Raw genomic sequence first — 63,292 nt, forward strand, 5'->3', positions numbered from 1 at the left:
GATTTTTTATCAAAGTTTGAAATAAAACTTAAACGTAATTATTTAATTTAAATTTAATAAACAAATTCTAATATTTGTACAATGTTGTTTAAAGCAAACAAAAGAAGACCTTGTTTGATTCTGCTTCCATTTTTCATGTCTCGGTATTGTTGTCGTCACCAGAGATTAGTGTAGGTTTGAAACGTAAAAATGATTTCATTTTAAGTTGAACCCCCCTCCCCCTCTATTTTTTTTTTTACTTTGTTCATTTAGTTCATAGTAAATTAAACACAAATATTAAAGATACATATCATGCGATTTGATTTTTAAAATCTTGGAACATTTATTCATAAAAAAATATATTAATATTACGTAGTTCGATTTTGAATTTTTCACTGCACCAATTCATCAACTTTTTTTTACTTATATAATTCTTAGACACCCTTTGTGAAATTTCTAGCTCCCCACTGATCTCATCCATAGTTCTCTTTTGTGCATCGTACTATGGAACATCTAGACATGTACATGACTCACGATATTCACTATCCGTGTATTTTTATTTCAAATTATGATGATGTCATCTGATCTTAAACTATGTATTATTTTATGAAATGGTGTACACATGTGCTCACTTAGAATTGAGGCATGACAAGTAATAAGATAATAAAAAAAGGAAAATGTATAAGTACCTCCAGCCTATATCCGAAATTCTCGAACTTATTTTATATGTAATATTTTACCCCTTTTTAGCCTACGTGGCACTGTCTTGTGGGCCCAGCGCATGTTGACATTTTTTTCGAGGATAGTGCCACGTAGGCGGAAAAGGGGTAGAATATTATAGATAAATTAAGTTCGGGGGGTAATAGGACCTTAGTAAAGGTTAGATGTGTCTCTGGAATTTCGGGCATAGGCTGAGAGTTACTTATGCATTTTCCCATAAAAAAAAGGAAGAGAAAGGTATGTTTACGCCAACCTAAATAATCAAAACGGTTTTATGTAATAAAAAAAAAACCTTGAAAATGTGGAACTATTGGGTTTTTGCATGATGTTATTAATTAGGCTATAAATTAGGTGTCGACCTTTATTTCCTGCTAAAATTTATCAATTTACAAAATAGTTAAAAACAAAAATGTGTACTAATTAAGTTAGTAAAAGCGGCAGAAGTAGAAGGACAATTTTGTTGGGGAAGAATGTCTCTTTTACACTCTGTTTGGATCATTGTTACCCATTGTATTATATTGTATCGTTATTATATCTACAATGTTTATTTTGATTGTTACTTAAAATTTATTGTATTGTATTGTTTAAATTTCGTTGTTACGTAACAATAAAAACACCCATTTTATGGAACAACTGATTTGGTGTGTTCCCATTGTTACTAAAAAAAATTCTTATTATATCCTCACATAATATTTCATAATACTTTTTACCCTTTACCTTATAATATTTAAGTCTAGTCAAACCTCTTACCCTAGAATAATTAAGGATATTTTAGTAAATTTATAAATTACAATATCAGCACGATACATTCAAACCAAACAATAAAAATATTATTAAACAACAAAAAACAATACAGTCTAGTCAAACATTGTACCTATCATACAATAGAGTACAATAGAGTACAATACAATACAGTACATTATAAAACAATGGGTAACAATGATACAAACAGACTGTTAATGTGAGGGTAATGCTATTCTATCAAACCACCTAATTGTGGTTGAGATTTAAGTTTTATATTTTCGTATAAATTATATTCGATAAGTTTATATTTTCATATTATAATATTTCATAAATTATCTTCGATATTCTTAAAGAATTTACATTATGCTAAACATAAATTTAATTGTTACAATCGTGCATTGTTCGTGAATGTCTATAATGTTTAAAAGTTTGTGGCCAAGACTCGAGATCCTTTGTTAGTGCTTGAAGCAAGAAACTCTCAAAAGAATCCAATGTTGGACACTTGTCAATCTGCTTAAAATTTTATTAAATTCATGATATTTATCAGCAATTTCTAGCTAATTTATCGTTAAAATGCTCTTAGATAATTGATCTCTTTTAAAATCTATCGCTAGTTTGTAGCTAAATGAAATTACATGAAAATTTTATTGTTTAGACAAAAAAAATTTCTCTATTATTTTGTAGTAATTTTAAAGGAATGAAAAAGAATCGAGATCGAGATATTAGAAAACTTTAGGGGAAATGTACTTCCTTATTTGATTGGAGACTATTATCAAAGAATAATGAATGATTTTATTAGGTAGAAACATTTTAGTCAATTCTGAACGAACAGCATTTATTATGAAATGAGAATTTAAAATTATTGTGTAGTTCTTCCGGCCACCTTCTAAACCCACCCCTACCAAAAAAAGAAAGAGATGTTTAGTATTTGCATTAAAATCTTGACTAATTTAGATTCGTGTTACGTAAAATTCAGTAAAGGAAAAATATCTTTTAATAGGATTTTTGTTATGTAGGACTCAAACCCGATACCTCTAATTAAGAATAAAAAAAAATCTTGTCAATCTTATCGTTCAAGGGGAGTGGATTGGAGATGTGGAAAATACACTGGTCGAAGCAAAATTTTGGAACTTCCAAATCAAAAAAATGCAAGATGAGAATGAGTTTTTTACGTTACGCTTCAATAGAATGACTTCAGTAAAGGTAGAATAGGCCCTATGGTCGATCGAAGGTGCTATACCACTTGAACTCAAATCTATCTGAACCCTTCGATATTATAATGAAATTCAGTATGTTTATACTGCCTAGTTGCGAAATGGCATATATAATTATAATAACACACTTCCTACTTGTAGTTGAAATAGAATTAGCAATTTATTATATATAGTCAAATCAAAGTTAACCATGTTGTTTTACTATTACAAGAAAATATTTCCTCTGTCCCTATATATTTGTTCATCTTTAACTTGACACACCTATTAAGAAAATAACAATTAACATAGTGAATTTATAATTTTACCCCTATTAATTAATAGAAAATCAAAATCAATTTACTCATTAAAGATGTTCTATCTTTTTCAAAAATATTAACTCTCTTAAATAAATTGAAAGTATAATACGTAAAAAAAAATATTGTCTTTTTTTTATTTGTCAAAAATTAACAAGTAAAAATTCAAAATTGAACCAGTAAAAAAAGACCGAGAAAGTACAATAAAATGGTTATATCTTTAATTGTCATTTAAAGAAATTATCTTCTTTTCCCAACCTATTACTAAAGCGGGGGGGGGGGGGGGGGGTGTACATTGGCCTGGGGCTAGCTAGGGGTATAATTGAACTCATAGAGCACTAACTACTACCACTATGCTATTCCTAAACCAATTCTGGTTGACTCAACACCAAAGGAAGATAAATAGAAATTATTTGGGCCACAAAATTCAATTTTGTCACCACCTCCCTATTGCCTCCCTTATTTGTGATGGTTTTATACTAGACCTCAAATTTGTCAAAAAACAATTATGGTTTAAACACGTTATAAGTATTTATATAGTTATAAACATTTTATTAAATCTATAATTTGATTGCAAAAGTTAAATTGTTTTTGATTATAAAAAAAAATCATTTTTTAAAAAGGAAAAGGGTCAAAATGCCCTTAAACTATGTGAAATGAACAAATACCTTCCGTTTATGATTTGGTCCAAAAATGACCTTATCGTTATTTAATGGGTCAAAAATGATAATATTCCAAATAAATATATTATTGATTTTCTTTTTAGCACATTCTTTTTCTAATAATATTTTTTTAAAATTAGCAAATGTTTATCCTACTGCAATTCCGAAAAAAAAAAATTAAAAAAAATAATTCTTATTTTATTATAATTATTTTTTATTGTTAATAAAATTTAATTAATGATGGATATAACATGATCTTGTATAGGTGACATATATTATCCATCGAAAGGGTATATGAAGTTATTTTGTTTTAATTGATAAAATGAGATTAAGAAGTAAAAAATTATTTCCTATATTTTTATTTGTTAAAGTGATTTTAAAAGAAAGAAAACAACAATACGATTCTTTAATAATATTTTAATTAGGAAGAAGATGTGTTTTAAAAGAAAATAAATAATATATTTATTCAGAAAAAAGCACTTTTAACCCATTAGTAACTATAGGGCCATTTTTTGACATAAATTGAGATTAATAAAAAAGTAGAGTGGTTTTGTATATGTTATTTCCAAATGAATTAGGGTTGACTCGGGATCAAAGGAAGCTAATGTTTGTCGCTGGGAGGTGATGGTTGATGTGAGCAAAATGGGTCAAAAACAATTGTTACAAAATGTGTAGATAAAAACACATCAAATTGATTGAATTCCAATTATTTATAAAGTTTTTCTTAATTCTCATTATTTTAATACATCTATTATTGTTGGTTGAATGTATATAATGTAGTAGCAAAAAGAATTAGATGAGAGAATGAGTAGTAAGGAAGTGGACTTTTGTGTTCAAAATTATATGAAATGAATACAAAATATAGTTAATGTCTTATTAGTTCGTTCAACAATTGTTACTCCCACTTCCTTCAGTAACCCGAGAAGCCATATTAACTGGTTGATAAAGTAGTCTGTTTTTTTTATTTTTTATTTTCAAGACACTAGTGAATCTCCAATCTGAATAAAGAATATTGTAGTTGATATTTTTTGTGAGTGGACATGTTGTCCATTCAGTATTACAGTAAGTTAGCTGTAATTGTTTTCTTTTCTTTGCTAGATATAACAATATTCTTTGTCCTGGCTGATTCTTCTTTTATATGACAATTAGGGTGGTCCATTGTTATGGTTAAAAAACCAAATCGAATAGCAATCTGAATCAAACCGATTAAAAAAACTCTACAAGAAAACTGTGAATTACATGGGGATTTTCCTGGGGATTAGTATGAAAATCTATAGGAAACTTATTTTCCTGCAAATTTTCATACTAATCCCTAGGAAAATCTCCATGTAATTCACACTTTTCTTGTAGTGGTACTGATATTTGGTTTGGTTAGGTTTGGTTTTAAATTTTGCAAACCGATACTATTTGGTTTGGTTTTGGTTTTACTAAATAGCAACCGCAAAATAACCAAACCAAACCGATAAATTAGATATATAAATTTTATAATTATTTATATATTGTTCATAAATAAAATATAAATATTTTGTAAAATTTTAATCAACTCAAGTCTTTAACTTTACCATTTTCTCAAGCCCAACACATAAATTTTAGGACAAATTACTTAACTACACTCCTTTACTTACCTTAATATCCATTTATCCCTACTTATTTCAAAAATTTCAAAAATCCCTTATTTACCTATGTATCCCGCATGTATCCCGTGCACAATGCTATGTATCCCGCTATGTGGAATGTATCAAACGCTATGTATCCCGTGCACAACGCTATGTATCCCGTGCACAACGTTATGTATCCCGCTATGTGAAATGTATCAAACCTAATGTATCCTGTGCACAACGCTATGTATCCCGCTATGTGGAATGTATCAAACCTAATGTATCCGGTGCACAACGCTATGTATCCCGCAAACATCATTTTTAAGGGATTTTTGGTAAATAGAAAACTAGAAGGGATAGGATGTTATTTAGTACTCATAATATGTGGTTCCTATAATTTATACTAAATTTTAACCCAAATATTACAATCCTAAATCTAAGTCCATTAAAATCTTTTACTTTAGTCTTTATCTACCCTACCTCACATAAAATAGTCACATTTTTCTCTTAATAGAATCACTTTGTTGGTGTAATAATAGCTCTAGTATTGCTTAATTGAACCAACAATAGCTTTCATGTGGATAGTTCATGTGCTAGGTGTTTGTGTCTATCGAGATGCGTATGTCCTCAAGAGATTTATTACTTTCAAACCGAAATAACCAGAAAAACTGAACCAAACCAACAATAACCACACCGATGGTTTTTTTTCGTTTGGTTTTAGAAATTTAAAAACTGACTAGATTTGTTTAGTTTTGGTTTTAACTAATAACCGATCCAAGCCGAACCACGAACACCCCTACTGAGAATTATCAATGCGGACTTGATCAGGAGTGTAGTTATGTATTTAATTACCAAATTTAATTCTCTTATTCTTAATTTAGCTATGAATATCTAGGTATTTATTGAATATTTGTTGTGATTATCTAATAAATATGATTAGGTTGATTTCAGGCCAAAAATAACAAGAAACCCCCTAAAAGATAGATTGAAATGTAAAATAAAGTGTCCCGGACAAAAACACAACCAAAAGAGTGGCAAAAGAAGAGTCCACGATGCGAGGGAGCCTTCCATGTATTGAATCACGTGTCGCACATGTTTCAGACCGAGATTCAAAGATTTAATAATTCTTATGATAAGCTTGCGACACACGAAAAAGGAAGCAGAAGTCCAAGATGTACCATGTGACCACTTGAGCTACATAATGGGGCCTACGCTCCAACCTCCCCCCCCCCCCCCATCTATCGGATTGGAGTTGACCCAGCAAAGAAGAGATCAAGATTCATCCCGTACTTTTTTAAATATGTCATTAAGATGGCATTTTAGGGTTACAAATTATTTCTAAGAGTTGAACATTATTCATAGAATTTAGTGATTACTCACATGAGCGGACCTACATATTATGTTCTGGGTGCTCGAGCACCCATTGATCCAGATCTAAAGTGTATATAAATGCACAGAAATATTAAGAAAATGGATTCAAAGAGCTAGTGAGCACCAACATCATATCAATCTATTATGGTGTGACGGTTAAGAGTGGATGTTGAACGCCTTCAGTTTCAATGGGCGAGGGATTGAATCCCCCTTAAAGCAAAGGTTTTCTTTTCTTATTTTTACTTCTTCTTAGTTCTCAGCAATTCTATTTTTTAATTTTTTTTAAAAAAGCAAAATATACCTATGAATAACATTTTCATTTATGAAATATATTGAGAATGTTTTATTAACTCAAGAAATTGTTACCAATATCAGGAAGAAAGGAAAGCCAGTAATATTCTTATTAAACTAGATATGTCCAAGGCATATGACAGGATCTCGTGATTTTTTCTAATGAAGGTATTAAGAATATGGGATTTTCAAAGGTTTGTGTTGATGTAGTATGGAGATTAATCTCTAACAACTAGTATTATGTGCTTATTAATGGGCACAGGCACACAAATTTCTTCACTCTACTAGAGGAGTAAACAAGGAGATCATTTGTCTCCTAGTTTATTCATTATCTCAGGAGAGGTTCTCAGTAGGGCACTAAATGCATTGTTTGATGATAATCAATTTGTGGGCTATAGATTACCTAAGTGGAGTGATAATTTGAACCATCTAGTGTATGCAGATGATACCATCATTTTTACTTCTTCAAATAGGTTTTCTTTAGAGAGAATAATGGAATGTTTGCAGGAGTATGAAACTGAATCTGGCCAAAAGATAAATAAGCACAAGAATGTTTTCTTTCTTCATCCAAATGTTGTAGGCGAGGTAAGATAGCTGGTAGAGGAGTGCACGGGATTTACTAGAGGTCAATTTCCTCTAACTTATCTTGGATGCCCTATAACTCATACTTGGAAAAGAAAATTTCACTATGATGATCTGATAAAGAGAGTCAAGTCAAAATTGAAAGTTTGGAAATGGAACATGCTATCCTATGGTGGTAAAGAAGACTTAATATCTATTGTGCTACAAAGTAATCCTATTCATATGTTGTTCGCAATTGTTCATCCTAAATGTGTTTTAAAATTGCTTCATAGAATCTTTGCTAAGTTCATTTGGAGTAATAAGGTTAATGGGAGACGTAAACATTAGACAGCTTGGGATAAAAAAAATTTAGCCTAAGCATGAAGGTGGATTGGGTTTTAGATCACTATTTGCAGTTTCACAAGCTATTTATGTCAAGCTTTGGTGGAGATTTAGAATTCAAAATAGGTTTTGGGTTATTTATATGTGGAACAAGTACTGTAAAAAGTAAATACCAGCACTAGTTCAGTGGAAAGGAGATACTTGGAAATTTATGTTACAAAATAGGTAATATCATGAAGATCATATATGGTGGAAACCAAGGGTGGATCTTTATCTATTTGGTATTGTAACACCCCGTATCCAAAAAAGGGAGATAAACCAAATTCCAGCAGTACTAGGTGCCACCCACGAGGATCACAGATGGTCCGTAGGTGGACCCACAGACCGTAGGTGGGGTCCGTGGGTGGGTCACTCAATGTTCTCTAGGCCATGGACCACGGTGGGACCTACGAATAAAAGGTCGGTCCACGCCTCGTGGTCCAGGAACCGTAGGTCAGGACAAAAGTCTCTAACCACCAACCACGGTTCACCAGGATGAACCATAGGTCCATCCACGGTCCGTCGACTGGGTCCGTTAGTTGGTAGGTCGGTGACAGCTAATAGTTAACTCAGGGGTAGTTGAGTCTTTTCCTAATTAATTAGTTCCTATACTATGTCATTTTGACTACATTTAAGACCCCTATATAAGCCTTTTTACCCCTAAATTAGACCCATTTAGTTCATTCTTCCAAATTCTCCAAAAGAAAACCAACTTCTCCCAAATATTCTCTCTCAAGAAACTTGAAGAAGAAGAAGAAGAAGATTATGCCTGGGGTTTCAAGCTAAGGTATCAGTTCCTTCATTGAAGATAAGCAATTGGACTTGAGGTATCGTAGTTTTCTTCCATAATTCTCACTCATTCATGGAGTCTGCAAATTCCTTTATTTCAAAAGGTAGAATTCCCCAATTAGCTAGGGTTTTCTTCAAACATCATGGGTTCTTTTGATTGTTAATCTTAATGATGTAATTATGTTTAAATATGCATGAATTGATGATTGAGAATGCTTTTATGATGTTTCCCCTATGAACCCATGCAAACCCCCATGTTTTCCAACTTGTGATTTCATAATGTGGGTTGTTGATTATGAAAAAGGAGTTTTATGATCTAAAAGATGAAGTAATAGAATTTACATGAATTTATGATAAAATCCCTATCTAATTCTTGAATTTTAGGTTTGGTGATTGAAAGTAAGCTTTGAACCTTGAAAGGAAAAAGTAGGAGTTTATGCATGATCTTATGGAAACTATGTAAATGTTGTAAGGGTGCTTTGAGAGTGAAGTGCCAATGTTGTTGTTGTGTTGTTGAAAGGTTATTCTCATAAAACACTTGCAACCATGATGTGAAAGGTTTTCTCACATAGAAAGGATTCTTAGGTTGAAAGGCAATTCTCACCTAATTGAATCAATTAATAAGATCTATCCTAATGAACTAGCTTGGATTGACAAGATGACATGTTTTTCGATGGATAATGAGAATAAGTAAGAAAATACTATTTCGTGGGAATTATGCTTAGCACCGAGTAGATATTGACATTGAGATGGAAGCTCTCCTATTACTAGAGGCCGGGTTTCTAGAAGAAGTCTCATGAAATGGAAGCTCTCCTGCTAGTAGAGGTCGGGTTTCTAGTAACAAACTCCTTATCCCATAAACTACGTGCCCCCATAGGATATTTAGCTAGTGTATCCACTTAAGCTAGAAGTTCATGGTTCTACCTTAGGCAAGTAGAACAACCCTTTTCGGTGTGGGAGACACCGGGTGATCATGTTTTAGCTCACATGGTCTCTATATCGGTTAAGGCTAATTTTCCCAAAATAAGATGATTAATGAAGTAAGGTTACTTAAATAAGTATCTCATATATGTTCAAACACTTAAAGATTATTTAGCTTGCATTGACCATGATGTTATGACTTATGTTTTCTAACCTTTTTATATCATGTTTTAATTGGTCAATTGCATGTCATAAAATGAAATGTCCTTCTTAGAATGTTTTAAATGTTTTGTTTATGCATAGCTATCATACTTAGTGCATTTTTGTACTAACGCATACTCTTGCCTACATTTTTTTGAAATGTAAGGTCCGACAGACAGGGTTCCCATTTTAGTGGCTAGAGCTTGGACTTTGATTCTTACTGAGCTTGGTGAGTCCTCATGGTTCGAGGACGGATTACTTTCATTCTAGTTTCTCTATCGTATTAACTTTTTGGCATGTTGTATGGGCTAGGTCCACTTTCATTCGATTGTAATAGATAGTTATGTTAAGACATGAGTTAGACTTCTATGAAACTATTTTGGACTAAGAAAGATTGTTTTACTCTTTAATATTCTATTACATTATGTTATAATATGCTAAGTGGCTTGTATGGATTCCTTTGGGGTTCTATATGTCATGTTACATCTAGGGGATACCTCTGGGTCGTGACAAACTTGGTAATCAGAGCACAATGTTTAGAATGGTCCTAGGATGTCTCATAAGCTACGTCTAGTAGAGTCTTGTTCATGAGTGTGAATCGCTCCACATTTATGAATGAGAGGCTACAAGATGATTAGGAAACTACACTTCTTACATTATTCTAAAGTCGAGCCATAGATTTTAACTTTATTAAGTCTCTCTTCTAATCCTTATCATATGTTCTTCAGGATATGTCTAATCTAAGGGCTTATACTAGCAGGAATGTTAAGGAGAACGTGGAACAAAAAGCTCCTCCTCAAGCTCCGATCGATCCTTTGACCGAATAAGTTACAAATGCGGAGTTTAGGTCGGCTTTCCAAGTGTTGGATCGGGCCATGACGGCTCAAGACAATAGAGAGGTGGTAGTCCCCGTGAACCCAAATGTGGGTACTCCAGCTTCAAGAGTGATGAATTTTATGAGTATGAACCCTTTGAAATTTCATTGCTCCAAAGTCGAGGAAGATCCTCAAGAGTTTATCGATGAGGTTTATAAGGTACTTGTTATCATGGGAATTACTCCGGGAGAGAAGACAGAATTGGCCGCTTACCAATTGAAAGGTGTAGCTCAAGTGTGGTAAAACCAATGAAAAGAGGCAAGACCGGTAGGAGCAGGTCCTATAGAATGGGAAATATTTAAATCTGCTTTTCTTGATAGGTTCTTTCCCCTAGAGATGAGGGAAGCGAAGGTGCTTGAATTCATCAACCTTCGTCAATGAAGTATGAGTGTGAGGGGATATGCTCTAAAGTTCACTCAATTGTCGAAATATCCAACAATTGTTGCGGATTCAAGGGCTAGAATGAGCAAGTTTATGTCGGGTGTGTCCGAAATGATGGTTAAAGAGTGTCGTACCATCATGCTCATTGGTGACATGGACATCTCTCGTCTCATGGTACATGCACAACAAATTGAATAGGAGAAACTCAAACAGAAGTCTAGAGAGGTAAAAATGGCTAAGACCGGTGATGGTAATTTCTCACATGCTAGATCTGATGGACATGGTCGTCCTAAGCTTCGTCAAGGGTTTTCCGGTCAAGGTTCCTCTATGCTCCACCTAAGTTTAACAAGGATAGGGTGTCTAACCCTAAACCTCAAGGAGGTAATGGAGGTGGTTCTTCTTTGGCTAGGACTACTTGTTCCAAGTGTGGGAAGAAACATGATGGTAAGTGCCTAGGCGGCACCGATGGTTGCTTCAGTTGCGGGAAGAGTGGTCATAAAATGAGAGATTGCCTCATGCTTGCGTCAAAGGGAAGATAAGGCAAACAAGCTCCTCCTAGTGGTCTGAATTCCAATGCTCCAAAGCAAAACCACTTCTATGCTCTTCAAAACCGAGGTGACCAAGAGAGCTCTCCAGATGTAGTTACCGGTATGTTAAAGGTTTTTCAACTTGATGTATATACTTTGCTTGATCCCGGTACTACATTATCCTTTGTGACACCTTATGTGGCCATGAAGTTTGATGTGCTCCCTGATATATTGTTAGAACATTTTTCTATCTCTAATCCTGTTGGTGATTCTGTAGTGGCTAAGAGGGTTTATAGAAAGTGTCCCGTTTCCTTGTCCCATAGAGTTACTCTTGTAGACTTATTAGAACTTGACATGTTAGACTTTGATGTCATTCTTGGGATGGATTGGTTCCATTCTTGCTATGCTTCCATAGATTGTAGGACTCGAGTGGTCAGATTTCAGTTTCCAAATGAGCCTATCCTTGAGTGGAAGGGGGGAAATTCTATGCCCAAGAGGCAGTTTATCTCTCGTCTAAAAGCTAGGAAGATAATTTCTAAAGGTTGCATTTATCATTTAGTTAGGGTGAGGGATGTAGATTCTGAAACCCCTACTCTTGAGTCGGTCCCCGTAGTTAAGGAGTTTCCAGAAGTTTTCCCCGATGATTTACCCGGTATTCCTCCCGAGCGGGAAATAGACTTCGATATTGACCTTTACCCAGATACACAACCTATCCCTATTCCTCCTTATAGAGTGGCTCTAAAGGTACTTAAGGAGTTGAAAGATCAATTGAAGGATTTGTTGGATAAGGATTTCATCTGGTTGAGTATCTCTCCATGGGGTACTACAATTTTATTTGTAAGGAAAAAAGATGGTTCCCTTCGTATGTGCATCGACTATAGACAATTGAACAAGATGACTATCAAGAACAAATATCCTCTTCCAACGATTGACGACTTGTTTGACCAACTTCAAGGGGCTAGTTATTTCTCTAAGATTGATCTCAGATCGGGTTATCACAAATTGAGGGTGAAGGATAGTGATATTCCGAAGACGGCTTTTCAAACTCGGTATGCTCATTATGAGTTTTTGGTAATGTCGTTTGGGATGACTAATGCTCCGGCGGCATTTATGGATTTGATAAATAGGGTGTTTAGAGAATACCTTGATATGTTTGTTATTGTATTTATTGATGATATTTTTATTTATTTGACAAGTGAGGAAGATCATATTGATCATTTGAGAATCGTGTTGCAAATTCTTAAGGACCAATAACTTTTTGCAAAGTTTAGCAAATGTAAATTTTGGTTAAGTTCTGTAGATTTTCTTGGGCATATTGTGTCAAGCAAGGGAATTGAGGTAGATCCTATTAAGACAAATGCGGTCAAGAGTTGTCGTAGACCTCTAACTCCTTCCGATATTAGAAGCTTCTTGGGTTTGGTCGGTTTCTATAGAAAATTTGTTGAGGGATTTTCCTCCATTGCTTCTCCTTTGACGGCTTTGACTCAAAAGAAGGCTAAATTCATATGGTCGGAAGCTTGTGAGAAAAGTTTCCAATAATTGAAAGATAGATTTAATTCCGCTCCAGTGTTGACCTTACCGGAAGGTACAAATGGATTTGTGGTATATTGTGATGCCTCTAAAGTTGGGTTGGGATGTGTGCTTATGCAAAATGGTAAGGTTATTGCCTATGCTTCAAGGCAACTTCAGATCCATGAAAAGAATTATCCTACCCATGACCTTGAGTTAGCTACGGTGGTTTTTGCCTTAAAGATTTGGAGGCATTATTTGTATGGGGTTCATGTTGATGTATCACCGATCATAAGAGCTTGCAATATGTGTTTATTCAAAAGGATTTGAATCTTCACCGAAGAAGGTGGCTAGAATTATTGAAGGATTATGACATGAGTGTTCTCTATCACCTAGGTAAAGCATATGTGGCAGCGGATGCTCTTAGTTGACTATCAATAAGTAGTGTTTCTCATATTCACGATGAAAAGAAAGAGTTGGTTCGAGATGTTCATAGGTTGGCTCGATTAGGTGTCCAACTAGTAGATTCCACCAAGGGTTCTTTTGATTGTTGATCTTAATGATGTAATTATGTTTAAATATGCATGAATTGATGATTTACAATGCTTTTATGATGTTCCCCCTATGAACATATGCAAACCCCCATGTTTTCCAACTTGTGATTTCATAATGTGGGTTGTTGATTATGAAAGAGGAGTTTTATGATCTAAAGCATGAAGTAATAAAATTTACATGGATTTATGATTAAATCCCTATCTAATGCTTGAATTCTATGTTTGGTGATTGAAAGTAAGCTTTGAACCTTGGAAGGAAAAAGTAGCAGTTTATGCATGATCTTATGGAAACTATGTAAATGTTGTAAGAGCTCTTTGAGAGTGAATTGTCAATGTTGTTGTTGTGTTGTTGAAAGGTTATTGTCATAAAACACTTGCAACCATGGTGCGAAAGGTTTTCTCACATAGAAAGGATTCTTAAGTTTAAAGGCTATTCACACCTAATTCAATCAATGAATATGAGATATCCTAATGAACTAGCTTAGATTGACAAGATGGCATGTCTTTCCATGGATAATGAGAATAAGTACGAAAGTACTATTCTGTGGGAATTATGCTTAGTACCAAGTGTATATTGACATTGAGATGGAAGCTCTCATGTTAGTAGAGGTCAGGTTTCTATAAGAAGTCTCATGAGATGAAAGCTCTCACGTTAGTAGTGGTTAGGTTTCTAGTAACAATATCCTTATCCCATAAACTACGTGCCCCCGTAGGATATTTAGCTAGTGGATCCACTGAAACTAGAAGTTCATGGTTCTACCTTAGGTAAGTAGAACAACTCTTTCCGGTGTGGGAGACACTCGGTGATCATCTTTTAGCTCACATGGTCTCTATGTCGGTTAAGGCTAATTTTCCCACAATAAGATGATTAATAAACTAATGTTACTTAAAGAAGTATCTCACGTGTGTTCAAAGATATAAAGATGATTTAGCTTGCATTGACCATGATGTTATGACTTATGTTTTCTAACCCTCTTATATCATGTTTTAATTCATCAATTGCATGCCATGAAATGAAATGTCCTTCTTAGCATGTTCTAAATATTTTTTATGCATAGCTATCATACTTAGTGCATTTTTGTACTAACGTATACTCTTTCCTATATTTTTTTCAAATGTAGGGTCCGACAGACAGGGTTCCTATATTAGTGGCTAGAGCTTGGACTTTGATTCTTCCCGAGCTTGTTGAGCCCTCATGGTTCGAGGACGGATTACTTTTATTTTAGTTTCTCTTTCATATTTCCCTTTTGGATATGTTGTATGGGCTGGGCTCACTTTCATTCTATTGTATTAGATGGTTATGTTGAGTCATGAGTTAGACTTCTACTTTTCTATAAAATTGTTTTGGACTTAAAATGATTGTTTTACTCTTTAATATTTTATGACTTTATGTTATGATATGCTAAGTGGCTTGTATGTATTCCTTTAGGGTTCTATACACCATATTACATCTAGGGGGTACCCCTGGGTTGTGATAGGTATGATAATTGGACTATTGGTATCATTGATTCGAGGATCCAGGTGACATAAACTATGAATATGTTATGGGGTTGGCAAGGAAACACTAGGCAGAAGATGATTATCCAGGTAATGTCTAACATTATCATGTGGTTCATATGGAAAAAGAGAAACAAAATTTTGCATGGAAGGACCATAGATAAGGTGATATGGATATCACTAACTTGACTCAGAGATTGCTTATAAAGAAATTTTGTCATCCAGATGTTCCTAAATCTTGACTTCATATGATTGAAATTCTAGATGGATGTAGGCCAAAATTTAAGTATAAACTGGTAAAATGGTGTTCACCTCCTACAGTTGGGTGGAAATATAATACAACAGAGATTCAAGGGAAATTTCAGCACTTAGTTCTGTAGCCTTTTATGTTAGGAATTCTAAAGGTTATATATTGGGTGCTAGAGGTTTGAAAATATCTTATTATACTAACTTGGTTGTTGAGGCTATTTCTATAAGGAAAGGATTTTCATTTTGTTTTAAGAAACAATTATCTAAGGTCATAATTGAAATTGATTCTCTAGCATTGGTGCATATCTTGAATGGAGAGTGGGAAATGCCTTGGAGAGTGACAATGGAAGTAAACTCCATTAATAGGCTAAGGAATTCTTTGACACAAAATTCTTTAAGGATAGAAAATACTCTTACTGATTTTTTCGCTAACTTAGTTTTTTCTTTTGCATGTAATTTTGAATACAACAACTTTTAGGAAGTTCCAGTTCAAGCTAAGAAAATTATCAGTTTAGACAAGCAAAGCATACCAAACATAAGAATCAAGCAGGCAAGTCATTTCACATCAATAATGTAGGTCTACTAATATAATACAATGTTAAAACATAAGTGTGTAATCAGAAAAAAGGTTACAATATGTTATATGTTAAGTGGAATCTGAAAGAGTTTTTTATTATATTGGTTAAATATACCATACACCTGGTAAGAACTTAAGGTGTCACATATGGTATGAAACCATGATTCACATAGCATTATTATAAATTTCTTTTCTTTTGTATTATACATTTATTTGCTGCAAGTAATTCACTTTAGTTACATTAATATTTATGTTCTTAACTGTGGTGGTGGTATTAGGAAAAAATTGTTATTGTAACAATAAAGATCAAAGTTTTAGTCTTACCATAAGTTTTTAAGGTGTTGCAAAAGCTATAAAGAGCTTAGAGTTGGTTGTATCTTCAAGTCACTGCGTTTACAAATTAAGAGAATGTTAATAATATGAAGATGATAATTTAGTGGTGATTCAACCCATATATTTTAGATTTGAAAGTTACGGTACATTATCTTTCTTGGAAAGCTTAGACTGGGAGATAAGAAAAAAATCAATTTAAGCAACAAGAGATTCTTAATTATAGTCAAAATTTGTATTGATCGAATCCTCAAGAACTAGAGAAATCATCCACAGATTCGCCACAACAACAAGTCAGATACCACAACATAAGAAAGTGGAAAGTAGCGAAATGATTAAAAGTGCTTAGACGATTCAAGGTGTAACAAGCTTACCTTTAAGCTTCATAGTTGGAAGCAACTCCGCTATAAATTTGAGAAGAAGATGAGAACAATTGAGCTATGTTCCAGATGTTTTTACTTTTTGTTATTATAGTTTGTTTCCTTTTTGTTGGTTTGAATTGTGGGCCTTTTGTACTTAAAAATAATAATAATAACTTTACGTTAAAAAATTAAGCACTCACTATCACAAAATCCTGGATTTATCACTGATTACTCATAGCATAGAAGATTCATTATTCATAATTTTTTAGAGTTTAACTAGCTTACTTAGAAGATTATTTTGTAACGAACAAGATTCTCTTGGAAGAGCTGCATTAATCAAATGTGTTATTTACTTTCTTAAACATTAATGTTCTTTAGTAGTTTGAATTATATTAGTTATTATTTACAACTAGTTATGAATAGTTAAACTTATACCTAGGATTATGAAATTAAGAGTAGGAATGATCACTTGTAAAAACTATTAAAAACAATGGATTAAAAAGTGACGGGCGGCGTCGCTCAAAGAAACGACGTTGTCTGTCATTTCTTTTATTTTTTTTCAAAAAGCGACGCACAATGACTCTATGTCCATTATTTTTTTGTGGACTTTTTCGCCAAATATATTATAAATAATTATTATTTATTTAATATATGTAGAGACGTCGTTTGTCCCTTTATATTTAAAATAATTATTTTTAAATTAATAAATAACCATGTCATCGGTCGTTTTCAATTTATTTAAACTTATAAATTATTATTTTTACAATAGAAACAAATGGCTATGGCTCAGGCTACTCGCTAAAGTGACTCCCTTGCCGCTTAAGCAAAAACAACTTAAGCGAGACCAAGGACGCTAAAGTGGCTAACCTTGTCACGCGTCGAGGCTACCCCTAGACGTAACACGGGACCTAGGATCACAAGTGACCCCAAGCTAACCCCGAGTCTGGCATATCACAAGCATACTGAATATATAACTAATATAAGTGGAAGCATAACTAATAGATGAGTCAAAACTAAAGGACTCCAGATGAAAATATGTATGAATATCTGAGGGAAACAACCCCGAAACTTTTAACACTGACTCTATGTATGAAAGCCTCTACTATTGATGAGCTTCTAGGATAAGTCCCCAGCTAACTAAAAAAATAATGAAAGAATGACAGTAAGCTAACCAAACCAAACATAAAGAAATCCCCTCGAACTATAAGGACCCACCACTGAAGTTGCTAAGTATGGGCTGAAAATTGTACTAAGCGTGATCTGGATGTTGAGCGTCTAAACCTACATAAAAAAATAATGTAGCGCAAAGTATGCATCAGTACTTTGAGCATGCAGGATATAGATACTAAGTTGAATGATATAAACAGAACAATAAAATACTGGCAATATAGACTGAGCATGGAAATAGGTTATACTGAAGTATAATTGATAAATGAGCTAGATAAAATTACCAAGTACTAATCATGAAGATAACATACTAAATTGAATACTGAAGTAAATGTTGATAACAGGGTCAATGCAATAAGAGTACGACTATGGGAGCTACAATTCACTAACATAAACCATGTGAGCTAAACTCGAAGTCCGATGTATATGCCTCACCAAGAGGACCCAATATACCTTGTCAGAGGTATAGAAGCATGACTGTGGCATGATCACTAAAACTGATGTCCTATGTGGGGGACTTCTGAACCTATGTTGGCACGTAAGTTTGGGACTATGAGGGTATGTTGAACCCTATTACAACTCGGTGTTAAGTCTACTTCCAACTGAATATATATATAGCTAAAATGCAACTGAAATATTGAGTAGCTCAAAATACTGACATGCTATCTGAAAATGTAACTTAAATATAAGATATGATATTCAAGTTCTGAAGCATGATTTTTTCACTGATATGCCTAGCAAGTATAATTCATGAGTACTGATAATTAATACAAGCTAGGGTTTTGAATTCTATACATGGAACTATGCAAAATTTTCAAGAAACATGTTATTTAGAATCGTGGAACTATAGCAGCTAAAGTTACAATGAATCTCCAAGATTTTGGAAACCCTAGGTCTAAATAATTTATGAGAACTTGAAGAGCTGATTGAATTCTAGGGATCTAATGGGTGAAAGAAACCCACTAGTGAAATCCCACATACCTAGTAACAAAAACTATGGAGAAATGCTTTGGATTTTGGGGATGAACTTAAAGAAGAGCTTTGCTTGTTCTTGGGAAAAAATCGCCCATTTTCCCTTCTTTTTGTTCTAAGTTAGATGATTTTAGGAGAATGAGGGTTCTGGATAGTTTCTAACTAGTTTATTAGGCTTAGACTGAGTAAAATGATATAGTTTAAGCATTAAACGAAGTAGTTTAAGTACCAAACGCATAGGGGAAATGACCAATGTGACCCAGACTTAAAAGTTGACCAAGTGACTTCAAGACAGGCTTCATGGGCCGTCTAGAGCACCATGGCCAATAAAGTGGGTCGTGAAGATGCTCTACCTGATAGTGCTTCACTATTTTAGGCATAACTTCTTACTCCGAGCTTGGAATTAGGCAAACTTGGTGGTGTTGGACAGAGGATTCAGAGATATTTGATTTAATAGGCTATGAGCTACCTAATTCATTTTGTGTTGAAATATAAGATCATTTGAAGTTTACCCTAAGCTCCAAGTTTGATAAGTTTCCTTCACGAGTGACTTTACGATTCGTGTGAAGCTTCACGGACCTCCTAGGCATAGCGGACTAGGGGGTGCAACCTCACTTAAAACTGATGAGGTGACCTTTAAGAGGGACTTGACAGGCAGTCTAAGGCTTGATGGCCCATCTAGTAGGTCGTCATGCTGCCCTGCCTGATAGGGCTTCACTAAAAGGAGTATAACTCCTTACTTCGATCTCGGAATTAAGCAAACTTGGTGGAGTTGGAAAAAGGACTCAAATACCTTTCATTTGATAGGTCTTAGGTCTTGGGCCACCAAATCCATTTTGTGCTAAAAGATGTGATCGTTTGAAGTTTCCCCAACACTTAAGACCTAACTTGGGTGCAACTTACTTGACTGGTGACTTTTACGGACCCCTAAATTGGTCGTCCAAGGCATCACGGGACGTCTAGGGCGTTGTCTAGGTGACCCTTCCCAGGGCAGTCCTGGATGGTCACTCATGACATCCTTAAAGGACCGTGGTCCCCTACACGGACTGTCTAGGATGTTGTGAAGGGTCCATGGCCCATTTTGGATTAGTGGACTTGCCCAAATTTCCCCTTTTAGCCCTTTCTCTAAGTCTGAGGTGTTACAATATCTCTCCCTTGGGATCATTCGTCCTCGAATGAAGACTAAACAGGCTGAGTATGTAGGGTAGGAGCTGCAATCCCTACCACTGAGTACTAGAAACTGATATTTAATTGAACTGAGTTTCACGAACATACAAATATGCTGAAATGCAAGGATAAATGAGGGAACAAGATACTGATATTAAATTACACAAGAGTAAACTAAGAGACTAGAGAGGAACTATTACCCAAGATGAAATGAAATCGGAAGGAAAGAGGTGCAGATACTTGGCCATCATGGCTGCTTTCGCTTCCCAAGTAGCTCCCTCTATAGACTGACTCCTTCACAAAACCTTTACTGAAGAGACCTTCTTATTTCTCAACCTACGAACCTAACAATCAAGAAACTAAATTGGAACCTCTTCATAGGTGAGACTATCCTTCAAAGCCACACTCTCTAAGGGCTTTATCGATGCCAGATCAGCCACACACTTTTTCAACAGGAAAATGTGAAATACTGGATGAACCGCTGCTAGTTCTACTGGCAACTCTAACTCATAAGCCAAATTACCAACCCTTTTAAGGATTTTGTAAGGACCTACATACCTGGACTGAGCTTCCCTTTTTTGTCAAATCTCATCACCCCCTTCATGGGTGATACCTTTAGGAAAACTGAATATCGATTTCAAACTCTAAGTCTGTTCTCCTCACATCTACATTGGAATTCTGACGACTCTGAGTTGTCTTTAGTCTATCTCTGATGAGGTGAACTTTCTGCATAGCCTCATGAACTGAATCTGGCCCAATCAAGGTTGCTTCACCTACTTTAAACCAACCAACCGGAGATCGGTGCCTACGCCCATACATTGTCTCCTAAGGGGCCATCTGAATACTGGAATGGAAGCTGTTATTATAAGCGAACTCTATGAGAGGTAAGTGATCATCCCAATTACCCTTGAAAACGATCACACAAGCCCTCATCATGTCTTCTAAGGTCTTAATGGACACTCTACCTGACCATCCGTCTATGGATGAAATATTGTACTGAGATTTACTTGAGTACCAAGACCTTTCTGAAACGATTTCCAGAAATGAGAGGAAAAATGGGGACCCCTATCTGAGATTGTCACGACCCAAGGGTACCCCCTAGATGTAACATGGCGTATAAAACCTCGAAGGACTCCATACAAGCCACTTAGTCCTCATAACATAAGAAATAGAAAAATAAGAGTAAAAACACAATTCAAGTCTAAAAAATTTCATGAACGAAAGTGGAAATCTAGACACTAAGTCTCAATATAGCCATCTATTACAATCTTTGAATGAAATAGGGCATAGCCCATACAACATGTCCAAAAAGGAGAAATACATGAAAGGAACTACAACATAGGAAAAATCCGTCCTCGAACCATGAGGACTTACCAACAAGCTTGGAAGATACTCAAGTCCAAGCTCTAGCCACTAGAATGATCACCTCGAGAACCGAACCCTACACTTAGGGAAAATGTAGGAAAAGTAAGTGTTAGTACAAAAATGCACTAAGTATGATAGTCATGCATAAAAACATTGAAAACATGCTAAAAGGTACATTTCATTTGAAAGCAAGCACTTTACCAAGTTTAAACATCATCATAAAGATAGATGAAAAGCATAAGTCATAAACATAGTCAATTCAAAGATCATCATAACATAAGAGAAACACTTCATAAATAACCTCAAAGCATACTTGTGCAATGCATGGATAAGACCCCATAAATCACACCCATGCTAAACCTCCTTAGGCTATCATTCATATTCACACCTTTAAGACCTTGAAAACTCATATAAAAGCTTCTTGAGTAACCATAGTTCATAATTCATATTGTTGTTGTTATTGTTGTTGTGGGAATTAGCCATAACAGACTTGAGACCATGTGAGCTTAACATGGAATTCGGTGTTACCCATACCGAAGAAGGTTGCCCTACTTGCCTAAGGTAGAACCATACTTTTAGCTTAGGTGGATCCACTAGCTAAATATCCTATGGGGGCACGTAGTTTATGGGACAAGGAGATTGCTTCTAGAATCCCGGACTCAACTAGTGTAAAAGGTCTCCATCTCATGAGAGATACTTTGGGAACCCAGACTCAACTAGTGTAAAAGGATCCCATTTGGAAGCCAGACTCAACTAGTGTAAAAGCTTCCATCTCATATTTAATATCCACTCAGTGCTAAGAATTAATTCCCATGGAGTACATATTAAGTCAAAACTTGATTGATTAAGATAACTCATTAGATCATGCTTGAGAATAACCTTTCACATCCATGTCTACATATAAATTCAATAGGTGAGAAAACATTTCACATTATATCATATCCATGCATAAGTGTGTATATGAGAATACCCTTTCAACAACACAACAACTACATCATAATCATAGACACTTCACTCTCAAAGTGTTCTTAAAACATATACAAAAACTTCATAAAACATGTATAATATCATAATTTCCCCTTTCAAGGGGTCAAAGCTCATATCAATTAACACATGTAGGATTCACTTCATTAGACTTGAATACTATCATAATTGAAATAACCCAATCACGACATGCATAATCTCATAACATTCTTCTTTCATCAACAAACTCACACCACAAGATCATAATTGGGAAATATGGGGATTTCATGGGTTCTTGGGGATTACAACATAAAAACCGTAAGAAATCATCAATTCACATATAATATACCATAATTCAATCACTAGAATCAATTTTGAAAGGAACCCATGACTTTGGAATCAAACCCTAACTTTTGGGGATTTCTATCTTTGAAATTGGGGTTTTGAAGGGACCTCATGGATGAAAGACTACCATACCTTATCAATGAAGCCCAATGAATTTGGTGAAGAACCTTGCTCCTTGAACCCTAGCTCCAAATTTCTTCTGAGAGAGAGAGAGAGAATATTTTGTGAGGATGAAGTTTTGGGAATTGATTTCGGTTCAAAGAATAATGAGTTGAATGACTTAATTTAGGGGTCTAAAATCCTTATATAGGTGGTCTAGATTAGGCTAAAACGATACCACTTAATATTAATTAAAATCGGAAAGACCCAAAATACCCCTAAGCTTAACCACCAAAACTGCTCCCGGGTCACCATCCACGAGACCACGCTGACGGGCCATGGTTGGACCCACAGTCTGTGCTGGTCAATCGTGGTTTTGTTATTGGGGCTTTTAGAAAAACCACGGACCCTCCACCCACTGGCGTGGGTCCTGCCATTGGTCACTGCTAGACAGTTTCTAGGGGTCCTCCTCAAGGGCCCATTGTTGGTCCTTGAGGGGTAGTACCTTGACGTTCCAACATGAAATCCTCTATTTTAAGTACGGGGAGTTACATTCGTGACTCTAACCCTCATGTTAAGCTCTAGTTTAACCTACTAATTTCTGGGGTGTTACAATATCTCACCCTTAGGAACATTCATCATCGAATGACGATCTAGACACCTAACGGAAGTAACAACTCAAGACTGGTAGCCCATCATGCATGCAACATCAAAATAATGCACAATTCAAAGGAGGAAACTTCAAATCCATCTCAAACCTAATCAATGCATCACAAGGAAATGGGAACTACATATAACAACCCATTATGCATGGAAACACAACATTTGTCATATTCATAGGAGGAACTACCTTCTCCAAACTAAAAGCATGCTCAACACAACCTCAAAGAGCATTTATGCAATATACTTACAAAAAGCACAACTAAGCATGTTCAACAATGTATCTCATGAAGCATATAGGCAACTCTTACTAAATGCACGACAACATGAGGAAAATCAATCATAAAAACTCACTTTCTTACTAAACATAAATTCCTCAAGAACATGAATAACATAGGAAATCATGGAAAACTTATATAACACACATGACTCCTAAAACAAGGAAAACTCAAGAGTAACTACTTACCTCTAGCTAGAATAGGAGTAGAAGGAAAAGATGAGGATAGAGGGACATCATATCGGCCTCGGCCTCCCAAGTAGCACCCTCCACTAAAAGATATCTCCATAACTCCTTTACGAAAGAAACTTCCTTGTTTTCTCAACTTCTTAATTTGCCGGTCTAAAATATCAACCGGAACTTCCTCATAAGAAAGACTTTCCACAACTCTCAACCCTTCTAGGGACATTAAAGATGTCAGATCTCCATCACGCTTCTCAAGCATAGAGACATGGAATACCGGATGAACTGGAGCCAACACATTTGGCAAATCTAACTCATAGGCAACTTTACCAACTCGTTTCAAAATTTCATATGGGACCACAAAACGGGGATTAAGCTTTCCTTTTTCTTTAGCAAACCTCTTTACATTTTTCATAGGTGAAATTCTCAAGTAACCCAAACTATGAACATTAGGGACACTCAATCAACCTTCCTATCTAAGCACACCATCTCCTCCTTGGGAGGAAGCCTCTACTAATTTCTTAAGTACTGCTTCTTTCAAGTCCCTTTGACTAAGCACTTATTCAAAGCTCTCACGATCGGCAAACACATCTACTTGTACTCCATATAAATAATGCCTCCCAATCTTTAAGGCAATAACAACCACATCTAATCCTAGACCATGGGTAGGGTAAGTCTTCTTATGGACTTTAAGTTGCCTCTAAGCATAGGTAATCACCTTACCAATTTGTATGAACACACTTCTCCACCCAACTCTAGATGCATCACAAGACATCATAAAACTATCCATCTCCTTAGGATCTACCTCAATTCCCTTGTTAGACACAATATGATCAAGGAAAGCAACGGACCTTAACCAAAATTCACACTTACTAAACTTAGCAAAAAGTTATTGGTCCTTAAGAACTTGCAACACAATTGTCAAATGGTCCATATGTTCATTCTCACTCCTTGAATAGGTCAAAATATCATTAATAAACACAATTACAAACATATCAGGGTTTTGTCTAAACACCCTATTCATCAAATCCATAAATGCCACAGGGACATTTGTCAACCCAAACGACATAACCAAAAGCCCATAGTGACCATACCGGGTTCCAAAAGTCGTCTTTGGAATATCACCCTAAATTGGTGATAACCCAATCGAATACCAATCTTAAAGAAATAACTAGCCCCTTGAAGTTGGTCAATACTAAAAAATATATTTCCCTCACCCTAACTAGGTGGTAAAAGCATCATTTAGCCATCATCCTTCTAACCTAAATATAAGGAACAACTAACCTATAAGAATGGGACCTTCCCCTTCCATTCTAGGATAGACTCACTTGGGAACTAAAATCTCACCATCCTTGTTCTACAATCAATAGAGGCATGAAAAGAGTACAAACAATCCTTACCAAGGACAATGTCAGATTCTAACATCTCAAGCCTTACCTAGTCAACAAAAGTAACTCTATGGGATAGGGAAACGGGGCACTTCCTATAGTCCTCTTAACCACAATAGAATCACTTACAAGAGTAGAGATAGAAAAAGGTTCTAATAACACTTTCGGAGGAACATCAAACCTCATTGCCACATATGGCGTCACAAAAGATAGAGCCACATTTGGATCTAAGAAAACATATACATCTATTAGGAAGTTATCAACATACCGGTAGCCATATATGGAGGACTCTCTTGGTCATCCCTAGACCGAAGTGCATAGAAATGGTTTTGCATGGGAGCATTGGAATTTGAACCATTAGGAGGAGCTTTCTTGCTCTCTCTTCCTTTAGTTGTAAGCACTAGGCAATTCTTATTTGATGACCACTCTTACGACAACCATAGCAACCTTCCATACCAGCTAGGCACTTACCATCATGCTTCCTTCCACACTTTACACAAGTACACCTAGTCACATAATATCCACTACCATTCTCTCCTTGAGGTTTGGGGTTAGACACCCTATCTTCATTATACTTAGGATTATTGGAGGAACCTTGCCCGAAAAACCTTGGTTGTACTCTAGGACAACCATGTCCATCGGATCTTTCTTTAGAGGAATTATCATCATCACTTCTAAACCTTTTTTTCTCCTTAGACCTCTCTTTGAGTTTCTCTTCTTCAACCCTTTGGGCACAAACCATAAGATGAGAAATATTCATATCATGATCAAGCATAGTTGTACAACATTTTTTCACTACTAAGTTGGACACACCCGACACAAATTTACTCATTTTAAACAAAGGGTTGGCTAATACAAATGGAGCGTATCTCGCCAATCGAGTGAACATCCTAGCATAATCCTTAATACTCATACCACCTTGTCGAAGGTTAATAAACTCAAGTATCCTAGCCTCTCTCATCTCTAAAAGGCAAAACCAATCAAGAAAACCATTCTTAAACCTTTCCCACTCCATGGGACCCGCTTTTACCGGCCTCGCTTCTTTTTATTGATTGAACCAAATCGGAGCAACACCTTTTAATTGGTAACCGGCCAATTCCACCTTCTCTACCGGAGTCACTCCCAAAAAGTCTAACGCCTTAGAGACCTCATATATAAAATCTTGAGGATCTTCCTCAATATTTTACCCATAAAATTCTGAAGTTTCTATCCCGTCTTGAGCCAGCAATTGAAAACGAAACCTAATCTTCTCTTTAGCAACTTGATCTGTCAAAAGATCAACCAGAAATTGAGGAGCTTGAGGAGGAGCTCCTTGATCAACATTTTCTCCCTCAATTCCACCAATGTAAGCTTCTTGAGTAGTCATGTCCTGTAGACCACCGGTTAAGGATTAGTAGAAAGATCTTATAGAGTTAAACTCTATGGCACGACTTAAGAATATTGAAGAAGTGAAGTTTCCTAATCATCTATGGCGCTTCACACTTATGAACAAAACTTTACTAGACGTGGCTTATGAGATATCATCCTAGAATCATTCTAAACTTTGTGCTCTGATTACCAAGTTTTTCATGACCTAAGGGTACCCCCTAGAAGTAACATGGCGTATAGAACCTCGAAGGACTCCATACAAGCCACTTAGTCCTCATAACATAAGAAATAGAAAAATAAGAGTAAAAACACAATTCAAGTCTAAAATTTTTCATGAATGAAAGCGAAAGTTTAGACACTAGTGTCAATATATCTATCTATTACAATCTTTGAATGAAATAGGGCCTAGTCCATACAACATGTCCAAAAGGGGGAAATACATAAAAGGAACTACAACATAGGAAAAAGTCATCCTCTAACCATGAGGACTAACCAACAAGCTTGGAAGATACTCAAGTCCAAGTTCTAGCCACTAGAATGATCACCTTGAGAACCGAACCCTACACTTGGGGAAAATGTAGAAAAAGTAGGTGTTAGTACAAAAATGCACTAAGTATGACAGCCATGCATAAAAACATTGTAAACATGCTAAAAGGGACATTTCATTTGAAAGCATGCACTTTACCAAGTTTAAACATCATCATAAAGATAGTGGAAAAGCATAAGTGATAAACATAGTCAATTCATAGATCATCATAAAATAAGAGAAACACTTCATAAATAACCTCAAAACATACTTATGCAATGCATGGATAAGACCCCATAAATCTCACCCATGCTAAGTAAACCTCCTTAGGCCATCATTCATATTCACACCTTTAAGACCTTGACTCATATAAAAGCTTCTTGAGTAACCATAGTTCATAATTCATATTCTTGTTCTTATGTTTGTGGGAATAATCCTTAACCGGTATGAGACCATGTGATCTTAACATGGAATTCGGTATTACCCACACCGAAAAGGGTTGTCCTACTTGCCTAAGGTAGAACCATACTTTTAGCTTAGGTGTATCCACTAGCTAAATATCCTACGGGGGAACATAGTACATGGGACAAGGAGATTGCTTCTAGAAACTCGGACTCAACTAGTGTAAAAGGTCTCCATCTCATGAGACATACTTTGGGAACCCGGACTCAACTAGTGTAAAAGGATCCCATTTGGAAGTCGGACTCAACTAGTGTAAAAGCTTTCTTCTCATATTCAATATCCACTCGGTGCTAAGCATTTATTCCCACGGAGTACATATTAAGTCATAACTTGATTCATTAATATAGCTCAATAGATAATGCGTGAGAATAACCTTTCACATCCATGTCTACATATAGATTCAATAGGTATGAAAAGCCTTTCAACCTTAGAATCTTCATATTGTGAGAAAACCTTTCACATCATATCATATTCATGCATAAGTATGTATATGAGAATACCCTTTCAACAACACAACAACTACATCATAATCATAGACACTTCACCCTCAAAGTGTTCTTAAAACATATACAAAAACTTCATAAAACATGCATAATATCATATTTTGCCCTTTCAAGGGGTCAAAGGTCATATCAATCAACACATCTAGAATTCACTACATTAGACATGGATACTATCATACTTCAAGTAACCCAATCACTACAGGCATAATCTCATAACATTCTTCTTTCATCGACAAACCCACATCACAAGATCATAATTGGGAAATATGGGGATTTCATGGGCTCTTGGGGATTACAACATAAAAAGAATAAAAAAAATCATCAATTCACATATAATATAACATAATTCAATCATTAGAATTGATTTTGAAAGGAACCAATGACTTTGGAATCAAACCCTAACTTTTGGGGATTTCTATCTTTGAAATTAGGGTTTTGAAGGGACTCCATGGATGAAAGCTATACATGGATGAAGGACTGCCATACCTTATCAATGAAGCCTAATTAATTTGGTGACGAACCTTGCTCCTTGAACCCTAGACCCAACTTACTTCTTCTTCTTCTTATTCAAGTTCTAAAGAGGGAATATATGGTGAGGATGAAGTTTTGGGAATTCATTTGGGTTTTAAGAATAATGAGTAAATGACTTTATTTAGGGGTCTAAAATCCCTATATATGTGGTCTAGATTAGACTAAAATGACACCACTTAATATTAATTAAAATGGGAAACACCAAAAATACCCCTTTAGCTTAACCACTAAGACTGCTCCCAGGTCACATTCCACGAGACCATACTGATGGGACATGGTTGGACCCACGGTCCATGCTGGTCAATCGTGGTTTGGTGACTGGGGCTTTTGGACAAACCACGGACCCTCCACCCATGGGGCATGGACCCACCAACGGGGCGTGGGTCATGTCGCTGGTCACTGTCAGGCAGCTTCTAAGGGTACTCCTCAAAGGCCCATGGTTGGTCCTTGAGGGGTAGTACCTTGACGTTCCAATATGAAATCCTCTATTTTAAGTACGGTGAGTTACATTCATGACTCTAACCCTCAGTTTAAGCTATAGTTTAGCCTACTAATTTCTAGGGTATTACACAGATGATAGACAAGGGAACCCCATGCAACCTGCCTATCTCGTTGATGTAAAGTATAGCGTAATCCTTCGCTGAATTTTTAGTCTTGATAGCCAAGAAGTAAGCTGACTTAGTGACTCTGTTCACTATCACCCAAATGGAGTCATGTTGTTTGCGAGTACGAGGTAAACCCGTAATGAAGCCATGTTTATCACTTCCCACTTCCATAGAGGAATGATAATCTCTTGAGTCACACCTCCTTGTTTCTGATGTTCTACTTTAACCTGTTGACAGTTAGGACACTTAGCCACAAAATCTGTGATGTTTCTCTTCATGTCGTTCCATCAAAAGACTTCTTGTAGATCACGGTACATCTTAGTGGCACCCGAATGAATAGAATACCTTGAATTATGGGCTTCTGTAAGAATTTGCTTCCTCAAATCACCTACATTAGGAACACATAAGTGACCCTGGTAACGAACCATACCATCTCGTCCTTAGGAGAAAACCTCAACTATTTGTTGATGAACTACACATGTTAACTGAAGTAATATAGGATCGATATCCTGTTTTTCCTTAACCTCCGCTGCCAATGAAGATTCTGACCCATTCTGAACTATCACACCACCATTTGACATATCCATAAGCCAAACTCCTAAGCGAGTAAGTCAGTGAACATCTTTGGCTAATTCTTTCTTCTCTTCTTCAATATGTTCCACACTACCAATGGATAGTCTGCGGAGGGCGTCATCTACTACAATGGTCTTACCAGATGGTAGAGCATATTCATGTCATAGTTTTTGAGGAATTCAATACATCTTCTCCGACAAAAAATCAACTCTTTCTTGGTGAACACATACTGGAGTCTCTTATGATTTGTGAACACATCAACATGAACACCATACAAGTAGTGTATCCAAATCTTTAGGGTAAACACTACTGCTACAAACTCGAGGTCATGAGTTGGGTAGTTCTTATCGTGGACCTTAAGTTGTCTAGATGCATAAGCTATGACCTTACATTGCTGCATCAACACACAACCTAGGCCGACTCTGGATGCATCACAATAAACCACATAACCGTTTGACCCATCTGGTAGAGTCAAGATAGGAGATGTAGTCAACCTGGTCTTTAGTTCTGAGAAGCTTTTCTCACACTCATCTGACCACTGAAACGTGACATTCTTCTGAGTCAACTTGGTCAATGGGGAAGCTATGGATGAAAATCTTTCAACAAACCTTCAGTAGTAACCGGCCAAACTCAAGAAACTTCTGACATCAGTTGGAAAGGTGGGTTTAGGACAGTGTTGTACTACCTTAATTTTCTGAGAATCCACTCAAATCCCTTCGTTGGATATCACATGATCAAGGAAAGCGATGGACGGTAACCAATATTTACATTTGATGAACTTAGCAAATAGCTGGCGATCTTTGAGGGTTTGCATAACAAATCTCAGATGAGTCGCATGCTATTGCTCACTCCGAAAATAAATGAGGATATCATCAATAAATATGATGATGAACAAGTCCAAATACTGTTTGAACACCCTGTTCATTAAGTCCATGAAAGCTGCAGGAGCATTCGTTAGTCCAAAAGACATAACTACAAACTCATAGTGACAATACCGATCCTAAAGGCTATCTTCAAGATGTCACTATCCCCAACTCTGAGCTGATGATAGCCAGATCTAAGGTCTATCTTAGAAAAGAAACTAGCACCTTGAAGTTGGTAAACCAGTCATCAATCCTGGGGATGGGATATTTGTTTTTTATTGTGACTTTGTCAATTGACGATAGTAAATGCACATTCAGAGGGAACCATCTTTTTTCTTCACGAATAACACTGGAGCACCTCATGAAAAGATATTGGTCTTATGAAGCCCTTATCTAGAAGTTCTTTCAATTGATCTTTCAATTCTTGTAGCTCAGCTGGATCTATTATGTAAAGAGAAATCGAAATAGGCTGGGTATCTGGAAGGAGATCTATTTCGAAGTCAATTTTCCTTTTGGGATAAACTCTGAGAAGATTGTCTGGAAACTCATTTACGACTGGGAGTGACTCAAGAGTTAGGGTTTTGGAGTTTGAATCCTTAACCTGAATAAGATGATAGATACCTTTAGAAATCATTTTTCTGGCCTTAAGGTAAAGATAAATTAGCATACAAACATTGGGTTACTACTCTTCCACTCTAAGACTAGATCATTTGGAAACTGAAACTGAACGATCATAGTTCTACAATCGGCTGAGGAATAACAAGAATATAACCAATCGATGCCTAGAATGATATCGAAATCTATCATTTCTAACTCTAAAAGGTTTGTTGAGGTGACTTTCTGGGAAATTCTGATAGGGAAATTTATGTATACCCGTCTAGCTATAACTGGGTCACCAATTGGAGTAGAGACTGTGAAGGGTTCTGAGAGAGTTTTTGGACTAACACCGAAGTTTACTACTATATAAGGAGTTACAAAAGAAAGTGTAGCCCTTGGATCTAACAATGCATAAATATCTAAACGGAAGACTTGTAATGTACCAGTGACCACATCAGGAGAATCTTATTGGTCCTGGCGAGCCTGAAGAGCATACAATCTATTTTAGCACTGACCACCACAATACCAAACGAGGCACCCTGTTGAGTGGGGCGGCCCGCTGGAGCTGCTAAAGTTATAGACTGAGCCATGTTACCTCCTTGTCCTTGCCTAGTAGAAGGGAAATCATTCAACCTATGACCAGATTGACCACACCCAAAACACCCATCTCTTCCAAAAAGACACTCGTTTGGATGGTTCTTACCACACTTTGGATAAAATGGAAAAGTCATGTCACCTAAAGCACTCCCTTGAGACTTAGAGCCTAATGCCCTTCCTTTCTAATCTTGTCGAAACATAGGGGATGGAGCGCTAACCGATGAAGGCGCTGGGGATGTAGACCTTTGTTGATATTGTGAGCGATTCTCATCGCCCTACTTATGTTGAAAGTATTCATAATTGCATGTTCTAGCCTTCTTGTTATCCTTAGTCATTTCCTTGAGCTTTTCTCCCTCAACCTACTGAGCATGGGTCATTAGTTTGGAGATATTCATATCCTCTAATAGCATAGTATTCATGCACTCGGATTTCACCAGATCGGATACTCCAATTAAGAACTTGCTCATTTCTGTTCTCGGATCGGCACCCATATATGGATCATCCCTGGAGAGTTGGGTGAACTTTAGCTCATATTCTTGGAGTGACATTGAACCCTGCCTCAAGTTCATAAACTCCTGAGCCTTAGCCCTTCTCAACTCTCTCGGGAAGAATTTGTCCAGAAAGCTCCAATAAAACAATCCCAAGTCACAAGAGCTGCATTTGTACCCCAGTTGTCTTTCCACAACGTGAACCAGATATGAGCAACATCCTTAAGTTGATAGGATACTAGCTCAACACAATCAATACCAATAACTTGAATTACCTCAAGAATCTTCTTGAACTCATCAATAAAGTTATATGGGTCCTCACCAACCTTTGACCCTAGAAGTTCTGGCGAATTCATACGAACAAAGTCTCAAACCCTAGATGTAGCTGATCCAATAGTGGTGTTTGCAAAAACTTCAGCCTGCTATTGTTCTGGTTGGCTACGGTCTAAGCTAAAAGTTGGATCACATTACGAAAATCTGCATTCGTAACCTCATTGTTTGGGACTAGAGGAACTATGTTACCATTGCGTGTGTTAGCTATATGAGGAGGCATGACCTGAAACACATAACGACGGATTATAAAAGAGAAGTTGAATCACATTTCACGCACGATGGGAATAGCAAAATAAGTGAAGTTTTTCCTAGAACACATTGTAGCCTCCCCCTCATAGGTGTGGCACGCTTCACACTCATGAAAGATACTCTACTTAGTACGACTTTCAAACACCACAGGACTCTTGAACCTGATGCTCTAATACCAAGTTTGTCACGCCCCGAGGCTACCCCCTAGACGTAACATGGGACCTAGTATCACAAGTGACCCAAGCTAACCTTGAGTCTGGCATATCACAAGCATACTGAATATATACCTAATATAAGCAGAAGCATACCTAATAAATGAGTCAAAACTAAAAGACTTCAAATGAAGATATATCTAAATATCTGAGGGACACAACCCTAATACTTAACACTGACTCTGTGTCTGAAAGCCTTTACTAATGATGAGTTGTTGGGACAATTCTCCAACTAACTCAAAAAAATATTGAAAGACTAAAAGTAAGCTAACTAAACCAAACATAAAGAAATGCCCTCGAACTATGAGGACTCACCACTAAAGTTGTTGAGTTTGGGCTAGAAATTATAGTAAGCGTGATCTGGATGCTGGCTTGAATCTATATCATAAAATGATGTAGCACAAAGTATGTGTCAATACTTTGAATGTACTGAGCATGCAGGATATAGATACTAAGTTAAACGATAAAACAGAACAATATAATACAGGCAATATAGATTGAGCATGGCAATAGGTTGTATTGAAGTATAATTGAAAATTGAGCTAGATGCAATGACCAAGTACTAATCATGGAGATAACATGTTGAACTGAATATTGAAGTAAATGCTGATAACATGGTCAATTCACTAAGAGTATGATTGTGGGAGCTACTATTAACCGACATAAACCACATGAGCTAAACGTGGAGTCCAACGTATACGCCCTATTGAGAGGACCCAATATACCATGTCAGGGGATAGAGGCATGAATATTGTGGCATGATCACTAAAACTAATCCCCAACAAAGGGGACTTCTTAACCTACGTTGTCACGTAGTTCTGGGACTATGAGGATACACTGAACCCTAGTCCAACTCGGTGTTATGTCTACTCCCAACTGAATATGTATATAGCTAAAATGCAACTGAAATACTGAGTAGCTCAAAATACTGACATGCTATCTGAAAATGCAACATAAATAACCGAAAGATATGACATTCGAGTTCTGAAGCATGATTTTCTAAACTACAAAAAACTATCGCCTCTTTTGGGGCTAAACTTGAAGAAGACCTCTGCTTCTTCTTGGGAAAACTATCGCCTCTTTTCTCTTCTTTTCGTTCTAAATTAGATGATTTTAGGAGAGTGAGGATTATAGGTAGTTCTAACTAGATTATTAGTCTTAGAATGAGTAAAACGACGTAGTTTAAGCATTAAACGACGTAGTTTAAGCATTAAACGACGTAGTTTAAGCATTAAACGACGTAGTTTAAGTACCAAACGCAAAGGGAAAAAGACTAATGCGACCCTAACTTAAAAGTTGATGAAGTGACTTCAAGACTGGCTTCACGGGTGATGTGTCGTGAAATCATAGCATATTTGACGCTCAAAACTAAGGATTAATGTGAGAACTTGAGTATGTTTATGTATATATAATGTGTTTGTTGATGTTTGAACAGGTAAAACACTTGGGCGCAAAAGATTAAAAAAAATGAGAAGGAAATGAACTTAAGTAACACCACAGAGCCCTAGACGGGCTATCGTCATGATGACGAGCCATTTGGGGGCTCGTGAAGATGAGGCAGTGAAGGCTGAGGAAGTGACCAAGTGCAAGTGAAGACCACGGAACCCCAGACGGGCCGTGATCCACTTGACGGGCCGTCTGAAGGCCCGTGAGAGACAGAAAGTGCAAAGTTGTGGAGACCAAGTGTTGATGAAAGTCCAAGTGAGTCTAGATAAGCCGTGGTGAAGTTCACAAGCTGTATTACTGCTCGTGAAGAGGAGGCAAGAAATCCAGTAAGGAGTAAAAGTTGAACACAGGTTCACAGAGCACTAGACGAGCCGTCTAGCATCAGACGAGTCGTCTAGTTGCTCGTGGTAACCATCAGTGAAGAAAGTCCATTTCGCGTAAGTACGAGATAATGGCAGGCCTTACGAGCCGTCTGGTATGTGACTAGCCATCAAGTTGTCTGTGAGGTGTCCCAACAAGTCAGTCCAACTTCGTACGAAGTAGGAGATACTTTTCATATTCTAAGCTTGGTTTTTGTCGACTATTGTGAAATCAAACTTCGTGATTGTGATCAAGTTTTCGATAATCAAGATTTCTTGTTGGTTTGCAATTATTGTAAGTTACTTTTCATTATGCTTTCAAAAATGATTAATGTTTTTTCTCTTGAAAGTATGAGCGGCTAAACACCATAACTAGGGTTGTGGGAACCATAACGAAAATCTAGTGTCAAATTTGAAATACGAGTAAAGTGTGATTGTTAGTTGCGCATGTGATTCTTGATTTCATTATAAGTTCTTTCAAATAAGTGCACGTATTACAACTTGTATGTATTTACCACTTGTTCGAGAGAAAGGTGGTAATTAGGAAAAAGTGAAATTGAAGCTCAAGAGAAGTGAATTTCAATAACAAACATTGCAAGGGTAAACTTGAAAACATTTTAAAATCGAGAGGAAAAGAATGAAAGTCATCTAATAGGGCTGAGAAGCATTTAGATGTATCTAACTTGCTAGGAACATGTAATGCTAACAACTGACCACTACTCGTATACGATTCAATACTAAGCGAAAGTAATGGGGAACACAATCCTAGTCTCATAAATCAACTACTACATTCTCGAAGTTAAAACGATTTTTACTCATGTTAACCTGAACATTAAATTAAACATTAGTTACTTAAAATACCAACCAACCCCATATTTACTTTCTGGAATTACTTTCTTTTGGAAATAATAGCAACCACTGAATAAGAGCATCAATAAAGCTATTTCTGTATGCAAATTCTATGTGGGATGGACCTCAACTCAGTTGAGTTCTATAAATTGACATTGACCGTTTATACTTCTTAATTGAAGTGTAAGTTTGGATGTATCAACGGGCCGTCAAGTGAGCCGTGAAAATGTTATGAGGATTGGGCTTCACTATTTCAGGCATAAATTTTTACTCCGAGTTTGGAATTAGGAAAACTATGTGGCGTTAGAAAGAGGATTCAAAGATCTTTAATTTGATAGGTTATGGGCCACCTAATTCGTTTTGTGCTGAAAGATATGACTGTTTCAAGTTGACCCTAAGCTCCAAGTCTGATAAGTTTCCTTCACGGACAACTTTACGGTCCGTGTGAAGCTTCACGGACTGTCTAGGCAGAAACCTCACTTAAAACTGACAGTGACCTTCAAGAGGGGCTTGATGGGTTGCCTAAGGCATGATGGCCCGTCTAGTGGGTCATCATGCTGCTCTGCCAGACAGGGCTTCACTAAAATGAATATAACTCTTTACTCTGGGCTCGAAATTAGGTAAATTTGGTGGCGTTGGAAAGAAGACTCAAAGACCTTTAATTTGATAGTTTGAAGTTGCCCCAACACTCAAGACCTGACTTGGGTGCAACTTCTTTGACTGGGTGACTTATACGAACCCCTAGACGGGTCGTCCAAGTCACCACGGGTCGTCCAAGTCACCACGGGTCGTCTAGGGTGCCATCTAGGTGACCCTTCCTAGGGCAGTCTTGGATGGTCACTCACGACATCCTTAACGAATCATGGTCCCTTACACAGACCATCTAGGATGCCGTGAAGGGTCCATGATCCATTTTGGATTCGTGGACTTGCCCAAATTTCCCCTTTTAGCCATTTATCGAAGTCTGAGGTGTTACAAATCCTTAGCTAGAAATCCCTTCTTAAGCGGCACCCTGAACACTAAAGCGACTTCTGCTTAACCGATGCCAGAACCGCTTGGGCGGCTGTACCAACAAAGTGCACCAGCCAAATAAGCTATGTTCCAACGGACTCCGCTCGAATGCTCAGAATTAGTTCAAAATTTAAATATGTGCACGCAAACAAACTATATATGTTACCCCATCAAATTTGACATTCTAAACTCAATCGAGATGTCAAAACTTCCACTGAAAGTCGTATCGATAAAAAGTGAGTCTCGCATTCAAGCTCCATTTATTAAGCTAAAATCCACACGATAGCTCGAAATGAGCCCAGGAGCATTGGGGCCGCCCCAAAGGTCCTTCTAGATCAAACTCGACGTTCTAGAGCTAACGGAACCATCAGAATTGTATTCTAAGGTCGTTTGCTTGAAGTTTTGACCAAAGTCAACCATTCAAGTTTCTAAAGCTCAAAAACACACAAACTTGAATAAAAACCAAACGAACGACCATGTGACCGAATTATCAGTTCCAGCAAGTCATAAATGACCACTATAGAAAAACTTTAAACACCGAAAATAAAGTAATACATAAAAAAATGACATGGATGATCATTATAGTGTGGATGGAGACTATTTTGTATTATTAAATATTTTGACGTTAGAGTTGGCCGTGTTTGAACTTTAAATTGTGACATCGTAAAGATTGTTTATTCTACCAATTTTTCAAGACTTGTATGTTTTATCAAGTTAATCGTCTTCAACTCCAATTTTAACAATTTCAAATAAAGTGACAAAATAGTTATAATAACACGTAGTAGTTCATATATAGATCAAATTTATGACATTATGTGACTAATTATTTTTAGATATTACTCTTTTAGAGCAAATTTGATTGTATGATTGAGATAAATTAGTTGAGTTGAATGATTTTGCTAGTTTTTAAAAATTGTGAGGCATAAATCATATTTTAAAAATACATTCAAATTCTAAATATTATTTTTTGCAAAAAAATACTTAGTCAAACAAAACTCCAACTTTGAAAATTTCAAATAAAGTGAATATTGTTTTAATTTTCATGATCAAATGCGCACCGAGTCTCTTTGCTAAATGACTACTTTCAAAACTTTGGCCATGAAATTTTTTACATTTCTTTGTAGATTTGTTGTTAATTTTGTTTGAGAATCACCGTTTAGCAATGAAATTTTTCAATACAACTTGAAGTTGTATTTGAAATTTGGAAAACATTTAAAACTTTATTTTCACTTTTATTATATTTTTCGTTCTCAAATTTACGTACCCTAATTTTTTCTGTGTTTATTAAATTAATGTTATTAGATAATATTTCATATTTAAATCATAATTCATATATTTTTTGATGGAAAATACATGCAACCAATTACTATTTACAAAAATAATAATCAATAACTTTAATCATCAGTGTCATTGCTGCAAACTAGCTAGTGTATTTGAATGTCCACATAGGTCAGAATCAAATTATATTAATTGACCTTTTCTCATTTTAATGTTTCTAATGTGTGTTTCAAATGTGACCATTTACATCTGAATATTCTTTTAAATTTCACATCCATCGATCTAAATATGTTGTGCCTTAGGGTCCCAACACTTAGGGGTGCTTGTGGCTTGTCACTCTGTTTTTAATTGTTTTTTAATTAATTCTTATATCAAATCTTAATGATTAAATTGACAACTCAATCATAACTATCGATTATCAAAAAATCAATTATCGATAAGCCAATATATTAATACCTTAGAATGAATTAGCATGTCTATAAACCAATAAGTGAAACCGAATCGCTACGCAGTCCTAAACTTGGGTTTTTACAAACTTAAACATAATCTTCTATAACGATTCCGCACGTGTACAAACCAATAATCAATAAGCCAAACCAAGAAACTTTAAACCAAATTGAACCGATCGATACACAACACTGAATTTCTTCAAAACTTAAAAGACAATTTTTAATGAAAAATATTTCATAATAAGCTAAAGTAATTTATTCAAAAACAAAATTATTACTGTGACAGTGACTGGAACTTCCTCAGCATTATCTGGTCCTTCCTAATAGCCACAAACTTTCAAGACAAGAGAGTTCAAAGAAATTTCCTTTCACAGACAAGGGTAAAATAGTCATTAAACATTTGCTTATGTTTACACAATCAGTTCCTGAACAAAGCCGCCTCATCAGTCAGTAGTTATTCTAGCTAGAGAGTCCTCAAGTAATAAACATACAAGAGAGAATATATATATATACATATATTTTTGGTTTTTCACATCGTGTTCGTTTGTTATTCTTATTGAAATCTTAGTATTCTAGATTTGCGCTACTTAGGATCCCATTCAAGAGGAAATGCGCCTTATCAATGATTTTTTCATATCTAGGAATCGAATGCGAGACCTCTGATTACCGAAGGACCAAGGATTTTTTTATATCTAGAAATTGAATGTGAAACCTTTGATTAAGAAAGGAACAATTTCATTCACTGCACATCCTTTTGGCGGTAAAGAGAGATTGAAGGAAGAAGAGAAAAGTGTGATTCTTTTTTTTTCCCTTTTCTTTTCCAAGTGAGTTGGAGAGTTGTGGATGGCCAACCTAGCTATTGTGTGTTAGTACATTAATAAGGTTCCTATTCAAATGCCTTATTACTTTTATATTTTTATCTCTCAAAGTCCCAAACTTTCATAAGGTAAGTTATTACTCTTCTCCATAAAAAAAAAAAAAATAACAAAAAATGTCAAAGTTTGAGAAGGAACTAAATGAAGAAAACAAAGTCCCTATTAGTCCGACATGTCACTACAAACTCAAGCAAGAACTTAATATTTTATAGTTTTTTAGACTCAAAAGAAATGCTAATATATAGAAAATTATTTTTACTGTTATTATTCTATACTAGTCCTATAAAGCCTACTCAAAAACTCACACTGAATGCTAAAAAGTAAAGTCTTTGGGTTGCAGCCTTTTGCAACTCCATATAATCTTCATCTTTTAAAGCTGGCAGATTTACTCCCTCACCCCCCTTCCTACTCCTCCACCCACCCCTTTAATTTCCACAACAATTAGAGATGGCTTAATTTCATCTTTCCTTTGGCCTTTCTTCTCTACTAATAACTTAGTTATATATTTTTCAAATTACAATTGAAGAGAGAGTTAGATCAAAAAGCGAAAAAGATGTTGGACTATAACTGGGGAGAGCAATCATCTGTTATGCTTTCGAACGACGAGCAAAATCAAGAAAATGACCAAAATCGTGACTTCTTTGACCCTTATGGGCCTAATACTCAAACTTTCACTGAAAATCCATACCCTCATCAACATTTTCCTACCATTCAACAACAAAATCATCAATTTTTTCACACCCAAAACAACCCTACTACCCTTTATGACCCACGTGGTTATGAAACTTGTTACACCCCCCACCCCCAAAGTTCAATCCTACAACAAAATAGTGGGTTTATGGTTGTGCCAAAAAGTGAACCACATCAATTTGTGGGTAGTGGTGGAGGAATTGATTTTGGGAGTAGTAGTAATAGTAGTAGAATTGGGTTGAATTTAGGTGGAAGGACTTATTTTTCATCTTCTGAAGATGATTTTGTGAATCGACTTTATCGACGCAGTAGAGCAGTTGAAACTGGTTCAATAATGAATACTCCTAGATGTCAAGCTGAAGGTTGTAATGCTGATCTTACTCATGCCAAACATTATCATAGAAGACACAAAGTTTGTGAATTTCACTCCAAAGCTTCTACTGTTATCGCCGCTGGCTTGACTCAACGATTCTGTCAACAGTGCAGCAGGTTATCTTATTTTGCCTCTTCTCATATTACATTAACCATACCCTATTTCATCAAATGATTGGAGTTTGGAAATTGAGGAATCGTTGATCCCGAGGGCATTTGAGTCCAGTAATTTTGAGTAGTACTTTTTTTTGCTTGTTATAGGAATTACAGCTTTTTCCATTCTGGTTTCCACAATAAAACTAATCATCTTTCTAAATCATAACAGGTTCCATTTGTTGTCGGAATTTGATAACGGGAAGAGAAGTTGCAGGAAACGTTTAGCAGATCACAATCGAAGGAGGAGGAAAAATCAACAAGCGAACTTAGAAAACAGCAATAAATCTCAACTTGATAGTACCAGAAATTCACCATCCCACACTCTTGCTAGTAAGTTTTTTTTTCTCATAATTAATATTTTGTGATATTTAGTGTAATAATTAGTGATTTTATGTTATTAGGGTCTCCAGCTGATTCAGGAGCTCATTGTTCATCAGTGACAGTAGCAATTTCTCCACCAAGAATCTCACTTGATGTTTTTAGGCAAAGACCATAATAAATTATGCTAAGTATCACTTCTTAATTAATTATTACTATATATCTAGCTACTAATAGAGTAAAATGATTAATATGAAGTATTAAGAATTATATGTTAACCCTTTTAATTATTAATTAGTATGTATTATTAGAATTATGTTAATCCTTGTATTTCGTAGGGGCCTTTTAATTGTATTAATGTCACATGTAGCAAGAAACATATATTAATTATTAAGAATTCAAGTTGTTTTTTCACTTATGAATGCTATACTTTGTCTCTTAGCTTTTTTATTTAGTTCATGAATCCATTGAAGAATTTGTATTATTTAACTTGTTATAGCATGTTGTCTGTCTTATTTTAGAAATAATTAATTTCACTTGTTATGAACGAATTGAACTACTCATAATTATTATTTTGATAATATATAGTACAAAAATTAAAACTCTAAGTTTCTTTTTTGGTACAAGACTTGGACATGGCAGGTAAGCTCATGCAGGTGTATTACCATTTATAGTGTATGCATTATTTTATTTTGTCTGCTACTTTGATATTTTATTATTCCTGTAAAGTGGCAGTAAAAAAAGTAGAGGTAAATAAAAAATAAAATAATTTTCATGTGGTAAAAATAAGTGATTGTGAAAGTGATAGCTATTTCTATTGGTGAATAAACTGCTAAGGGTATAAGAGGTCCACAAGTCAAGCTGTCTCCTGCATGGAAGCTGTTTTTGATCAAAAAATATTTATGTGGTGAGGGTCCACTAAACTATATATTATTATAAGGATTTGAATGAACAATTCTACATCAACATCTTTTTTTTTTTAAATTTCTTATAACTAATTGATTTTCTTTAAGAGAATTTTTGTTGATGTTTACTCTTATGAGTTATGTGTAGTGGTGGGGGTAGGTGCATTAATCAATATGTTTGTGATTCTTTGACCTTTCTTATCACAAACAACAAAAAATCATAAATGATATCATTAGTATAAATCATTTTTAAAACTATTAAATTATCTATTTTATGGTTATGATCAATTTCTTAAACTCTATTATTATATTTCTAGGGTATTCAAAATATATTTAAGTGCATTAAAAATATTTTTTAAATACTTTATATTTATATGGTGTAATTTTTTTTGCGGGTTTGGGTAAAACACCCTTAGCCTCTTCTAGATCTAGTACCCTTGCTTCCATAATTCCATTCATTCTTTTTTTCATCCTCTATACTGAAAAGTGATGTTCATTTTTACTTATCATTTTTTGTATATTAAAAGAAATATATTTTTTTTTATATTTATCCACAATATTAATTACTTATTTTTCAATATCTAAGATTATAAATCAATTAATATGTATGGTGATAAAATATTCATATTGATCATTAGTTTTTAAAGAACGGCAAAATTTAAAATAGACAAGTAAAAATGAACATCATATATGCAACATAAAGTTAAATTTATTAAAATAGGATTAAAGGCAAATAAATTTGATCCGATCACTTGTTTTGTTTTTTTGGCTAGAATCTGACGATACTAACACCAAATTAAGTAATCATAAGGATTAAAAGTAAAATAATTCATTAATATCAAAATCTGAAAATAGAAGACTAGAAAGAGATTATGAATTTAAAACAAGGATTGATTGTTACAATCTAGAAAAAAAGAGATGTCCACACTCCCACGCAAGAAGTTATTTATAGAACAAAATCTCTTATATAATCTTACAAAAATGTTAGTCTAGATTCTTAAAATGTCTATTCTAGATTACACTTGAGTACGTATGATTACGTGGTCACAAATCGTCACAGAGTTTTGCGATTGATTGTTGATAATTTCGTTATTATCATGTTTTGTGCATCGGATAAAATAGAGAGTCCAAGCCTAAAGATATTGCTTCCCCATGTTAAATTAGATGTCATTCATAAATATTTTATTATTATTTACGAGAAACACTTGATTTCAAAATCTACTAAGGTTCGATCTCATCTCTTTTTTCCAATCATGATTTCATGCATCGATATCAACATTAGTTTTACAAGGGCTAAAAATTTACCCCATCTATCATGAGAACTTATTTGTTTCTCCCTATATTTTCTTTTCTAGAGTACAAAAACCATAGAGTTTGGTGTAACTTTGATAAGTCAAACGGTCAAACCCTTTTAGAATTATTATGTTTAATCAATAATAAACCATGATAAGGTTAATGACTTTTATATATTTCTTCCAATTTATATCACTTGGATGATGTTGATCTAATACATTTCTTAAGAAAACTTTCACTAAAGGTTAAACTCTAAATTTGACTATTATCATTTTATGTAGTCATTTTCAACTAAAAGTATGGAAGAAAAAAAACTCTTTTGATGTTAAATTATTGAACAAGTAAAATGAAATATTTATTTTAATATAAGGGTAAAATAAAATGAAACGAATAATGTAATAAGATAAAATACTTTATACAACATATTAAATTACATGATAAATTTAAGATGTATTTTTGGAAAGGATAAAACATTATCATCTTCAATGTATCATAAATGGTTTGAAGTTTTTGCTTCTTCCACCTATTTGACTACTATTGCCCTTAACATTAATGTTTTGGCTTAAAAATGTCTCTCCCTCCATGTTCTATTGACTCCAATAGTCTTTACGATGACAAAAAAGTACACCCCTTATTTTAACAAAATTATGAGATGATATATGTGAATTTTAATTAAATAAATTGTAATGATTTATTGGTCCACATGTACGTTAGACTCAACCCATCCAAATTAGTATTAAAGGGCAAATAAGATTCAATGAAGGGTAAAAGTAAGAGTGCTTTTAAACTAGAAAATAAACGTTAAAGATTAATGAAGTCCAATAAATAAAATGAAGGGCAAACTTAAATCATTTTCAATATATTGGAGATATTTTTTTTATCTATTTTCATAAAATAAAATAAAAATTATAGTAATAAATGGGTGGTAATTTCATATGGTGTATATAGTAATTATTATGAGTTGGTAATTTGTCTTTAGTGTTATGATGATAGGAAGAGTTGACGTATAGAGGTTGGTTTACCTTCAATGTTTTCTTTGAAACTTCCACGAAATTTAACACCGCATTTTGCCTCCTTCCTTGTACACATTGAGTTGATATTCATACTTCTCTCTTCACGTCATTTTCATAATAATAATAATTAATTAAAAAAATTAATTAGAAAATATAATTTTTATTAATATCAAAGTGCTAGCTACAAAACTAAACGAGACAGGTCACCCATTTCTAAAAAAAAGAAGAGAAAAGTATTAAAAATATCGGTAAACTTGGTGTGGACTATTTGTTTTATTCTTAAACTATTGAAAGTTTTAAAAATATCTTTTATTTTGACTAATTGAAGTTAAATACACCCTCGATCTTGCAACATGAGTGAAATACACTTCTAAATTCTCGCCAAGTTTAGGGATGTTTTCAACACTTCCCTCGATTATTTATTAAGAGCCCCACGATCCTACAAAAAATTGAGATCACTTGCTATGTCATATGACAGATCGGGAGTATATCTAAGTTTAGTTAATCAAGTAAAGGAGTATTATTAAGGCTATCAATAGTTTAGGACGAAACTAATAATTTACGCTAAGTTCAAAGGTGTTTTCAATACTTCTCTCACAAAGAAATACAGACTTGAGACATAACAAAGGAGCCTAACTACATTTTTTTTAATTTTATTTTCTTAAAGTTTTACCCCTAGACGAAGTGTCTAGCGGTCTTTTATTAAAATTAAAAAAAATATAACAGGGATAAGTACAAGCAAGAGGGATTAGGTGTAATGTCTCATTTCTTGTGAAATTACTTTATTTGTGAAATGATCATTACACCCTTCCTCTTGGCGTTATCATACTTAGTTTGTATTGCAGGAATAGTTAATGTGGTCCCCGATGCGATCAGGTGAGATTTTGGGTGTTTTGGAGTCTTTTAGTTGAATTATATTGATACAGTTGACCTTGGTTAACATTTGAGATCCAAGTGTCGGATGGCAATTTCGTTAGTTCCATTGCATCCGGAACGTTCGGTTTGAGCTAGTAGGGTAGTGGACAGAGTTTCAAGGTCTTGGGTTGAGTTTTGGGTGTTATAGGCGAGATGTTGAGATTTTAGCCTAAAGAGAGGTCCGGTAGGATATTTCTATCCATTGACCTTTTTTTGAAGATCCGACAATTTCATTGAATCTGGAATGTCAAATTTAGTGGGATGGCATGCCCAACTAATTTTTATCGGACCTCAAAACTATTTTTGAGGGTCCAATAGAGTCCTTTTTCTTGAAATAAAATAGCTAATTTTCTGGTTTCTGGTGCAAGTATTTTAGATCATCGTGATTGCGACCAAGGGGCTCGCGTTCACGATGAGTAGCTTTAGTGTCCTTCGCGATCGCGAGAGTTAGTGGATCGCAATCGCAATGACCATTTTTTACTTGGACAGAACCTAATTTTGGGATTCTTCCCTCCTTTTCATATTCCATCATTTTTCACTCAATAAGAACTTAGAATAGGCAATCTTGGGAGCTTTTGTTGAGTAAACTCGTGTGGATAAGCTTCCCCTATCAATTTCTTATCGTTTCCTTCAAATTTTATCTTCCTAAATCTCTTTTAAATCATGATTTCAATATGGGTTTTGAGATTTCGGGTAAAGATCGACCTTCAAGGTAAGTTTGGCTATACCTCATTTAAACTGAGATGAGTAATTAATATTTCTTATGAATTCAACTGTGGAACGATATTGTAGCATGAAATTGAGAGGTTAGTAAGTGTAGACTCTCTTGTTTAATCTGTGTGAGGCTTATTTGTGATATTTAGCCTATGTGATTGCCTCGCACTACAAAAAAATTGCCGAAAAAAGACGGCCAAAACTGACGGATTGCGTCGCTTTTTTGGTCAAAATCGACAGAAAAGTGACGCATTCATGTTCGCCGCTTTTTGGGTCGAGGCTTTTCAAAAAGCGACGGACAGCGTCGCTTTTCGATTTTTTTTCCAGGAATGTTTTTTTTTTTAAAAGAGACGGACAACGTCGTTTTTTTATATTTTCATTTATTTTTTATTTCCAAAAAGTGACGAACTTTTTTGGAAATTTAAATTTTGAAAATCCCAGAAAAGTGTCGGACTAAAGGACTCTATCCATCGCTTTTTTGGAAATTAATTTTTTGAAATACCCAGAAAAGCGACGGACTAAAGGACCATGTCCATCGCTTTTCTGGGTTTATTAAAGCGACGGACAAAACCACCCTGTCCGTCGCTTTTTCCTGCACTTTTTTGACAGCAGAAATTGTTCCCACCTGCAAATATAAATCAATTCAATTCAATTTTAACCAGCCCAATCAAACAAATTACAATCTAAACATCTCACACAAGATATAAACAACAAACTTAAATCAATCTTCAAAAATATCTAAATCACAATACAAAAACTTATAAAGTCATTCAAAATGTGTTCCAAATTTTCAAAAAGTTCATAAAAGAGACCTAAACTAGGGAGTGCGATCTACAAAATCATCCTCATCCACAGGCATCGAATTATAAAACATACTATTCATCCATCTCTTTCTCCTTGATCAATCCATACAAAATATCCAAGCTTAAATCCATTACGGTACAAATGAACCATGAGTGTATCTGGTTCAAAAATTTTTAAGCACCTACATGCACTACAAGGACACCTAACCAATCCATTATTCTTGAAAATATCAAGTGTCATTGTATGTTCAATAAAATGTCTAACACCGTCAATAAACTCAGGTTTCAAACCAGCACTAGTTTTATAATGCATATTATACATCCACAAACGATGATCCATCTATAAAAATATAGATATTCAATTATATTATAAATTTAATAATAATTTAACTACATTAAAATAATTTATTTTGTTAATATATATGTATAATTACTTAATAATTATATTTATTATTACTTATATACCTAATTAATTAGTTCATGAATACTATATTTCAAGATCTACAAAGTTCAAGCTTAATTAATTCATAAATTTTAATTAAGTTTAAGATTTCAAATAATTAATTATATTTCTAATTAAGTTCATGTTATTATAAATTAAGTTGAAAGTTATAATTAAGTTCAAATATATTAAGGTCAATAAGATTTTAATAAGTACTTCAAAGTTCAATTATTAAGTTCTAATTAATTAAGGTCATCAAGAATTAGTTAAATTCAAGTTCCAAGTTCAAGTTCAAGATCTAAATTCAAGTTCATATCAAAGTTCTAAAATTAGTTATACATAAACTTCAAATCCAAGAATTAGCTAGTTATATTCAAGTTCTAAATTCAAGTTTAATAACTAAATTCAAGTTCATAACTAATTTCTAAACTTAGTTATATATAAACTTATAATCCAAGAATTAGTTATATTCAAATTCTAAGTTCAAGTTCAAGTTCTAATTAAATTCAAGTTCATATAATCTCTAAAATTAGTTATATAAAAAATTTTAAGCCAAGAATAATTAGTTATATTCAAGTTCTAATTAAGTTCAACTACTTCAAGTTCTAATTGAATTCATCATATATCCAATTTCTAAAATTAGTTATACATAAACTTCTAACTCAAGAATTAATTGGTTATATTCAAACTTCAAGTTCAAGTTCTAAATCTAACTTCAATTCATCTAATTTAATTCATCTAAGTTCAAATTAACACTTCACTAACTAACAATCAATCAAATTAAAAAAATCTCAATTCACAAGTACTAAAATCAAAAAACAATAAATCATTCACTAACTAACTAACAATCAATCAAACTAGTACTAAAAAAAAAAAAACCTAAATCATTCGCTATCTAACAATCAATCATTCAAACTAACAATCAATAAAAGACAAATTCAATACACTAATTAACAAAATCAAATCTAACTCAAATTGAAAAAAATAGAAAATAATTTCAAGAAACCCTAACCTTAAATTAAAGGAGAAGGAGACAATGGAGAGACAATGGAGTGGGGTCAGGGTCGGCAGCGACACAGTGGGGTTCTTCGTTGGTAGCGTCGGCGTCTTGTCTTAGAGAGAAGGAAGAGAGATGGAAAAATGGAGAATTTTCGCCTCTGATCTTCAGATCTTTTAGGAAAAGCGACGGACAACGTCTCTTTGTCCGCCACTTTTTTAAAAATATTTTGACCAAAAAGCGACGGACTAAGAGACATTGTCCGTCGCATTTATTAAGTATTTGACCAGTATTTTGACCAAAAAGCAACGGAATAAGAGATGTCGTCCGTCGCTTCCTTATAAAATAATTAATCAATTAAAACTAATAAAAAGCGACGGACGGTGTGGTTATTTTTTAATTTATAAATAATTATTTTTAATAAAAAGCGACGGACAGCGTCTCTACCTATTTTAAATAATTAATTATTAATTATATATATGGCACAAAAATTCGTGAAATAAAGCGACGCACTAAGAGATGATGTCCGCTGCTTTTTGTAAACTAATTTTTTAAAAAATGATTTATATTAAAAAGTGACGGACAGTGTGGCAATGGCGTCGCTTTTTGGAGAGACGTCATCCGTCGCTTTTCATTCCGTCATTTTTTAACAGTTTTTTAGTAGTGTCGTATGATATCCTTGATTGCTATGAGAACTTGTGATATTTGAGAAATTTCCCGAGTGAGGGATTGTGTTGCCTATCTTAACACTTTGATATTGAGATGCCTAAGTTTGGGGCATGAAATGATTTTTTTTATCACATCCAAAAATGAAGGATATTCTTTCTAAATGGTAAAGAATAATTTCAAATGAATCGGTAACATCTCGCCAATTTGAAATAACTAGAAAGAAATTAAAAAGTGGAAATAGTCATTTTTGGAAAGAAAATAAAATCTGGAAAATTTGTTAAGTTTGTTAAGTTGGATTTTTTTGGTCAACTTAAAACGATCATGACTTATGGCTCACGATGAGTTAGGTGTGTTTCCAGATATCGTAGGAAATATCTTGGAATAATCTTTTCAACACAGCCGAGTTTGCGCAATTCCAAGTTAGTATGAGTGATTTATGCCCATTGGAAGTTGAGTTGTTCAAATAAGGAAATGTCCAATCCGGATTTTGGAAGGATGTTTTAGTGTTTTCCATACCTAATTAATTTAATTCGTTTTTATTGAATTAATTAAGGGTCAAAAATGAATTGGTTCAATTTACTCAATTGGAAATTTACGTTAGGGTTCTAGAGTGAAGAACACAAGAGAGAAGAGAACAGAAGGTCAAGATTTCATCATTTCGTAAGGAATTGATTTCGGATTTCATCAAGGAGTTGATCCTACAAGGTATGTGAGACTTTCGTAATGTTGGGTTTGTTCACCCACATGCCAAGCATGTTTGATTCAGCGCGAATTTGTTCTAAAAGGATTGGAATTTGAATGTTCTTGATAGTTGTTCTTGAATTACTTTCGTTCTTGAACATGAGTTGAGATTAAGGAGTTTCTTGATATTAAAGTGTTGTTTCCTTGAGTTGTTTGAGTTAGATTCTTGAGTATATGTTTTGGGTACCTTAAAGTGAATTTGATAAAAGAAATCGAAAATAATCGAATTAAGATCAGAAAACAAGTCGAAAAGTTCGTCAAGTTTGCCTAGGAAGGGGTTGGCGTGACAAACCTTATTTAGATATGTTTGTTATCGTCTTCATGGATGACATACTAATCTATTCAGGGAGTGAAGAAGATCATGCTAGTCATCTCAGGACAGTTCTCTAAACTTTAAAAGATAAAGAGTTATATGCCAAGTTCTCTAAGTGTAAGTTTTGGCTGGAGTCTATGGAATTCTTAGGCCACATTGTGTCTGGAGAGGGAATTAAAGTTGATACCCAGAAGATAGAAGCAGTGCAGAATTGGCCTCGACCCACATCTCTAACTGACATTAGGAGTTTCTTGGGTTTGGCTGGCTATTATAGAAGGTTCGTGGAGGGGTTCTCATCTATTTCATCCCCTTTGACCAAGTTAACTCAGAAGACACTGAAATTTCAATGGTCTGAAGCTTGTGAGAACAACTTTTAGGAATTGAAAAAAAGATTGACTACTGCCCCAATGTTGACCTTACCAGAAGGTACTCAAGGTTTTGTAGTGTAGTTGAAAGTTCATGAGAAGAACTACCCAACCCATGATTTAGAGTTGGATGATGTAGTATTTTCTTTGAAGATATGGTGTCATTATTTATACGGTGTTCATGTAAATGTTTTCACTGATCACAAAAGTCTTTAGTATGTGTTTACTCAGAAAGATCTTAATCTCAGACAAAGTAGGTGGTTAGAATTACTCAAGGATTATGACATGAGTATTCTTTACCACCCAGGTAAGGCTAATATTGTTGCTGATGCTTTAAACAGGTTGTCTATAGGTAGTACCACCCATGTTGAGGAAGAAAAGAGAGAGTTAGCAAAAGATGTGCATAGACTTGCACACTTGGGAGTTCGACTAATAGATTCCACTGAAGGAGGAGTGGTGGTGATGAATGAGGCTGAATCATCATTAGTGTCAGAAGTAAAAGAGAAACAAGACCAAGATCCTATTTTTCTTGAATTGAAGGCAAATGTTCATAAACAAAAAGTATTAGCTTTTGAACAGAAAGGAGATGGCGTGTTGAGATATCAAGGTAGATTGTGTGTACCAATGGTGGATGGACTCCAAGATAGAATCATGGAGGAAGCTCATAGTTCCAGATATTCCAGTCATTCGGGTTCCACAAAGATGTATAGTGACTTGAGAGAGGTGTATTGGTGGAGTAGCATAAAGAAGGGCATTGCAGAGTTTGTTGTTAACTGCTAAGTGTTTGAATTGCGAACAAGTTAAAGTAGAGCATCAAAGGCCCGGTGGTTCGGCTCAGAATATAGAACTTTCGGAATGGAAGTGGGAGATGATTAATATGGATTTCATCACAGGTTTAGCAAGGTCTCACAGGCAGCATGATTCGATTTGGGTGATTGAATGACAAAATCAACTCATTTTTGCCGGTAAAGACTACCCATTTAGTAAAGGATTATGTCAGGTTATATATTCAAGAGGTAGTAACACTTCATGGAGTCCCTGTTTCAATGATATCAGATAGGGGTGCACAATTTACTGCACAGTTTTGGAAGTCATTCCAGAAAAGCTTGGGTTCAAAGGTGAACTTGAGTATTGCTTTTCATCCTCATACTGTGGGCAAGTGATGCTTATCGTGACCAACGACACTAACCTACGCTATGAGTGTCTACGATCGTCGATAATATAGTAACCCAACCGAGGGTTGGGGTCGTGTCCTAAGGGAGCGGTTTTGAGAATTAATAACCAATTAGAATTTCATTCAAGTTAGTCGTAGTTAAAGACATTTGCGATAAAAGACATTGTAAATTAAAGGGGGTGACACAAAAGTGTCAAATATCAAAGGGGGTTTTGTAACAAGTACTAAAACAGCAAAATAAACAAGAAAATCAAGCATGGGGAAAGGTTCTTGGGATGTGACCGCAATACAAGTTGAGATAAATTGTTGGGTGCATGCTTTCAATAGGAAATTTGCAAGACAATAGTGACTAGGCTAAGCTTTAAAGGGAAATAAGTTCCCTCTAGGGCAACTTACCCCATTTCAAATGCGTTTCTCTCGGACACCCATTTGCCGCATGAAGAACAGCCTACGCCTTACCCAACTCACTCACTCAAGGTGAGTGTTAGAATATGGGACTAGGGCTCACCCTTTCGGGATGAACCTCATGTCGACCCACTCCTTAGGCCATCAGTCTAGTGGTTTTGATTTCACGACCTCCCTCTCGGGCAAGCCGAAAACACATGGGTGACTTTGTATTTGCAACTACAAACCCTTTAGATTAAACCACAACCACTAGGTGAAATCACCTTTAAAATACATCTAACCTATCAGCAAGCAAGACCCAACAAGAATATCAACCCATATTTGCTAAATCACATTCCAAGAATGGGGGGTTTTTTAGCCACACATCAAGAAATAAGAAATTATACCTAACATGATAATGAAATCAATTGGGTATAAGAAATTAAACCTTAAATTAAGCAAAGGAAAATGAATAGAGAAGACCCACTTCCAAACTTGGGGAAGAACTCATTTCTTCAAGTCTCCACAAAACCCTCTCCAAACATGAGAGAAAAATATCAGCTAAAGTATGTTCTAAAGTGAAAATAATAATAATAATAATTGTTCCACTCTCAATATCTCTTAAGACTACAATTGTAAATAGTATTTATAGTTTTCACAGATTGTGCTGCGGAGGATTGTTCGGCGACATTAGTCGAGATCGCCGATGAACTCGGCGACTGCTCCTTTCCTCGTCTTTTGACCCACTTCCTTCTAGGCTTCGCGTACTGGAACAAAGGGTGGTTCATGTCGTTTCGGCGACTCACCAAGTTAAACTTGGTGATCCGTATGATTCCATTTCTTGTTCTTTTCAGCCTTATTTGCTCCATTTTGCGCCTAAATGTCCATGCTTCTACTAAAAACTTCAAATACCTGAAACTTCAGCATTTTAATAAGGTATTGAGATAAAAACAAGCATTCAAGGACACTATTTCCATTAAAATAAAGCCCTAAATGAGTCCAAATTGTGGACTCATCAACACCCCCAACTTACACTTTTGCTTGTCCTCAAGCAAACTCAAGTTCAGTCGTTCAAAAAGAGTGCCTCAAACAGTGCTACACAAGACTAAATCATGAATGCACACAACAAGACTCAATTTACTTATGCAAGGATCAATTGTGTACTCAAAGATTCAAATTGTGACACACCATCTCATGCTCGCAATACTTGCTACTTGTGCAAGTTCAAGCTCAATCAAAAATATCTAAATGCTCTCGCACAAAGAATGATTACATATTCACACACATATATGAGTCAATTTAATATTAGGAATCAGATACAATGCTTACACTCAAAAAGAGAAACACAATGCATGTTTTCACCCATAGGTTTTCCCTTATTTTTCAATCGACTTTCGATCCGGCTTACTCAAGATAAAAAGGTCTTTCTAAGGCTTGTAATGGGGCTTAGTGCAAAGGTATGGTCATTTAGGCTTAGTGAATTTTTCCTCATGAGATGTGGTATTCTCAAGACATTCCCTTCCTCTCCTTTATCAATTCTTTTTCTAGTGCTTCTAAGTTACCTTTTCATTCACCTTCCATGAATTGCATTAGAACCCAAATTTCTTCTGTACTTTATTCCACAATTTTTTTAAATTTTTTTAAGGGTTCCATTGTACTGCAACTCCATGGGTTAAGGAAGACTTCTTATAACACTTCTTGACTTCTCCTTTTCCTTTTCACCACACCTCCAACTTAGGATTTTTATCCTAAGTTGGTTATTCACTAAACCACAAATCAAGAGGATTATAGTTAGTGGATCAAGTAAGGTCTAGGGTTTATCAAGGTTGTTCCAAAGAAAGGTAAGGCTCAAAGGGTGTTCAAGAGAGTTTCACACGCTCACAGATAGGCCACAAAAAGAGGTATATGTCAAATTGGCTCACACTCTTTAAAATTTCCTAAGATCATCTCAAGAGTACACCTTTCTAAATCAATCAGACTATCAGGGAAAATTCTAGGTTTATTCATGTAAGGTTCAAAATAAGCTAAACACACAAGGCATTGATACTTCAGTCAAGCAAGATTACACACGTTTGCTAGTGTGCAACGGTCATCACAAGAGAATCAATTCAATAAATGGCTAGTCACAACGAGATGTAAAGAGTGCATATATTGTCTATGTAACTTCATTTGGTCTTGTCGTAGCCATGCATTTATGTTTGTTCAATTGGGAGCACTATTCAAGTCATCGGTATTGATCGAAATTGAGACTTAAATTTTTGCAAAAGAACAACCACTTTCAACATAAGAGGTGGTGAAAAAAGGATCAGAATTGTTTTGCAATTAAAACAACAGGAGCCATAAGCTCAAACATCTACAGAAAAACAGTATTAAAAACACAACTTAAAGCAAACAACCCAAATATATACCGAACAAAACATGAATGTCAACATAAAAGGTGTGGGCCTCACCCCACCACAAATAAAAAGCGTTTGTCCTCAAATGCAAGTAATAAGTATCCAAAAGGTCAGATAAAGAAAAACAGAAAGGGGGGTAAAGAGGGGATCATGTTTAAGCAGTTGCTCCATCTGTCTGGGCATCAGTGCCTGGTGCATCCTTCTGAAGTAAAATAAAGGTCCCTGGAGCATTGTCATTTTGGTCTCCACTGTTTGCCTTTGCCTTAGCCTCTGCAACAAGATTTGATACAATCATCTGATCTATCTCCTGAGCTGCTCTGAAGGCATGCATTGCATTTACTAAGCTCCGATCACATGGGTGGACACTAAGATCGAAAGGAATTCGTCTCTTTTTCCTAGCTTCCTTGGTGTACTTTCTTTGCCTGGCCATCTCGTCTTTCTTTTCCTCTTTTCTAAATTCTCATGCTGTTACATGCCTGGGTGGGTCATCTCTCCCTGTAACTTTTGGTCTAGCCATTTCTGCAAAAACATCGAGGCTAAGTTAAATATAGATTCACATAGGAGCAAAAATGGTCTTTCTACGTGTGGAATTTCTCAGGCTAATCATTTAAACTAATGTACAAATGATACAAGGGTGCAGACAAAAGGTGAACAAATGCTCTCTCGGTGTGTCACCGAGTGTATTATGTGAGCCAAGATGACTGCCGAGAGTCATAGGTCAATCAGTACATAAAACGTGTAGTTAAGAGCGAAATGGAGCTGGTGGGCAAACCGTCGAGCAGTTCGGTGGAATTCGATCACCTGGCCTATCAACTCAACGTGTCCATTATCAATCCAGCATTTCGACTCTCACCTAGCAACCCCAGTCAATATAGCTTACGCGCACATAACTCAATTTCAACGAAGACACATAGAAACTTCCATTCCCATCAGTAACAATTTAACTCAAAGTATAGCTAAGTGGGAACTCCTTGAATAATGCACTAGGTGCCACATTATAATAGAAAATTAATGTAATTCTAGTAACTCAGAGACTCAACAGAGGTTTAACACTTTCATCATTATGCAAATGAGTACAATTATAATATATTTAAACATGAGGTTCAGACTACCAACCTTAGATGCTAAATAGATGCTAATGAAGTGCCAGACAACAATGCAATCCAAATCCACGCACAAATCAATGAACCACAATATTCCAAAAGTGTAACAAATATAAAACTAGGGTGTAGGTGTGAGCTTGGTAGGATGAAGAAATGAGAGAAAGTGAGTGAAATAAGACTTTTAAACCTGTGGCCTGCAAAATCCATCTAGTTCCCGCCCGTTCAGCAATGTGAGTCAAGTTCGCCTAGTCATTCGGCGACACACCGAATGTCTAATTTCTTCACCAAAGTTAGCAAGGCCTTTGGTTTATGTAGGGATCCCAACGGCGGTTTCTGTCGAGATCGCCAACATAGTTGGCGATGCGCCAGTAATTTTTTTTAGACCACTGAGCTTTACAGAAGCCCATCTGAGGATGCCTTCGGTCAGACCGCAGAAGAATTTTAGTTCGCCGAACTTTTCGGCAACCCGCCAACTAAACCTGTTACTCGCTTTCATACATCTTTTCAAGCACTTCCTTAGCTTCAACCTGCTCAAACAAAACACTATTATTTTATCAAGAAATTTAAAAACAAGTAATTGGTTTTGGGTTGCCTCCCAAACAACGCCTTAGTTAATGTCGTGGCACGACGCAAGTCAATGCTCAAACCGGCTTTTTGGTGTTACACTTAGTGTAACTAGGTGATCCAGCTTGCTCATACGGATGAAACTGAGGTAGTGCAAGATTCAAAGGAGTTTCGATTAGCTGAATAGACCTATAATGAGAGCCACTCATCTCATTCAGCATTTCGACATTTTCTCTAATTTCCTCTAGTACTTTGTCTTGCTCATTCAGCTTTTGAAGTATGGTTAATAATGTATCCTGGTTGCGGTCTTATAGGGGTATTTCTCACGTTCACTTGGCATGAGTTGGTTCATTATTTCTCTGTTTTCGGGACTTAGACCCCTGTAGAAGCATTCCAGTAGGACTAAATTGGGTATTTCATGAGTTGGGCATTGCATCAATAGTGTTTTAAACCGCAGCCACGACTCATGAAAGGGCTCTCCTTCGAGATGCTTGAAATTTAGGATGTGATCCCTCAGCCTCATCACCTCTGTTGAAAGGTGCTCCATTGGTCCACCTTCTTCATCATGTATACTCATTGTCCTGCCTCAACACGCAAACAACTAGACAAAACTAAAAATTAGGTGAGTGAACTACTACTAACAAGAACAACAATTCTATTAGACTAAAAATTCTCAAATAACACCACTCCCCGACAGCAGAGCCATTTCGATGCTTATCATGACCAACGACACTAACCTACGCCATGAGTGTCTACGATCGTCGATAATATAGTAACCCAACTGAGGGTTGGGGTCGTGTCCCAAGGGAGCAGTTTTGAGAATTAATAACCAATTAGAATGCCATTCAAGTTAGTCGTAGTTAAAGACATTTGCGATAAAAGACATTGTAAATTAAAGGGGGTGATACAAAAGTTTCAAATATGGTTTTGTAACAAGTACTAAAATAGCAAAATAAACAAGAATATCAAGTATGGGGAAAGGTTCTTGAAATTTGCAAGACAATAGTGCCTAGTGTCACAGACTTAGAGTCTCACTAATGATCCGTGCGACACTTAACAACTTACTCACGAATCTTTCACGATCTTGTAAGCTCAAGTAAGCCCTTTAAAACTAAGATCGCTAAGAGAATGAAAAGGAAGACTTAGAGAAATTTAGAAGAAGGCTTATATTGCTTATAAGAAAGCATTACAAGTTGTTGGATGCTTGTTCTCAAGCTTGGATGCCTTGCAAATGAATGGCACCCCCTATTTATAATAACTCCTAAGGACTAAAGTGCAATTAAAAATTACTTACAAGTCCCTAGATTATTTACACAAAGGCCCCTCTCTAGAATTCTCTACACACTCTAGAGAATTCTAAGGTTTTTCTTGAAAAGTCTAAGTTATTCTAGAGAATTCCTTAGAATTCTCTAGCCTTCTTGAATATTCTAAAAGGTTCTAGAGTTATCTGCAAACCTCTCTACAACTCTAGATCTTTCCGCCCCTATTCGGATGCAAAATTTAACTGTTAAGTGGCGGGAACCCCCTATTTATAATAACTCCTAAGGACTAAAGTGCAATTAAAAATTACTTACAAGTCCCTAGATTATTTACACAAAGGCCCCTCTCTAGAATTCTCTACACACTCTAGAGAATTCTAAGGCTTTTCTTGAAAAGTCTAAGTTATTCTGGAGAATTCCTTAGAATTCTCAGCCTTCTTGAATATTCTAAAAGGTTCTAGAGTTATCCGCAAACCTCTCTACAACTCTAGACCTTTCCGCCCCTATCCGGATGCAAAATTTAACTGTTAAGTGGCGGGACATGACATTCTCCCCCACCTATTAATGCGACAACCGCGTCGCATCGTTGCTGCGTTGCCAACCGGGTCTGGTCTTCCTGTACGCGTGGCCAATAATCTACTCACTAGATCCACGCCCTCGCGCACCACCTTCAGTTGCTTCCTGATCTCTTTCAGCCCGGTCTTATGATCTTCTTCTTTCCTAGGAGGCAAGCGCCTCGGTGGCTTATTTGGCATAACGACATTGTTCCTTTCTGGAACCTTCTCCGTGCGTGGTAGCAGGGATCCTTTTGCACCATTGTCTTCTTTCGAACTTGCAATGATGGCTCTATGCGTCGACTCCTTCTTCTTAGGGCCTCTTATGAGTTGTAGGGCTGTTAGACGGACTACCTCTCATCTCTTCTCCTCAGGCTCTATCGGGCTTCTCATGCCTAAAGTTTGTCAAAGCTTCGGCCTGCGTGATGGCTTCGTCTATGGTCTTGACTTGCCGACATTCTAACTCCGTCCTGGCCCAATTTTGCAGCCCATCCATGAAGTGGAACAACATATCATCATCCGTGAGGTTAGGAATTTGAAGCGTGAGGGTAGTGAACTCTTGCATATATGTGCGGATGCTGCCCGTTTTCTTCAGCTCCCTAAACTTGTGCGTAGCCTCATAGATGACGTTGTTAGGGAAGAAAGATTTCTTGACCTCCTCCCAGAATTTCTCCCAGGTGTTGATGGTGCACGTCCCCTTCCCTATCTCGGCCTCCTTGTGCCTCCACCATAGCATGGCCATCTCCGAAAGATACAACACAGCGGTGTTGATTTTATTCTCGTCACTCTTCACCCGATTACACTTGAAGTAATTCTCCAAGTGCCACAGGAAATTCTCAACCTTTTGCGCGTCACGGACGCCTTTGAACATAGGTGGCTTGGGAGCCTCGACCCTGGCCTCCCTATCTCGGTCAAGCGATGATGATCCTCCAGCTCACACCTTCATTGAGTGCTTTCATATCGGCCTTCATGGTCTCAATCGTGCTCAACGCCTCCATGAGCTAACACTCCAAGGAAGTGATAGCCTCCTTCATCTCAAACTCGACCCGCTGACGTCCCTCCAACTCCTCAAGGATGTTTTCGGTCTCCTCAAGGGTGAAGTCTTCAAGAGTTTTGAACTTACCGTCAGCCACATTCATGCACCAGCCTAATATCTCCACGGCCTGCCTCTCCACTTTAACCCTTGAGACCCACTCATCTCCATCGGTGACGTCAATGGCCTCCTCGCCAAGTTCGTCGTCACTTGCTTCTGTGGTCGAAGGTGGATGAGATTTAGCGCCTCGCTTGATGTGGGATCCAGCATCATTTCCTCATGACTCTTTTGGTGCTTCTTTCCTTTGCGGGTCTTCTTTCTACCATTCGGACAGACGTTGGTAGTGCTAGCAGCATTTACGTCTCCTTTGGTTGCTATTCCCTTAGTATCAAATCTTTGCTCTAATACCACTTTGTCACAGACTTATAGTCTCACTAATGCTCCGTGCGGCACTTGACAACTTACTCACGAATCTTTCATGATCTTGTAAGCTCAAGTAAGCCCTTTGAAACTAAGATCGCTAAGAGAATGAAAAGGAAGACTTGGAGAAATTTAGAACAAGGCTTATATTGCTTATAAGAAAGCTTTACAAGTTGTTAGATGCTTGTTCTCAAGCTTGGATGCCTTGCCAATGAATGGCACCCCCTATTTATAATAACTCCTAAGGAACAAAGTGCAATTAAAAATTACTTACAAGTCCCTAGATTATTTACACAAAGCCTCTCTCTAGAATTCGCTACACACTCTAGAGAATTCTAATGTTTTTCTTGAAAATTCTAAGTTATTCTAGAGAATTCTAAGCCGTCTTGAATATTCTAAAAGGTTTTAAAGTTCTCCGCAAACCTCTCCACAACTCTAGACCTTTCCGCCTCTATCCGGACGCAAAATTTAATTGTTAAGTGGCGGGATATGACACTCTCCCCCACCTATTGATGCGACGACCGCATCGCATCGTTGTTGCGTTGCCAACCAGATTTGGCCTTCCTGTACGTGTGGCCAATAATCTACTCACTTGATCCACGCCCTCGCGCATCACCTTTAGTTGCTTCCTGATCTCTTTCAGCCCGGTCTTATGATCTTTTTGCTTCCTATGAGGCAAGCGCCTCGGCGGCTTCTTTGGCATCACGGCATTGTTCCTTTCTGGAACCTTCTCCGTGCGTGGTGGCAGGGACCCTTTTGCACCATTGTCTTCTTTCGTACTTGCAATGATGGCTCTATGTGTCGACTCCTTCTTCTTAGGGCCTCTTATGAGTTGTAGGGCTGTTAGCCGGATTTGTCCTTCCGTCTTCGGTACCTTAACCAGGGGCACCATACATGATCTTCCTTGCTCCATGACTAGAAGTCATTGGAGGTAAGGGTCGATCACCACATGGCACTGCTGGAAGAATTCCTGCCCAAGAATTACATCGAACAGATCTACAGGAGCGACAGTGAAATTGGTCTTACATTGCCACTCACCTAGGTGATGCTCACTCCATGCGCGACTCCGCTCACAGGATTCGGGGGTGCATTGACCGTCCTGAGTTGGGCTTTACTTGGACTGTAACCCAGTCCCAACCTTGTCGCTGTCGTCTTGGTCATGATATTGACCTCTACACCCGTGTCAACCATAGCACGCGCGGGTCTTCCATTTATCGTAATGTCGACATACTACACGCCGTATCCTCTTGGCTTCTCTGGCTGCTTCGTGATGGCTCTGCATAGTCCTATCGAGCCCAACTGTGTTGTCTCTACGCCTTGTCCTTGCGCATGTGCGTCTTTTGCCTTCCGCTCTCGTAGGATAGGACCAAGGCTTTTCAGTTCAGGGCACTTTGCGTAGCCATGCGGCCCATTGCATATGTAGCAACCACCTTTGTTAGCAACCTCTGTCTTTCTCTTCATGTTGCCATGACGTCCAGACTTTTTCCCATCAGACTTATAGGTATCATGATTCATGGGATGTGGCCGCTGCTCCTCGTCTTTGCCATGATCTCCACCACCATGGTCATGACTACCTCTTATCTCTTCTCCTCAGGCTCTATCGGGCTTCTCATGCCTGAAGTCTGTCAAAGCTTCGGCCTGCGTGATGGCTTCGTCTATGGTCCTGACTTACCGACATTCCAACTCCATCCTGGTCCAATTTTGAAGCCCATCCATGAAGTGGAACAACATATCATCATCCGTGAGGTTAGGAATTTGAAGCGTGAGGGTAGTGAACTCTTGCATATATGCGCGGATGTTGCCCGTTTGCTTCAGCTCCCTAAACTTGCGCTTCACCTCATAGATGACGTTGTTAGGGAAGAAGGATTTCTTGACCTTCTCCCGGAATTGCTCCCAGGTGTTGATGGTGCACGTCCCCTTCCCTATCTCGGCCTCCTTGTACCTCCACCATAGCATGGCCATCTCCGAAAGATACAACACAGCGGTGTTGATCTTATTCTCGTCACTTTTCACCCGATTACACTTGAAGTAATTCTCCAAGTGCCACAGGAAATTATCCACCTTTTGTGCATCACAGACGCCTTTGAACATAGCTGGCTTGGGAGCCTCGACCCTGACCTCCCTATCTTGGTCAAGCGACGATGATCCTCCAGCTCACACCTTCCTTGAGTGCTTTCATCTCGGCCTTCATGGTCTCAATCGTGCTCAACGCCTCCATGAATCGACACTCCAAAGAAGTGATAGCCTCATTCATCTTAAACTCGGCCCGCTGACGTCCCTCCAACTCCTTACGGATGTTTTCGGTCTCCTCAAGAGTGAAGTCTTCAAGAGTTTTGAACTTGTCGTCGGCCACATTCATGCGCCGACCTAATATCACCATAGCCTGCCTCGCCACTTCAACCCTTGCGACCCACTCAACTTCAGCAGTGACGTCAATGGCCTTCTCGCCATGTTCGTCGTCACTTGCTTCGTCAGTCGAAGATGGATGAGATGATAGGGTCTCGCTTGGTGTGGGATCCCGCAGCATTTCCTCATGACTCTTTCGATGCTTCTTTCCCTTGTAGGTCTTCTTTCAACCAACCGGATGGACGTTGGTGGTGCTAGCGGCGTTTACGTCTCCTTCGGTTGCCATTCCCTTAGTATCAAACCTTCGCTCTGATACCACTTTGTCACGGACTTAGAGTCTCACTAATGCTCCGTGCGGCACTTGACAACTTACTCACGAATCTTTCATGATCTTGTAAGCTCAAGTAAGCCCTTTGAAACTAAGATCGCTAAGAGAATGAAAAGGAAGACTTAGAGAAATTTAGAAGAAGGCTTATATTGCTTATAAGAAAGCTTTACAAGTTGTTGGATGCTTGTTCTCAAGCTTGGATGCCTTGCAAATAAATGGCACCCCTTATTTATAATAACTCCTAAGAACTAAAGTGCAATTAAAATTACTTACAAGTCCCTAGATTATTTACACAAAGGCCTCTCTCTAGAATTCTCTACACACTCTAGAGAATTCTAAGGCTTTTCTTTAAAAGTCTAAGTTATTCTAGAGAATTCCTTAGAATTCTCTAGCCTTCTTGAATATTCTAAAAGGTTCTAGAGTTATCCGCAAACCTCTCTACAACTCTAGATCTTTCCGCCCCTATTCGTGAATGCACACAACAAGACTCAATTTACTTATGCAAGGATCAATTGTGTACTCAAAGATTCAAATTGTGACATACCATCACCAAAGATTCTCATGCTCGCAATACTTGCTATTTGTGCAAGTTCAAGCTCAATCAAAAATATCTAAATGCCCTCGCATAAAAAATGATTCCATATTCACACACATATATGAGTCAATTTAAAATCAAGAATCAGATACAACGCTCATACTCAAATACCTGAAACTTTAGCATTTTAATCAGGTATTGAGATAAAACAAGCATTCAAGAACACTATTTCTTTTAAAATAAAACCCAAAATGAGTCCAAATTGTGGACTCATCAGCAAGCAGAGTGCACTATCCAGACCTTAGAGAATTGTTGAGGGCCTATGTGATTGATTTTAAAGGTAATTGGGATAATCACCTACCCCTTATTGAATTTGCTTACAACAATAGTTACCACTCTAGCATCAAAATTGCTTCTTATGAAGCTCTTTATGGGAGAAGATGCAGATCTCCTATTGGATGGTTTGAAGTTGGTGAAGTAGGGTTGATAGGGCCAGATTAGTTCATCAAGCTAGGAAATGGTGAAAGTGATTCAAGAGAGGTAGAAAATGGCGCAGAGTCGTCAGAAATCCTACACTAATGTTAGAAGAAGGTACTTAGAGTTTGAAGTATATGATTGGGTATACTTGAAAGTTTCACCCATGAAAGGTGTTATGAGATTTGGTAAGAAGGGGAAGCTTAGTCCCCGGTATATTGGCCCTTACAGAATATTGAAAAGGGTAGGTAATGTAGCTTATGAGTTCGAGCTATCCCAAGAGTTAGACGCGATTCATCTGGTCTTTCACATCTCCATGTTGAAGAAGTTCATGGGTGATCCTTCATTGATCATACCAACTGAAGATATTGGGATCAAAGAGAGCTTATCTTATGAAGAAATTCTGGTTCAGATTTTAGATCACCGAGTTCGCAAGTTTAGGACTAAGGAAGTAGAATCAGTCAAAGTCCTTTGGAGGAACCAATTTATTGGGGATGCTACTTGAGAAGCTAAGGAAGATATGAAGAAGAGATATCCACATCTCTTTGAAACCGGAGAAATTCCAGATCAAGGTACTAATTATTTTCTTAGTACTCTCTAATTATGAGACTACATGTTGTGTTTGCATTGTTTGTTGGGTGTTTGAGTTAAATGTTAGATGTTACACCCT

At 36.3% G+C, this 63,292-nt stretch overlaps 1 protein-coding gene across 1 annotated transcript; it reads left to right on the plus strand.

Moving 5' to 3' along the window:
* Window positions 1-39,690: 39,690 nt before the first annotated feature.
* LOC125825092 (squamosa promoter-binding-like protein 8) lies at window positions 39,691-41,293 on the plus strand. The gene is made up of 3 exons (XM_049504432.1): window positions 39,691-40,525; window positions 40,734-40,894; window positions 40,966-41,293. Exons 1-3 carry the CDS (start codon window positions 39,900-39,902, stop codon window positions 41,058-41,060), a joined length of 882 nt encoding a protein of 293 aa, XP_049360389.1. The 5' UTR covers window positions 39,691-39,899; the 3' UTR covers window positions 41,061-41,293.
* The last annotated feature ends 21,999 nt before the right edge of the window (window positions 41,294-63,292 follow it).

Source organism: Solanum verrucosum, unplaced genomic scaffold, assembly GCF_900185275.1.
Source record: "Solanum verrucosum unplaced genomic scaffold, falcon-dt-bn FXZP01000206.1, whole genome shotgun sequence".
NCBI lineage: Eukaryota > Viridiplantae > Streptophyta > Magnoliopsida > Solanales > Solanaceae > Solanum > Solanum verrucosum.

Coding starts and splice junctions, on each gene's coding strand:
- LOC125825092 (XM_049504432.1), top strand. CDS start 39,900: ATGTTGGACTATAACTGGGGAGAGCAATCATCTGTTATGCTTTCGAAC. Junction 40,526..40,733: donor TTCTGTCAACAGTGCAGCAG/GTTATCTTATTT, acceptor AAATCATAACAG/GTTCCATTTGTTGTCGGAAT. Junction 40,895..40,965: donor ACCATCCCACACTCTTGCTA/GTAAGTTTTTTT, acceptor TTATGTTATTAG/GGTCTCCAGCTGATTCAGGA.